The 72089-nt window shown below is 36.2% G+C and overlaps 1 protein-coding gene across 1 annotated transcript; it reads right to left on the bottom strand.

Annotated features, from left to right (window-relative positions):
* Positions 1-22426: 22426 nt before the first annotated feature.
* SPACA1 (sperm acrosome associated 1) lies at positions 22427-44019 on the bottom strand. Its single transcript, XM_059177117.1, has 7 exons — positions 43668-44019; positions 37935-37991; positions 30962-31063; positions 30114-30220; positions 29316-29451; positions 24028-24148; positions 22427-23138 (listed from the first exon to the last, which is right to left on the bottom strand). Exons 1-7 carry the CDS (start codon positions 43984-43986, stop codon positions 22982-22984), a joined length of 999 nt encoding a protein of 332 aa, XP_059033100.1. The 5' UTR covers positions 43987-44019; the 3' UTR covers positions 22427-22981.
* Positions 44020-72089: the final 28070 nt, after the last annotated feature.

A 72089-nucleotide genomic window follows, 5' to 3' on the forward strand; every position in this document is an offset into this window, starting at 1 on the left:
ACAAAGAAAGAGAGAGACAAGATAGAAAGAATAATGAGTTTTTATTATTCAATACATTCCCTTTCAATCTTATTTTCTATGCCTTAATTATTGTCTGGAGACAAAATTATATTATAGACTATCTTAGACCCAACCATGTGACTTTGAGAAACAAAGTCTTTCTCTTGATATAATAGGAGATTGAGGGGAATTTTATTTCTCTGAAGTTATGTCAAAAAGGTTCTAAATTTCAAAGTCAAGGAATATGTAAACAGAAAATTAAAGATACTTTAGCAGTTTGGTCTTTCTCAATTTACCTTTCAAATATAAATATCTTCTCTTACCTCTTGTTTCTCCAGTCAGTCCCAAATTCTTTTCATTTTCTTCATTAATCACAGAATTTTGATGATATAATCTAAATAATAATTGTTTTCACATAATAGCCAGATAAGAGTTTGTTTTCCAAACTGATTTATTATTTATGTCAGATACGTTCACATAGATTTACTATTTCTTATAGCCCCACATTATTTAACACAATGCCAGACATTGAATTGATAATATAATTTTGGGATTCTACAATACCACTTTTTCCCATCTTAACATTTCTGAAATAAAGGTTTATCTTATAATCCATCATTCACTTATTATAATATTCTTAACATTTTCTAAGAAAAATAATTGGCAAATATCTTAGAATTGAAGAAAGATGGTATTTTTTTTAACCAGTGACCTGTATTCTCTGCAGACTATGTAGACCCCATCCTTTTATCAAGTCAATGCTTTTATATGCTCGGCATGTTTTTCACCACCAAGACATTAGTAGAAGTAATGTATAGAACTAGCTAACAGTGAACATGAACATCCCCACTACAGTAAACAAGTTTTCTTTTCCCTTCCTACTCATCTAACTCTCTGTTCTCATTCCATACCCGATGTCAAATATGTAAATGACCAGACAATTCCCAATTTTTCCATGAGATTGAACAACCCCAGATGACTGTCAGTCTGATTATTAACCCCAAATGATTATTAAAAAAAAGAAAACAAGTAGGAAGTTATTTCCTTAACAAATTAAAGTGTTTCAAACTTACCTTAAATAACAAGTGAAAACAGATCTACAGTCCATATTTCCCAAATTCTTGATTATTCATTCTTTTTGCCACAGTATGGCATGAATGTATCCTGCCAATGACACAAGTCTCACTATTGCTTTAGAACTAGAAGGATCTTAATCAAAACTGAATATGCAGTAAATGACTCTCATGATTCTGAAACCAGAATGTTTGCAAAAATGACTTGTCATGCTCGGTACAACTTGAGGACAGCAGATTTTGAGCCCACTGAAATGTTGTTCTGTGTATTTAATTATAGTTTTATGTGCTGTAACTGTGGGAAAGTTTGTACAAGAATGAAAAAAGTATACTAGTGGTTGGGGGGGAAATGTTTTTCAATATTAGAAAAGAAATTGAGTTTATCTAATCACACATCACACTGTTAAAGACGACACTGCAAATATATACTTAAGAATTAGACGTTTATTTCTCTCCTTCCTCTGAGGTCTTTCTACACTTCAGTTTTATTTAATGTCTAAAGTGAACTCCATTGATGTCAGTATTTTAAAGCAGAGTAGCATCTCATCATTGAAATCTATTATAATGCTTCTTGGATATTCTCAGGGAAAAACAAATAGATTAATGGAAGAAGACCCTGAGACTCATCCTAAAGCCTCCACTGAAATGCACCATGGTTCAAAGAATAAATATACATTTTGGTTTTTCCCCCCTGCAGTATCTGTAATTTGCTTTTCAGAGTCGACCACAGTGACATTTTTGAGCATTACTGTGTGGATGCCTCATTGCTACTATTTGCATTCATATTGGACAAAAATGTCAAGATGCAGTCCAGGAAAAAAAAAATATTAGAGGAGAGAACAAAGAGTTGGCAATAAATATCCAATCTGAGGGTGACCTCCAATCTGTCTTTTCTATAATTAGGACTTGTTACTTCTCTTATCAAGCCTCTCACCTTAAGTTCCTTGCTCTGGCTGATTTTAACAGGGGAGAGGGCTGTCTTCTGGTTACCTAATTAAGTAGATGTTACATTTTCAAGATGCTACAGCTTTCTTTTATCCAAAGTATACATGAAAGCTAATTTAAGCAAATAAGTATGTAAATTGTTAATTCAGAAACATTTCTAATTTCATGTGTCACAAGAAATTTTTCCTAAAAAAATAAGCCATGCTAAGGTTAATGATAGAAGTTGACCCCTGAACTATGCATCACTGTTGACATAATAAATGTTTTATAGTGTTTTCATACCTGGGCTGATTTTTAAAATAATTCATTTAAATATTAACAATTACTGAGGAGAGGAAAGGATGGAGAAAGAACAGAAGAGATTTCCAGGTACCCTCTGTGGCAGATGAAGAACGTTTACTTGTCCTTTTATGAGAAATCCAGCAGCTCTCAGGGTAAAGATTACGTCCAGACACATAGAGAAGATACAGCTGGCACACAGGCAGAGGAAAGGTAGACAAATCAAAATGGAATCCTTCAGGGAACTATCATCACCAACTCCATCAGAAACTGGGGTTGAAACAATCATCTTCTCTGTCAGGCTCTCTAATGGGAGCTCCCCCCACCCCCTGAATTAGAAATTGGCAGAAATGGTGAGTGTTAGAGCCCCTTCTGGAGATAAGAAGTTGAAATAGAAATTGAGGGGTGAGGAAACTGGCAGCTCCTGTCATTGGCGGTGTTGGTGGGAGCAGAGCGATGGAAGTTCTGTATAGAGAAAGTGACGTTCCTGACTGGGGAGTGCCCTGCTTTAAGTCTGCTTCTTTTTCTTTTCCTTTTCCTTTTTCTTTTTTAAAAGGCTGCTGTTTTTGACATTGTTTTGGTCAGAAATTTATTGAGAAAGGCAAATTAGTTTTGCCTACTTTTCTAAGAAATGTTTGGCATTCTTGGAAGATTATTGTCATTTGAAGAGTTCATGGCTAATCTTAAAGCAGCACTTGGAATGAGACTTGTGTCTCCTTTCCTTGCTTCTTATTTTTCTATCTACCTTTGACGATGCAATCCTGAGAGGAAAAATTTGCTGCATCTATTCTCCCCTCCCCATGTTCTTCTGACAGGAGATTTGGAGGTGGCTAGTAGGGATGAGGTGTATTGGCCAGTATAGGGTGGTGTGAGGGTTGTGGTCAATTCAGCTGGAACTTTACGAAGACAGGGGCAATAGCTGGTCACTGGTGTCCACCTGCTCTTAGTTTCCTTTGGACTCAGAGGTAGCTCCTGCTGAGTGTGAGCACACTCAGGCTGAGTGTGACTAGACTACACAGTAAGTAGGTATCAGTCATTAGGAAATATGTCAAGAAAAACGCCAGCATGGCATCTACATTTCCAACTCTAGTCTTGCTTCTCTTGCCATATTCATCTTCACTCTACAGAGTAGAATCCACTGAGCTCTTCCTCTCCCTTCTACCTCTGCAACTTCCCCTCTTGAGTCTGCACTACCACTGAATTTAAAGCAAGAAGGATTTTTCAGCATAAGCCTCTGTCCCACTGAATCAAGGTTTACCCAGGGATTCTTTAGTGTGGAAGCACTCTATCAAATCACTTAGCTCAAGTATAGTTTCTTAAATTAGGTCCCTTCTTCCCTCTTTGGCCCAAAGTCCCAGATCCACATTATCTTTCACTCAACTTTCTTAAGGTCTCAATACCTTAGTTTAAATGATCTAATAGTTGGCTTTTATCCAAAAACTGATGAAGAGATTGAATTTGTAAGGGAAATAATTTGAGAAAGAGTCTCTCTTTCCTAGACACCCAAAGCTCTTTCACTGGGCTAAATTCAGTTCTAGCGAAGCTGTCCACTTGCACCTAATACCTGTACCCATTCACATAACTACCTTTTCCAAGAATCACTACAATGTAACACTTTAGTCTTGTTTATACCCTATCTACTTATAAAAATTACTTGAGTTTGTTCACAAAAATGATAAATACAAAAAATGAACCAAATAGAAATCAAAATAGAGAATGAATAACAAAGCAAATATTAAAGCCCCTATCATTACTGGAAGGATTAGAAAACCTAGTTTGTTTGTTTGGGTTTTTTAAAAGTTTTTTTTTTTTTCATGTTAGTTCCAGTATAGTTAACATACAGTGTTGTATTAGTTTCAGATGTAAAATATAGTGATTCAACAACGCTATACATTACCCAGTGTTCATCATGATAACTGTACTCTTAATCCCCATCACCCATTTCACCCATTCCCTTCCCCCATTCTAACCATCAGGTTGTTCTCTGTATTTAAGAGTCTGTTCCTTGGCTTCTCCTTTTTCTTCTCTCTCTCTCTCTCTCATCCTCTTTTTCTTAGAAAAGCTAGTTTTGAGCTTTCTGGGAGTAACAGAAAAAGGGAAAATACAATACTTAGAAGGAGAAAGTCTACCAATTTTTTATGAGATAAAATTTATCCTCTTTTCTAACTCAGAGAAATTGTTTGCACAAGCATTGTCTATGAAGCAGGGAGTAGTTCAATGGATAGTGTTCTCAGCCAATAAAGATAATAAAGAAGGAGTTTTCATAAAAACATCTGTGTAGTAACCTTTGGCAAAAGTACTACAGGGGACACAAGGAAAAGAGCATTTGTGTTTGCCAGGGGGTGAAGCAGAGGAGCTTTCACCAAGGAAAATGCAATGTTAGTGCTGAGCATAATTTTAGCAGATAGAAACAAGAGAATGGGGGTTTTCCAGAAGCAGGGACATAGAGTTCATAAAGTTCTAAAAGTTAGTTCCGTGTTCAGTGAAGCCATCAAGAGGCCAATCATGTTGGATCAAGTCATAAGTGACATAAAAACACAGGCAGTATAGGACCAAGATGCATATCTTGGGTATCTTGCCTTTGGTGGATATTCTACAAGTTTGCATGAACCATGAATCAGTGATATTTGTGGATCTTCTAGCTAAAGAGAACTCCTTTACTATTCCTGAGCCTTTGCTCAAACTAAAAGTCAGACCTATAACGGTTTCCATGTAAAGCAGATTTGGGTGTCTTTCTGCACAAGGGCTCCATCTATCTATAGGGATGGAAGGGCTCTGTTGTTTGTATTCTATAGTCTTTTCAGACAAACTCTGTGTTTTCTATGGTCTGTATATCAAAAGGCTGATGAGAATTGGGGAAGAGGGACTCTGTTAGTAAAATTAGTTACTTATGGCCACAGGAAGTCAAAGGGGGCCATTCCTCAGCAGAACACAGAGATCCCCAGAGACAGCCTGAGATACAGTGTTAAAGGGGAAATACATCATCTCATTGTAATGTGCCTCTTAAGAGTTTTGGGGCTAGGGCTAGGAATTGGGGAACACTTGGTTTGAAAATCAGACAGATGTGTTCCATGTGGAGCCTAGACAGGAGACCGCCTTCATTAATGACCTCTTGAGATTTACTAACAAGAAGACAGTTCTGTGTCTAATCATCTTAGGCGAGAAAGAGCCTGTATTTCATAGATCTCTTGTGTGGTTTTGTGATTGAAGTTGACTCTAGGTGTGCCCAGAAATGAAGCATTTGAAAAATCATATCAGTAATAAAGAGTGGGCAATATTGTAGCAGATGGGGGCATTAAGCTCCTCAACTAGAGGCTCCTCTCCTCTGGTACCTAATTTCATGGGAGTGGGGAATGATGCAAGCCCATGAGCTTAGCCACAAAGAAGGCAAATTCAGCACTCAATGGAAATGTTCTTGGGCTATCCCCAGCTTTAATTCTACACTCCTTTTGTGAGTTTTCATTTTCAATAGAAAAATATGGGGCTAGGATTGAAAGTTCTATAGCAGCATAGGATCATCAAAATAAAAAGGCTTGGTATTGTAACTTGTGAGTGATGGCTATAACTACTTCTCCAGGGTAAACTTCCCACAAATTGCTTATTGATGAATCAATTGCCCTGAATGCCAGTTACCATTACAAGATGTTACCAAGAGATATGCTAATTCCTCTCTAGAACGCTGCTTTATGTCCATTGCTAATCGTGGGAGGAAAAGCTGTGCTAGTTTCTAAGATAAAAATAATCCAAAAGATAGACATATAATAATCCTTGCCCTGTAAATTCCATTCTAACAGTCACTTGTGTTCATGATAATAGAGTTTGAAGATACATTCTGACCTGTCAAAGAGAGTTCCAAATCACATGCATAAACATGAACTAGATATTCTGAGTTATTCCCTGAATATAAGAGGCACCTTCTGAAGCAGAATTAAGACCTTTAGATTCCTAGTGTTGGATACAACATTGCAGCCTTAATTTAATGACCAGTATTTGCATAACCTGAAGAAATAAATGCAACCTCCAGACTTATCTAAGGGTTGAGAAAAGTATTGCAATAAGAAAACTCAGTTTAGTTCAAAATATCTGTCATTATAAATAGTAATTCAAACTTACTGTTATTTCCACTTGCTAAAAAATAATTGCAAATGTCTTTGTCTAGTCTTTAGTATACCTGGATATAAGAAGTAGCTCTCTGCATCATATTACTTGATAATTGTTTTCTTCAGAATTCTTCTTCACTATCAACCATTGCTAGGAACTAAAATATGTATCCAAAAAGTTCTTGCAAAAAAAAGATATCCTTAGGAGAATAGACACAGTCAAGCATTAACACATTAGCATAAATTAGTTGGTGGTAGATTAATTACCATTTTCAACTCTGGGTTCTTAATTATGTTTTTGTTCTTACTACCTTTTAAAGTATTGTTTCTTTGTGTCTGTATCTTCAGAGATGGAAAACTCAAAAACTGAGAATCTCCTTAACCCTCTCTATATCCTCTTGTCCCTCTTCCTCCTTGGCCCTCTAATATCTGGCAACATGACAAGCAAATAGTTTTCAATAGATGGCTATTGAACAAAAGAATTAATAGTTAAATATTAAAACATAGCTAGTATATATGGACCACATCTTCCTTATCCATTCGTCCGTTGAAGGGCATGTTGGTTCTTTCCATAGTTTGGCGACCGTGGCCATTGCTGCTATAAACATTGGGGTACAGATGGCCCTTCTTTTCACAACATCTGTATCTTTGGGGTAAATACCCAGGAGTGCAATTGCAGGGTCATAGGGAAGTTCTATTTTTAATTTCTTGAGGAATCTCCACACTGTTCTCCAAAGAGGCTGCACCAACTTGCATTCCCACCAACAGTGTAAGAGGGTTCCCCTTTCTCCACATCCTCTCCAACACATGTTGTTTCCTGTTTTGTTAATTTTGGCCATTCTAACTGGTGTAAGCTGATATCTCAATGTGGTTTTAATTTGAATCTCCCTGAGGGCTAGTGATGATGAACATTTTTTCATGTGTCTGATAGCCATTTGTATGATAGCCATAGTCACCAAACTATGGAAAGAACCAAGATGCCCTTCAACGGACGAATGGATAAGGAAGATGTGGTCCATATACAATATGGAGTATTATGCCTCCATCAGAAGGACGAATACCCAACTTTTGTAGCAACATGGACAGGACTGGAAGAGATTATGCTGAGTGAAATAAGTCAAGCAGAGAGAGTCAACTATCATATGGTTTCACTTATTTGTGGAGCATAACAAATAACATGGAGGACAAGGGGTGTTAGAGAGGAGAAGGGAGTTGGGGTAAATTGGAAGGGGAGGTGAATCATGATAGACTATGGACTCTGAAAAACAATCTGAGGGGTTTGAAGTGGTGGGGGGTGGGAGGTTGGGATACCAGGTGGTGTGTATTATAGAGGGCATGGATTGCATGGAAAACTGGGTGTGGTGAAAAAATAATGAATACTGTTTTTCTGAAAATAAATAAATTAATTTAATTAAAAAAACATAGCTAGTAGACTAAAAAATTCAGGAGTAAAGTACAATAGTGTTTTTCTTTTTATCATAAACAAGTCAATTTTATTTTAAATTATCATTTTCTAAATGATAATATTTTATTTATTTATTTTAAATGATAATATTTTAATTTATCATTTTCTAAAGATTTGTTTATTTTCTTTGAGAGAGAGTTCTGGGAGGAGAAACAGGAGGGGATGGAGAGATAGTTCTAAGCAGACTGCACAATGAGTCTGGAGGCCAATGTGGGGCTCAATCCCACGGTCTCAAGATCACAACTGAGCTGAAACCAAGATTTGGATGCTCAACCACTGTGCCACCTAGGCACCCCAAATTATTTTATTTTAAACATAATTATCCTCAGTATATGGTTACTGTAATGGAAATAAGTAGATTGGAATAAAGATCTTATTCTGTCCATATCTGATCCATTCTACCCCCTTTGAATCATTCTACAGTTCCCAAATACCTCTATCATGTATCACTTCCACTGAACATTTCCAGAAGGAGATCAAGAAGCATGTTCAGTGGGTTGTATTGTATTTCAATATGATGGCCTTGCCTAAGAGCCAAAGAATCTTCAGTCTATGATTACTTTGTTTGTAACTTTCACAATGAAAAGAAATAGAAAAATCTCACTGAGACATTTCAGTGCACATATCATGGTTAAGACATCCAAGCTTGCATTTGTTTCCAGTGTAGTTGCCTGAGCTACTTTGGCATATTTCTAAATGGACTTGCTACAGAGGGGAAATACCAGTCACACAATGCATGCCTGGGTAAGGTAGAACAAGAATTATATTGCTGTATTTTTTTAGTCAGGATGATTTTAATATGGAAGTACCAGAGGTACTTCCATAGGTAGGATGGCTTGAGGGTCAGCTAATTTAGTGGATTCAGACTTTTTGCCCTTTGGCATTTATGTCTCTGAATACATTATACATTAGCCTCATCCTTAAGAAGAAATGGGGGTGGAGGCATCACTCCTGGGCCTCACAATCATGCAGGATGATAATAGGGGAAGAAAAACCTGCCCTTTGCTCTGTTCTTGCTTAAGACAAGAAGTGGCGGAAGTTTGCCCAGAAGTTTTGCAAACTTCATGTCGAATCTCATTGCCACACGTCCAATCAGGAATATGTCACACCCTGCAACTGAGGTCCTCCTCCCAATCACAGAACTTCAATACAAAGTGAGGGGATAAAACGGGCATCAAGGAGAAAACTCTCATTTCCAACCGGACCACCATTGTGCCAGGAATATAGAATAACCACTAAAAACAATTCTGATACTTTCAGCTAAAAATGAAATTTCTCTCTAAGACACTCTCTAAGTGTCTCTCAGACTTACCCAAAATAGCAAAAAGGATACAACAAGATGGGGACACAACCTCAAATCACACACTATAAAATATCTGCCAAACATTATAAACTTGGGGTCCAAATAAATAAGAGCGTGGAGACACAACACGTACTTCCTTAGGCTGTTGGCAAAATACTGAGAAGCTAAAGTGAGTGACACTATCCAAAAAACTCCATCCAAGGATGTTGTAATTACAAGAGCAAGATCTGGCTATGTATCAGGTGGCTGGTAGTGGGTGGATACAGTAGAAGCAGGGAGTATGATTTGACAGAGGTGATCAACATGAGAGCCTAACTGCCAAACAGAGAAGGTGTGACATACACATGAATGGCGTTTCTGAAGAATAAAACAGAACATATGAAACAGAGAAAAGTATCCAACAATACAATAGAAGAAAACTCCTCTGGAATAATTGATAGAACTGAATCTATAGGTTGAAAGAAAAACCTTTACCTAGAAAAAATGATACAGGATAATCAATACCAAATTATATCCTAATAAGGTTCCTGATCTTCAAGAACAAAAAATGAATTTTGAGTTTACCACAAGCAGAAAAATATGTTTCTGAAGGAGGCAGAAACAGCAGTATTTTTGTAACTGAGTACCCTAATAATTCTTGTCTAAAAGGTGAGAAGAATTTAGCAAGGCAAAATTTGTGATTGGTAAAGAATCAGCAACCACTCAGATTAGACAGGATAGGGGTATATTTGATTATTTCTGTGGTTTGCACCATTTTCATGTTTTGGTCTGCTGATGGTTTTCTATGAAATTGTGTATGTTCAGCAGAACACGTTGGCCTGGTTGTGAGTGCCAGACATCTCCCAGTGGTCAGGGACTTCTGTCTTCTTCCTCAGTTGTCTGTAATAGAAAGTTTTATTGTGAATATGAATATCTGTGATTTGTGTTTTGGGACTTCTGGTATTCCTTAGGAACTTGAATCATGCAAATAAAATCGATACTTATAAGTTGCTACAATAAGCAAATGTGGTTTCAAGATTTCATGACTGTGGGGTTTGCTCTGCAGTAGTTACAAAAACTATAGTAGTAATAGTAATAACAGCTGCCATTTATTGTGTCTAAGATGTACTGCACAACATATAAGTGCTCTATCCTGGCATCTCTTTTACCTCTCTCAAAACCTGGAAAGGTAGATATAATTACAGATAATGGAAGATAAACTTGGAGAGTGTACATAATTTCCCCAAGGTCGCACACAAAATACATGGCAGAGACACAATACATTTCCATGTCTAACCTCAAATCCCATATCATTTAAATTGATAAATCTTAATAAGTTTTCAGAAACATATTATTTTCTATTATCAGAACAGGAAATGCTAAAAACAGCAGTAGCAGCAGGAACAATAGCATAGAAAGTACATTTTTGTTAAAAAAATAACTCTTGAGACTGCCTCCTTCCCCCATATAGGTTTTTTATTTTAATCTGAAATTTATTGGATTACCTGATATTTGCATAATGACTTTCTTATCATGATTTTTTTTTCCAGCTGATCTCAACTAATTGGTTTAGAATGAAATTCTTTTTCTCCAGATTTCTAGCTTCACTGGTGGGTAAAATTTAGGTAGTTAAGTTTCTCTAAAGGATAGTGAGGAACCCATCTGTGGTGGTTTAAGTCACAGATGATCACAAAGAACAACGCTCCTGATCTAGGTAGCATCTGACAGCCCTCCTCTGCTGGTCCCTTTTGGTAATGTGCTGATGAGCTGAGAGCCCAAGACAAAATACAGAGATATTTTTCGTTGACAATTCTTTTAAAAGATTTCCCATTCTTGAGCTGCCCTTGAACTAAAACATGCATAGAAGATGCGATCTGGCCAATAAAACTTCCCAGGAATTAGCTCACCAAGAATATTTTATCTTTTATAAAGTTTACTCCAGCCTCCCCAAAAGGCTACTAAATGAGGGTTGAGTCCTTGAAGTTGCAACACTTTCCCATACTGCCTTGTCCAGGTTTCCAATCTCTGATTGCCCTCTAGAATGTTGAAGAAATGACAGAGGAGAGATGAGGGTTATATTGGTTTAGGGGCACTGGTGAAGGGGGGAACCCAGCTCTAGAGATCTCAGGTATGCAGGTATCCAATTTGATCTAAAGCAAATTTATGAGTTCCAGAGGAAGATGCTCCACCCTGCACAGAAAGAGATGATAGTCTAACTCTAGTCAACATCTGGGTTAGCCCTGTTGTTCAGACAGAACAGAACAGGAAAAATCAATGAGAGAAAAACTCTATCCAGATATTGTATGAACCAGTCAATAGGAACGAATAATTTTTAATATTTATTTAGTTGGCAACTGGAACTGGTATTTATATGTAAAATTTTTAGAGAGGAAAACGTTTTGGCATTTTTTAAAAGATTTTATTTTTTTGACAGAGAGATCACAAGTAGGCAGAGAGGCAGACAGTGAAAGAGGAGGAAGCAGGCTCCCTGCTGAACAGATAGCCCAATGTGGGGCTTGGTCCCAGGACCCTGAGACCATGACTTGAGCCGAAGGCAGAAGGCTTAACCCACTGAGCCACGGAGGTGCCCCACTTTTTTGCATTTTTGTGTGAAAGTGTGAATCCAGCTGTTTCTTACCCTTCTACATTTCAAAGATGGTGCTTCTTTCTAAGGCTTGGATAATGACCTCTCAAGCTCCCAATGCACTTGACCACCAAAGTCAAGCCCTTTACAAGGCTTCCCTCACTGATTCTACCAGGAATGTTGCAAATTGCACACATCTGTCTGTACCCTATCACCTCCGGACCCCTTACCACCCCCTGTGTCCCCTCACAATGCTGCTCCCTTCCTTTTACTACTTCTCTCAGTGTAGGCATTGATCCATCCCTCATTTCTCCAAAGCTCAGCTAAGACCATCACATTTAGCCAAATCTTACTGCTGGTTTAGGAAACACAAAAGGTAATCAAAGAAATTACAAAAAGTTTGACAATTGGTGTAAAACTATATTATGCCCAAGGCCCCTAGATGGTGCACCTCCAGGGTCTCCTTATTGGTACCTCTCTTCTGGTGTCTCAGAAGTTTCTCCAAAGCATAGTGAGGAACACCCAGACACCAGTGCCAACCTGAGAATTTTTTTCTCACCCAGTCTAAGCCCTTGACCTCTTAAAGGCTTCCTCTCACTCTCAGACTCAGAGAAGCTTCTGCTGAGTTATAACTCCTTTCACAAAGGGGGCAAACCTGTGACTGATGGTGGAACTTGTCCCTCCTATTTTTACCACTTAAAACAAAACAAAAATAATTTTTTTTGCTTCATCTTTGCTTAACCTTGAAGTTAAAATAGATGTTTTCCCAATACAAAAAGGGACACTTTTCTCTTAAAGTTGAACTCATATCCCCACTTCTAATAGAAGTTTCAGACTTATCCCCCACCCTGTCAAAAAAATGGAGAGTCCAATCTCAGGTACAACACCCTGAAAAATGAGACATAAGCAATATATTGCTGATGTTACCAAAAATGTTATCAATTCCACAGTTAAAGCAAAAAGCAGTTAAGAAAGCAGTTAAGAAAATCCTATCAGATTTTCTTAAAAAAGAAAAAATATATGTTGATGGATATATTTTTCCCAATATCCTTCTTTCTAGAAAGCAAATCTCTTTGGTGGATCCCTTGGACCAAAATAATGTCAGATTTTGGACATATTATGAAATTGTATCAATTTGCTATTAAACAATTTAATAGCATAAAGGCTCTTTTTTTTCCTAGTGAAAGCACATTTTGCTTTTTGGGTTTTTTGAGAGAGAGAGAGAGAGAGAGACTGTATGTGCATGAGAATGAGCAGAGGGGAGGAGAAGAGAGAGAGAGACTCTTAAACAGCTCCACACCCAGCACAGAGCCCCATCTCATGACTCTACTATCATGACCTGAGATGAAATTAAGAGTAGGAGGTTTAACCAAATGATCTATCCAGGAGACCCATGAAAGCATACTTTAAACACTTCTTAATCATGTAATTTAAGGTTCTATGTGCTCTTACACAGCAGAGGAGCTGGTATCCAGTTGGGTCTCCTTAGAGAAATTACCACCACCCAAGGTCATTGTCCCTTGGTTAAAATTCCCACCTAAAAAACTTGTGTCATCCAGCCTCATCTGAACTCTCCATTTTGCAAGAATCTTTTAAATTATTAAGTGATTGTCTCAGTACCTCACATTTCTTCTAGTTCTTTATGAAATGATCTTGGTGCTAGGTTTTGCCAATTTCATTCAAAGTGGCTACTTTTATTAATGAATGGTATAAATTGTTTTTTTGGCCATCTGTAGTCAATCATCTTCTCATGTGCCTAGATTCCATTTTCCTTGTTGAGATGGTAATTTCCTTGTATTTTTAGGACTCCTTTCACTCCTCTGTTATAGAGTTTTGAATCCTGACCTCACCTCTAACCAACAAAATGATAGCCTCGTATCCATCCATATGTAATCTTCTTTCTTTTTCCTGAAATCCTTCAGCCATCACTCTGCTCTCACAGCCATCTTCCATTGCTTATTGGAGCTTTCCAGCTAGCTGACAGAGTCAATATACTGGTCTGAAATTTGCTGATAGCAATTTAGTATCTAGAACCATGACCATTAGCCTTCTGAAGTAATGGGGAGTTTTAACTCTATTTTCTTTAAAATGCTACAAAATGGCTTCTGTTAGGTCTCACCTAAGTTCTAACCTGAGTGCAGTTGATGTCTGATTTCACTGGGTTCCGTGGCTTTGCATTTCAATGTTGCTTTCCTTTTTAGAAAAATCAGTCATATTTATATTCAGAATTTGTTTATCTTATTGCCATCTTAAATGGCATACTCATAAATTAGTGGTGGGTGTGGGAAGGAAGCTGTCAGACATAGGTCAGAAAACCAGAGCTAAAATCTACCATTTAACACTCATATATATTGAGTAATTTCTTCAACCTCTTCTTAGCATTAAGTTTCCACATCGTTTTTTTTTTTAAGATTTCATTTATTTTTTTGACAGAGAGATCACAAGTAGGCAGAGAGGCAGGCAGAGAGAGAGAGAGAGGAGGAAGGAGGCTCCCCACCAAGCAGAGATCCCGATGCACGACTCGATCCCAGGACCCTGAGATTATGACCTCAGCCAAAGGCAGAGGATTAACCCACTGAGCCACCCAGGCACCCCTGTTGAGGCATTTTTAGTTAAAATTTTAATATGTATACAAAGTATATGCCCCACAATTAGATCATTTTCTTCTGTTATCTTTCCATCCATTGCATCTGGGAAGGCACTAATACCTTGCTTATCTGGGCATTCTAGCTCTAGAGTTTCTGTAAAAGCAGGAATTAGGTGTAACATTCTAGTATATAGTACAGGGAAAAGGAGAGCTACATTTGCATAGCACTGAAGAATCTTCTATTTTTCATATGAAAGAATGAAAACTGGTGAAATTATGAGAATCTAAAAGCGTCACTGTCCCTCACTCAACTCCCAGTTTTCCCCTTGGTGCTGCCAGTGGTTGGGTACAAAGGGGAAAAGGAACTACCTCTATTTTGTAAATCAACCATTCAGTAGACCACCCAAGACAACCCTTGAATCAGACATGGAAGCCAGAAACATGCATTATGTTTGCACTTTAAAAAATATATTGTATTTATTTATTCGACAGAGAGATAGAGAGCACAAGTAGGCAGAGGGAGAAAACAGGCTGTCTGCTGAGCAGGGAGCCTGATGCTATCCCAGGACCCTGGGATCATGACCTGAGCTGAAGGCAGCTGATTTACTGACTGAGCCACTCGGGCTCAGTGCCCCATGTTTGCAATTTTTTTTTTATTAAAGATTTTATTTTTATTTATTTGAGAGAGAGACAGTGAGAGAGAGCATGAGCGAGGAGAAGGTCAGAGGGAGAAGCAGACGCCTCATGGAGCTGGGAGCCCGATGCGGGACTCCATCCCAGGACTCCGGGATCATGACCTGAGCCGAAGGCAGTCATCCAACCAACTGAGCCACCCAGGCGTCCGCATGTTTGCACTTCTTAAGTGTGTAGGAAAACCTCCCTAATGAGCACAAAGAAATCAAGAAACATAGAGAATACTGAGTCCTACCATTTCCCATTTTAAGCTTCATTATATGAGAGTATTCACCTCTAGAGAGCAGCTACACACTCACTCTTCACCCCTCTCAGAGCTTGTGACACTCTGCTCACCAAAAAGTTTTTTTTTTTGTTTTTTTTTTAAAGATTTTATTTATTTATTTGACAGACAGAGATCACAAGTAGGCAGAGAGGCAGGCAGAGAGAGAGGAGAAAGCAGGATCCCTGCTGAGCAAAGAGCCCAATGTGGGGCTTGATCCCAGGACCCTGGGATCATGACCTGAGCCGAAGGCAGAGGCTTTAACCCACTGAGCCACCCAGGTGCCCCTCACCAAAAAGTTTTAATGTACTGTTCAAAATATTCTTTCTCAGCTCATGCCATAAGTTCCAATCATTTTCAGATCCAAAAGGCATAACCACCACCATAATTTGTGAGAATGAGCATTTTTACACACCCACTATGTACTAAGTACTATGCTAGACATATAAGACACAAAGACTATATCATGCTGTTAGAGTCCTTAAGGAGCTTGTAATTTAGGTGGAGAGTTAAGAAAAATGTAAAAGAATAAAGGAACATAAGTTCAATATAAGCAGACCAGTACAGAAGATTAGAGGCAGTAGAGATCCTCACAGGGTTTGTGGTTGTAGGGCAGAATGCTAATTCCCTCTCCCCTCCTCACAACCTCTCTGAATCTCCCACCCTCCAGCATTTCCTCTTCTTCCTTTTAGTAGTAAGGCACTGAATTTACCTGGGATCAGACTCCGAGATGGATACCACATTTCCCAGTCTCCCTTGCAACTAAGTGTGGTCATGTGACTAAGTATTGCCTAATAAGATGTGAATGGTAAATGGTGTGAGCAACTACCAAGTCACACTTTTCAATAAAATCTGCTTTATCCACCATTTTCTCTCTTGCCTCTACTGTAGACTGGAACATGGACTTGTACACTTTGCCTTTACTAAAGCTCTTTCTATTTGATTGAGTAGAATGATAAGACAGAAAAAAAAACTCTGACTTATCTCATATACAAGAGTAGCTGGGCCATTCCAGACTGCCCGCTTACCTAGACCATTGCATAGGAAAGTAAATATCTGCATTATTTGAGTTATTGAATATTGTGGTCTCTTTATCATAGCAGCTTAACCTGTACCGTGGTAAAAAGGAAGTGTCTTGATGAAAAGTCTTGAAGTGTGGCCAGGATTTGGATGAAAAGGTAAGTGAAAATGAGGGATGGAGGGAGTAAGACAATAAGAGTTCTGAATTTAAAAATGAGAGCAAAGATGTGGATGTCACACCAGAGATGCTTGAGGGGGATTTGATGGATCCATTTTGTTGAAGGTAAAGATACACACACAGGAGAGGTAAAAGACAAAGTTCACATTGGGTATGGGCCAAACTATAGAAACATTTAAGTAGGGGCACACCTGGGTGGCTCAGTAGGTTAAAGCCTCTGCCTTTGGCTCAGGTCATAGTCTCAGGGTCCTGGGATCAAGCCCTGCATCGGGCTCTCTGCTCAGCAGGGAACCTGCTTCCACCTCTCTCTCTGCCTGACTCTCTGCCTACTTGTGATCTCTGTCGGTCAAGTAAATAAATAAAATCTTTAAAAAAAGAAACACTTAAGTAATAGAATAAAATTCTTCATATAGGAAATGGGACCAATGTTTTAATAAGGGTGCTGAGTGACCAGGGGCAGCTGGCAGAGATGCCCTAGGAGGGCTAAGGAAAGGGGAGTCTGAACTGGAATGGGAAGAAAGAACAAATTCTGGAGAGATATTTGCTGGCCTTGGTGACTACTTGGGTATGTAGAGGTGAGACTTTTGAGCCTGGTGAGTGGAGGATAGTAATACCACAGAGGAAGTACTTTAAAAATTTACGTACAAAGGAAACTTTGATTTTATAGACCCTGAGATGATAGCAGTGTATCCATGAGGAAATATCCAACAGCAGAGACGCAAAATTAAAGCTCTGGGGATCTGCTCAAGTTGGAGATACATAATTAGAGGCATCCAAGGGAGAGATTAAAGCCATAAAAAAAAAAAAAAAAGAATGACAGATAGGTGAGAAACAACAACAAAAAGAACAGTGTTATTGAAGGTCAGGGGAAGATTTTTTGTAAAATAGGGACAAACTGACATAAGAGTAGGTGAGACGGAGGCTAACAACAGAAATAGATTGAACTTGGCTCCTGGGTTCATGTTCTCTTTATCTGTATATCCTCACATCTAGCTTTACTTAAAATTTTCTCTCTAAAATCTGTTTTTTTTTATTCTCTCTGCTGCCAAGACACTCATCACATCCTGCCTTGATTTACACAAACTCCTTCTCATTGGCCTCTTTCTCATCAGTTCCCTACTCCAGTCTCTGCCAAATGTTACTGCCAAGTCCATTTTCCTTTCCTGCTGTTCAGACTATGTTTCTCCCACTCTGCTTTGGCTTCTCTTCACCTTCCAGCCTTTCCATGACTCCACCTGTTTACAATTCTTCCTCATCCTTCCTACAAGCCCCCAGTCCACATCCCACCCCCACTCCTTCCTCTGGCCCTGACATCAACTCTGGCATCTTCAACTATCATACTCAGGCACTCCTAACTTCAGGCCAACACCCTACGTCATCCTCCCCCACAGACCTCCCAACTCATGTGCATCAATACAGCTCCTAGTGCTGCTGCAAAGAAACCCGGCATATCCACTTTATGAAGCTTGCTAGCTCTAATAACTGTATGCTGTGTGCTTCTTTCCCCCAGAGTATACAAAAGAGTATTGCTTGTACTGTACTCTTTCCTGTCCCTATTACCTCTAGGGCCTTATATTGTTTGTTCTGGAAGAACATGATTTCATTACCGTCAGATGATTTCTATTTCTTGTAAAGCACTTATTGGTGTTACCTTGGGGTACTGTGTAAATAATACAAATCTCACAATGCCTCTTTGATGAGAGGGCTTAAACCCAACCAGGGTGTCCAAAAGCACCTTGAGTTTTATCTCAGTAATGCCTGGAAGAAAACCTTATCTGTCAAGAAAAAGGAGAAGATTAATGTATAGAAAGGAAGATGTGATGTTTCTATTGTCCTCAACAAATAATGTACACCAAGAAAAAGAAATTCAGGGGGCCTTATAGATAGCTCAGCATAAAATCCTTTTCAGCTGTGGAAACATTTCTCAAGGACATATTGCACTGTCATCATATAAAAGCAACAACTTAATTGCCACCTTTGAACCTTTGCTCATGCAAGTTTCACTTAGCAGAGAAACTAATGTACTTCATTTTTGATGAAAATACTCACTATAGAGCCTAGAGAATTTTAAATAAGATCTATATTTATAAATACATAAGAACAAAAAAATAATAAACGAGTGTAATTCTCTAAGAGCATAATTTAAATGATTGTTGTTTAACTCTAAAATTCTTCTCAAGAAAAAAAACTTGAATACCTATCATTAATTTAAATGCACTTGATATTTTCACAAAATGTAGAAATTGAGTATCAGAGAAAGATGTGTCCCTTTGTTGCATGTTATTTCCTTTAAAAGGTGAAAAAACTCCCGATATTCAACATCCAAGTTTTATTTTCAACAAAAATCAGAAAACTGTCAAAGACAAACTGTTTTCCATCATACAAATGACTTGATCACAGATAATAAAATTGTGGTAACCTCAAAGCCTAAATAACCATGTAAATGGGTTCTCTGTTCTTTGAGACAGATGGTGGATCACAACAGAGATGGGTTATGAATTCCAAAAAGATTGTCCTCCAGGATATAACAAAAAATAACTGAAGAAGTAGATTTAAAATATAGTTGAAGTGGAACCAAAATAGAAAAATCACATCAATTTTTAAGAGATCAAGAAGACAGAAACAGAGAACATACAGCTTGTATTAGAACTACTCTGGGAAGAAAATCATTTTGAACTGAAGTATTATGCATATGTTAACAGAAGGAAGTTGGAATATATTTCAACAAGATGAATAACATTATCTGCTTCATTATATGTCATGTCCAAAGTTATCGGAAACTTTAGCCTAATATGTCTATCAATCATCTTATCACTTTCTGCTGGCCCAGAGGTATGCCAACCAACCCTAATCATTGTTGGGAACTCAATCTCCTGTTTCTAGATCTTAGCTGAATAAAATGAGAGTGAATTAGAAACTACTATGGAAGATACTTAGGTCTAATTAAGGAGTTCTTGCATTTCAGGAGGACTCAAATGAACCCAGATTTAAATATAGACCACCTTATCTAGGTAAGGATCAACAGTCATCTATCAAAAAGCCAATAATAGGAGCACCTGGGTGGCTCAGTGGTTTAAAGCCTCTGCCTTCAACTCAGGTCATAATCCCAGGGTCCTGGGATTGAGCCCCGCATTGGGCTCTCTGCTCAGTGGAGAGCCTGCTTCTCTTCTTCTCCCTGCCTGCCTCTCTGCCTACTTGTGATCTCTGTCTGTCAAATAAATAAATAAAACATTTAAAAAACAAAAAAGCCAATAATAAACGTTCAGAAAGGCATGGGCATATATGGTTTAGCAAAAAATCAAAAGTACCAATTTCAACACTGAATCCTTTGATATGTTTTCTCAGGTCATCTGATAATATTTTTTATGTATATGTAAACACACACACACACACACACACACACACACACATGCGTGCACGCGCACAGCATTCACCCCTGCTCCTCCCTCTACCTGGGCCCTTCTCCCTGTTATCCAGGGTAATACTTATTCAGGCTTCAAATCCCCTTTAAAAGTTATTTCCCTTAATATAATTCACAGAAGCTTGCAGCTTTTCTTTAATATGTGAATTCCAGTTGTGATTACTTGTAATGTCTGTGTCTCAGGTAAATGACAAACTCCAAAGAAGAGAGAACCTATCCTTTTTTTTTTTTCCCCTAACTGTATTCCTAATGCCTAGTACAGTACCTGGCTCATAGGAATGGCTCAATGAAGGTTAGTTGAATGAAAGGACAAATAGAAGATTTTTTTGGGTGTTATCTGAACACTTCAAAAAACCCTGCTTCCATGCAGAGACGCCTTGGGGTACAAAAGGAAGGCTTCTTTTGGATACTTTATTGTTTTGCTTCATTTACCTCATGGATCCAAATGCAAACCTCAAGGATTTCCCTGTGGATAATTTGATGACCAATGAAAGTAACAAATCTAGAATTGGGGAGTAGATAAGAACTAGAAGACGTCTCTGGCTTAGTCATCCTGGAGAGGGAAGTGACTGGCCCCATTAATCTTTAGTGGTATGCAATGGAGACCTCTGGCACCCCCAACACAGAGATTATGACCAAGTGGCATATGACAGGAGGTCTTCAAGAATCTCTTTCAATATAAGATTTGTTGATTATGATAACTAGAGCAGTGTGGTCATAGTACTTAAGAGAGTAGCTTTGCTCTTGGGAATAGGATGATTTCAAGAAAGGCCATCAAAATAAGTCTTGACCAGTGGAAGTTCTGAGTAACACTGAGATAAATCTAATAGAGAAAGTGCTACTATAGTCAAGATGTACTACTGATATGCAATGTGTTACACATTGTGAAAGACTAGTTCACTGAACCTAACTCCTTATAAAGAGACCTATCAGACAGTTCTGCTCAAAACTGCATTTCTGAGTAGGTATAGTATTACATGCACGCATGCTTTCACTTTTGTTCCATAGGCCACCAATAAATTTGAAAAATATTACACCTTCATCCTCCTCTTAGAGTCACAATTGTACATAGCATATTGATGGGAAGTTCTGCACTAAAGAAGTCTTCAACTCTTTGACCATGAAAACCTGTTTTTCAGAAGACATTTATGTGTCACGAAGGATAATCTTAGTAAAGTTGCTGTATCAAACAATGTCTAACCTTCAGTGGCTTAAAATAACAAGGCTTAACTTTATATCATGCTACATGTCTATTGTTGGTTGACTAGAGATTCTGTGCCATGTGAACCTCACTCTGGGAATCCAAGGTGTCAGAAGAGTCACCACCTAAGCATTTCTGCTTGTTCTGGCAGAGAGGAGAAAAGCTCTGGATGCTTTCACAGTGAAATGTTCTAGTCTGAACGTGACACTTGGAATTTTGGCTCACAACTTATTGGTCAGAACTAGTTACATGGCCCCCACCAGACCATCTGCCTGAAGAGTAGACAGAAATATTCAGTGAACAGCACTGACAACTAAACCTGTTAACCTGACTGAACATTAATGGTCACTGAAATACAGTTAGAAACCACTGCTACTCATGGTTCTAAAAATAAGGATAATAATAACCATTCAATAATGTTTAGCACCTATGCCATAATTAATCAGGAATAAGAAATAAGGAAACCTGACTTTTTTTTTTCACACTTGTCTAGGAGGAAGAGGGGTATCACCAAAAAACCACAATTATTTTGGAATATTTTATTAAAACAATTTCTTTTCACTTTGAAGTCTCTAGTGGAATTCCCACAACAGATAACAATCATTTTCCAGCTAATTCTCCATTGCTTTTTTAAAATACAAATATAAAATAGAAAGCATGGATAATTCCACAACACAGCCTATTTCTCAGCTACTAGAGGGACATATACAATAATGCCCATTTACAGTGTCTCCTTTACAGATGGGCAGAGTTAATGCTGTCATCAGGCATGGGCCTGATATTTAATTATATAAGATATATAATAAGAGGAATAAAATTGGCATAGAATTCATCTATAAAAAATTAAGTGTATTTTGTGCTACTCTTATAACCTCTGAAAATTTATTTCTGATAAATCTACCAAATCAAACTGTCTAGTGCCTTGATATCTTACATGATAGTTGGCCATAACTGTATCACATGACACAGCACGAAATGACAGTGATGTTCAGAAATAAGAAAAAATGGCTTTGAGAAGTTTTTACCTGTATATCAAATACAATGAAGGTTCTTATCAGTGGACATTCAAAAGTCCTTAATTTACTTTTTTTCTGTGAGAAACACAGGGCATGTTAAATTTGTATCATTTACTCAGCCATCCATCTCCAAGTTCCACCCCAGTTCCTCCTTACAGATTTCTTATATACAGTCATAGTTACATTATCTAAAATAATGTCAAATGCTATGAGTGATGCTTGGCACATAGTAGCTTCTAATATAGCTATAATAGTAGCTATACTATACTATACTATATATATACTATACTATAGAATATATAATATTATAATATTATGTAGCTATAATAGTAGCTACTAATACAGCTACTATGTGTTGCTGGTGGTTGTTGCTGTTGCTGCTGCTGCTGCTGTTATTATTATTATTATTATTTCAGGTCTGACAAGTGAATCTTTGTATGTCTGTCATATGCCCTTTAGAAATTCTCAAGTATGATTTGCTTTAGTTGCTCAACCCAGCGATCCCACAAGGGAAAATGTCTAATATGCAACGCATCTTCTATATTACATTCTTCTTATTTGGACAAAACAGGCAAATCACCTTAGAAGTGATTGAACTGATCGCAAATATGTTTATAATATTATGTGTGTGTGTATATCCCTAGATAAATGTTACCAAGTAATTATCTGAAGTGGCAAATGTTGAAAACAAATTTTTGATCACTTCATCACAAAGGTAACACTGACTAAAACAGCCCCTTCTCATATTTCATTACCTTCAGACTGTGGGAAATCACTTGCAATATTATTAAAGTATTTCACTATATATTTTATTTTTATAGTAATGAATCTGATATTCTCTACTCTCCTTTGGTTTCTTATATATCGTCCATATATCATTCATTCCATTCACTTAAAGCATCGTCTTCATTTCCAGGTATTTCTGTTGGTGATTGGTCAAGAGAAGTTGAATCTTTATATCTTGTTGAACTCAGCTCAGACTGTATCTCAGTTGTTGAGGCTTTTTCTCCCCAGAAAGACTTGACTGCCCCCCTGAAGAAAAAGCAGAAACAAAACAAAAGTCCATTAAGAACTGAAAACCAGGGGCACCTGGGTGGCTCAGTGGGTTAAGCCTCTGCCTTTAGCTCAAGTCATGATCTCAGTGTCCTGGGATGGAGCCTCACATCAGGCTCTCTGTTCATTGGGGAGCCTGCTTTCCCCTCTCTGTGTCAAATAAATAAATAAAAATCTTAAAAAAAAAAAAAGAATTGAAACCCAAACTAAGTAGATATATATAATTTTCTATATTTAGAAGTGCCTCCTTAGTCATAATTTATTTTTAGTTTGTTGTGTATCCACTATATTTATGATAGTAGATGAGCCCTCAGACTGTACTCATGTAAGTGTTAGAAATATTCTTTTAAAAAAATGAATTGGGGCGCCTGGGTGGCTCAGTTGGTTAAGTCTCTGCCTTCAGCTCAGGTCATGGTCCCAGGGTCCTGGGATTAAGCCCCACACTGGGCTCCTTGCTCAGCAGGGAGCCTGCTTCTCCCCTGCTTGCTTGTGCTTGCTCTGTGTCTCTCTCCCTTCCTCTCTCTGCGTTCAATAAATAAAATCTTTTAAAAAATTAGAGTAGGTTACACTAACCAAGTTTTAGAGTTATGAAAACTACAACTGAACAATACACATATTCATTCAAAACTTTTTTTTGCAATTACTATATAAAATTATAAACATTGCACATATTTCTCTCTCATGGTGGGAAGCAAGTCATGAGCTCAGGTAGCCTGATGTAGAATAGTTGCAGGAGGTATACGGGGTGTTGGACTGTTTCAAGATACATGTGGGAGGCCTCCTGGGATATGGTTATCATCAAACAAGCAGGGAGACAACAAGGAGGACATCAAGTAAGGGTGATGACTCAGTTCAACCCTTTACCTACCAGTTTATAATTATGAAGATAAGTATAAAGATCACAAATATACAGATAATAACTCCTATGGTCAGCACAAAAACTAGGACTGCATCAGTATCTGGCCGGCTTGTTCTTTTCATTTGCAATTCTAGAGAAAAAAACACACACCTGATGATTATTACCACTGGAAAAAAAAAGAGAGATATCTAAATGGAAACTTTATAGTTAAAAAAAACTGAAAAAATTTTAAACACAGAAGAATTAGTGGAAAGAAAGTTATTATTAGTAAACTTGCTCATCACCTTTGAAATGTCCTTTTTAAACATGAAGTCAAAAGAATTGAACAATGAACATCCTGTACTCCCACCACCTAGACACTACCATCAACATTTTATTATCCATTTACCCATCCTTCTACAAATTCATTGACCCATCTTATTTTTCAATGCATTTCAACATAATTTGCTAATGTCTGCACACTTCCCATAAAAATCTTCAACAGGCATATCAAACAAGTTCAATACTTGCTTACATTTTTTTTGAAGTAAAATTTATGATGAATTGCACAAAGATTTTAAGTGTACATTTACTTAGTTTTGGCAAATGCAAACACACATATGTAATTCAAACCCTATGAAGACACAGAATATTGCTATAACCCATCAACTTCCTTGAGCCCCTCCCAGTTAATTCCTGACACATCTTCTGGAGGGAACTACTCTACTGATTTTCTTTTCCACCACAGATTAGTTCCGCCTATTTTAGAACTTCTTAGGAATGGAAACATATACTATGTATTCCTTCTTGTGAGGCTTTTTTACTCAGTCTGTTTTAAAGATTCACTCATAATTTTGCATGTATCAATAGTTTTTCTTTTTTGTAGGTGAGTAGTATTCCAATTTGTTTATTCATTCTTCTACTGATGGACATCTAGGCCATTGCAGCTTTAAGCCATTATAAATAAACTTCTGGGTGGGGTTATGGACATTGGGGAGGGTGAGTGCTGTGAAGTGTGTAAACCTGGCGATTCACAGACCTGTACCCCTGGGGATAAAAATATATGTTTATAAAAAATAAAAAATTATAAATAAATAAATAAATAAATAAACTTCTATGAATATTTTTATGCAAGTTGTTTGCAAACACACATTTTTCACTTCTCTTAAATACCTAAGAGTGGTACTGCTGGGTCATAGGGTAGAGTTACACTTTAGTTTTCCAAGAAACTCTAAGATCTTTGTCCAAACTGATTGTACTGGTTATACATGTTTTGTGAATTTTTTTCTCTCAGGTTTTAGCTTGCATATTCATTTTTCTAATGATTTCTTTTAATGGACTAACGTTTTTTATTTTGATGAAGCCTAATTTATCAATGTTCCCTTCTATGGTGACTGTTTTCTGAGTCATAACTAAGTAACCCTTGCCTATTCCAGTATCATGCAGATTTTCTCGTATGTTTCCATTTTAAAGATATATGGTTTTAGATTTTACATTTAGAACAATGACATATCTCTAATTTTTATATATGTTGTAAGATAGGGTTTGTAGTTTAATTTTACACAAATATCCACACAACACTTTTTTTTTTTTTTTTTTTTTTCAGGTACACAAGGTAATGCCAATGTTATCCTTGACCTGTCTTCCTGTAGAGTTACTAAATTGTTTCTTAATGGATCTGAAGCTACTATGATGCCATTCAGTGTACCCGAGGCAGTAATTTATTAAATGGAAGCTGGCATAATGAAAAAAAAAAAAAACAAAAAACAAAACACACAACACTTTTAAATTATTCTTTCTCAAACTTTCTGCTCTTCCAGCAAATAAGTCTATTTAAGAGACACAGCCAGTCTATTGTATGTATTATAACAGTGCTACATTTTAAATTGGTGAAAAGCCAATTTGCATCAAATATTACTTACTTTACCAATTATAAAGCTTTCTTGTGGTTCTTCTCGGTCCCCCAAATTATAGGATCCTAAAGAATTTGTATGGAGAAGGACCAGAGAGATCACCAGATGGAACTACTGAATTACACAGATAAGTGAACCAACGTTCAGGGCCATTTAATGATTTCCCAAGCTATGTTTTATATATTGTAATATTTTAATTTTGCTAAGTACCACTCTACCAGAAGCAGTTTCCTATATGGGCAATCTCAATTGCTTATTTGTCTGGATTTTCGTTCTACTCTTTAAACACCATGGAGTACAATTTTTCATTTTCCTTAGTAATTCCAGTGCTATAAACTCAATTAGTGATCTCACTAAGTAGTTCCAAGTGTGACAGAGAAATCAAATCATATTTATATGCCAACATTGCTGGATTTTTCAAATCTTTTTTTTTTTTTATAATTTTAGATTCCAAAAGCAATAAGGTTTTGTTTTTTTTTTGTTTGTTTATTTTTAAGCTAAAATGAAAGACACCTTTTAGGATTAAAACCTGAGAAGAAGAAATGCAAAATTCCATTCCATTTATTCACTGCCTTATAATACTAGCCATGAGAGGATAAAGAGTGAGAGGTATAAAGATTTTACTTTATTTCAAGGGTAGTCTTCTTGCAAGGATCACTTTTATATCTAGACTACTTTTATACCTTAAAAAAAATGGGCTGCATTTCCTTTTGAAATTTTTAAATGAAAAATAGACTGAATTTCAATATTCTCACTTCTTAAGAAAACAAAGCTAAGGTTTACATTAGTTTTCTAGGGCCACAATAACAGAGTACCACAAACTGGGTGACTTAAAGACAACAGAAATTTTTTTGTCTCATAGTTCATGAGGCTAAAAGTCTGAATGCAAGGTATTGGTAAGGCCACCCTCACTCCAAAGGCTCTGGCGGTCTTCCTTCCTTTCTTCTTCCTACTTCTGGTGGCCCCGGATGTTCCCTTATGGCTTATGGCAACATAACTCCAGTCTCTGCCTCTGTTTTCACATAGCTGTCTTCTCCGTGTGTGTCTTTGTGGCTTCATGAGACATTCTCTTCTCTCTCGTTCTGTATTTGTGTCCAAATTTCCCTCTTCTTATAAGGACACCAGTCATAGTGAATTAAAGACTCACCCTATTCTAGTATGTATGATCTTATCTTAACTGAACAAATCACATCTGCAATGATTCTATTTCCAAACACAGTCACATTCTGAGGCTCTAGGAGTTAGGACTTGAGAAGGGAGACACAATTCAATTCATAACAATGCCTAATTATAAAGACAACTATTGTGGAAGTGAAAAATCTGATGTACAGAGGATGGATAGGAAATTTTCATTAACTAAACCATACTTACCCTAAAGATATTTCAATTGTGTACTTGTTTCAAGGCAGTACCATACTGTGTTGACATTTATAGACAAAATATCTGTTTGATGTCCAAACAGCCAAAAGGGTCTATCCCAGTGGTATTCCCAATTGTCATTTTTAAAAGAAACTAACTGATACCAAAGTGTTCTAGAAACATTTTTGTCATTTAACCAGATCATGTTCTGAGATGACAGAGCTAACCCACCAGCCTTGGACTGCTACAAGAGAGAAGTCGGGAGTTGGGGGAAATTGGAGGGGGAGATGAACCATGAGAGACTGTGGACTCTGAGAAACACGCTGAGGGTTTTGGAGGGAAGAGGGGTGGGGGGTTGGGTGAGCCTGGTTATATGTACTAAGGAGGGCACATATTGCATGGAGCACTGGGTGTGATGCATAAACAATGAATCTTGGAACACTGAAAAAATAAAATAAAGTAAAAAACAAAACAAAACAAAACCCAAAAATGTATTATGAGCTGCCAAGGCAAAAATAAATAAATAAATAAATAATTTTTTAAAAAGAGAGAAGTCAACTTTGTTTCATTTAAGGGCTAACATTTCAGGATCTATGTTCTAGCCCTTAGCTTACACACTGTCAAATGCATATTGACTTCTATGAAACAAACTGAGGGTTACTGGAGGGGAAGGGAGTGGTGGGAATGGGGTAACTGGGTGATGGGCATTAAGGAGAGCATGTGATGTAATGAGCACTGGGTGTTATATGCAACTGATGCATCAATGAACACTACCTCTGAGACTAATAATATACTATATGTTAACTAAATTTAACTAAAATAAAGTAAAATTTTTAAAAAATCTTCCAATCACATGAGGAGCTATGGTCATAATAAGGACTAGGCTGTGGGGACAAAAACCAAAGAATGGCTCCCCAAAAGTTTTAACACACTGAACTAGTACTCACTGAGGTATTTTTCAGTTTGATGAGGTCTGGTCCTTTCTTGCCTTTTTTAGCACTTTATTGAAATTATCCTTTTAATAACACTTGATATCTCAACTTAAGATTATGAGCTTTCACATGAATGTTTTTTTTAAAGGTAGTAAAAACATTAAAGAAACTTATAGTTTATTTTTAAAAGTCAGTCCTGAAACACTTTAGCTTATTTCCATTTTAATAAAAACTCTTGTGCTGAAAGATGTTTCTAAACTATAGCATAAATTCTTTATTTGGGATTGAGAAAAAGCTTCAAGAAATCCATGAATTCTCTTAAAAAGTAGCTTTTAGCATATTTATGTGGGTATTTTTCTGGGAAAAACCTCCTGAGCCTTGATTGGATTCTCAAAGGAACTTGTGACCAAACCCCCTCATACCTTCAACAACAATGACAACCATAATAAAATGGTTAAGATCAAAATGGACAAAAAGAAATAATGGGATATATTAGATATCATAGTCTAAACTGAAAGGACATGCACACAGATCCATTTTGCAAGGCAAACACCGTTTCTCTCGTATAAAATTATACTCAAGATTTGTTTTTTATGACATATATTGAGGACTGCATTATTATTTCATCAAAAAATATTTTCTTCAAGTGAATAATTTTTAAAGAACCATGTTTGGATGTTTCTTAATTTTATTATTTTACTATATCAAAAATTTTGTAAGCATCCATGAGGATTCCATGTACCCATTTTCACTTTTGTGATAGAAGTAAGAGATTATAAGTCAAGTTAGAGCACTGTTCTTTGGAGATGCTTCAGGAATGCACTGAGTTCCCCAAAGGGAAACACATCTGACTCTACTTTGTGAAAAAGAAATTAAGCACCACCTTGTAGAAAGTCTAAATGATATAAACCAGTGGTTTCCCAGAGGTTGTCTCCAAACCAGCAATACCTTGGAACTTATTAGAAATGTAAACTATTGTGTCACCTCGCCCTAGATCTACTGAATCAGAAACTCTGGGAGTGGGGCTATCAGTCTGGTTCAAGGAGCCCTCCAGATGATTTTGTTGCTTTTTAGAATTTGATATAAGCAAACCAAAACATAACTGGGCACTTACCACTTGTTGTATAGACTGTGAATTTCACAGATGCTATTATTTCATTATTATCCAAGGTAGAACACTCAAAAACCGAGGGATGAACTTCCCTGCGTACTTCCAGGATTGCTGAATCATTTGCAAGGATAATGGGTTGCTATTTAAAAAGGAAAAAAAAAAGTGCCAACATTCTTCATGTAAACTTAAGATCAGGAAACAATTTATTTCCCATAAGGAAAGAGTAGTCATAATCTCTCAATCTAGGACAATAATTAATTATGCACATGGATTTTAGAGTCAGACAATCCAGACATCAATAATCCTACTACTTCTGCCTGTGTGACCCAGGACAAGATACACTCTGCTTCTCAGTTGCTTATCTGTAAAATGCATATAATGATAAGGATTACCTCATAGATTGTTATGTGGGTTAAAAGAAACTGTAGCGCTTGAGTTGTCTGATATTTAATAAGCCCTCCATTAATGTTAGCTATTATTATCATCATCCAATTCCTATACATACAAATAAAAACTTTGCTTCCAAAATAGAATACTTTATATAAAAGGGATGTTTTTAAATTCTGATAATAGCTGACCCAAGACATATATTCAGTTTCAGCCCCATTTATTAATGTAATTATTATTGCATTAAAATCCAATTCAATTAAAATCTCAATAATAATAATAAAGTTGTAAGATTTTAACTTCATTTATGCAAACTGCTTCTAAAGAGAGAGTTTTCTTATAGCCATCAAGCACTGGGAAAAAAAAAATTATCACTCACTAGCAATCACCACGTTACATATGTTTATTACTTACTTGGTCTGGCCTTAGAAGTTTCCAAATATATTTGAAGCGATTTACAGGAGATGTATGAATACATGCTAGTCTAACACTTTCAAGACTTTCTGAAATTGGTCTTCCCCCTAAAAACAAGAAAAATTAAATACATATATACCATTAGGCATTATAAATTGTTTTATACAAAGGCTACGTTTAAAAGCCACTTTCAGTGTTAAAATCAACTATATGCTGGACATTCTCAAAATTATTATTGAGGGTTTGAATGTAGACAAGTAGAGAGGAGTGATGGATGAAAAGCAAAGTCACCAAAAGAAGCAGGTGGGAAATACAATAGCTGTGTGTTCCTTCCACAGAAAATATGGCAAGGGCAACCAGTTTAGTGATGTATTAGATTAAACTTTGGGATCTGCTAGTGGCTTTCAATTTACTGGTTAGGGACCACACCCCTGCCACACCCTGACTAGAGATAATGAAATCTCAAAAGTAGTATAATATGATAAAGAACAGCTTTCAAAGTTCCCAATTTAAAGTTTGCCAATCTACTCATAAAATACCATTACCAAAGTGTCAAAAGTGTTTCACCATAGGACAGCCTTGACCAGAGACCCTGAGTATAATAAGCTTCCAGTGTATTATGGAGACTATATGTTAAATTTTAGACATCACTGACAAATGTAAGGCAAAGGCAGAAAGGTACTCTGAGCTTTAACTGTCTAGAGAAGTGGAATTTTAAGTTTTATTATTATTTACTTTCAATATATCAATTTCTCAATTCCTTCCACCCATGGCAACCTGAGGTTAAGGCTATTTCCCCAGAGTAAAGTCTTCCTCCTCATCTCCCTCCAATACAGAGTCCAACTCACAGCCACAATCTACTGGTCCACGGCATTCTTCTACCCGTACAATACACTTGGATTCACCTCCAGGGCATCCATTTGTTAGTATGACTTCTCTAATACCAACACCTTTGGTGAAAAAAATCAGCAAATTGTTAAGAAAAATTCATTCCACTTCCTTTACTTTTCCATCTAGATCTTATTTTGAGACTCTTCTTCTAATTTCAGAAGTTAAATGCCTAAATTTAGAGTGATAATACTTAGAATATTTTTATGCCCCTCATTTTGAATTATTTCATAAAACAGCATTTCTCAAAGTGAGTTACATGAAACACTAGTTCCTCTAGTTGTCACCATAAGAAAAAGGATTCCAAAATTATACACATTGAAAATGATACATTAACTAAAATTAAATTGTCCTCTGTATTAAAGGATTTTGGGGGAACTTTTTAATATGCTAGTAAATTAATGAGCAGAATTTATCTTAGAATTGACAGCATGTGACAAATAGCAGCATTTCTCCTTTTTTAGAGGTGTATAAAATATGCTTCTCGTAGCTGATGAAAGTCTTAGATTTGATGAAATATAGTAAGATGCAGGGTCTCCCAAATTTGTCTGGCCAAGGAAGTTTTAGAAGTGGTCTTGGACCTTTGAAGGACATTCAAAAAATCACATTTTAAAACATAAATAAGGGGAGGCTGGGGAGCTCAATGAGTTAAGCCTCTGCCTTGGGCTCAGGTCATGATCTCAGGGTCCTGGGATCCAGCCCTGCATCGGGCTCTCTGCTCAGTGGGGAGCCTGTTGCCCCTCTCTCTATGCCTGCTGCTCTGCCTACTTGTGCGCTCGCTCTTTCTCTCTCTTAAATAAATAATTAATTTCAAAAAACTTTTAAAACATAAATATATGCTTTTTAATATTTAGGTTGCTAAGATCTCTGTATTAAATAAAGGAGGACAAACTATTAATGACCAAATTTCAATTTATAACAAGATAATCTCGAGTGCTATGGTGAGTGCTGTGGACTGTATAGGCCTGAGGATTCACAGACCTGTACCCCTGGGGCAATAATACATTATATGTTAATTTTAAAAAAATCAATCATATGCTCCACCAGCTGAGCCAGCCAGGTGCCCCTAAATTGTAATAAATGTTGTCAAATACCCTGAAATTATATTTTATTTGTTTGCATGTTCCAATAAAACCTTATTTATGGGGAAAAAACAAGATACTCTCTTGAGAATTACTACTCTTTTTTATAACAAGAAGTCAAGTCTTTACTAACAGATCTCAGCTCTCCACTGGGTTTGCTTTTCACCACAGAATTAAGGAACATGTTCTATAGCAAGTGACCTGTGATAAGAGAATGTAGCCACAGGCTAAGGAACAATCCATCTTGATTTCCCTGTCTACCAGATTCCCTCTTTCAGCCCCTAAACATGTTAATCATAAACCCATTCTCCCATCCAAGTACTAACCAGGCCCGACCCTGCTTAGCTTCCGAGATCAGACGAGATCAGGGTGTTCAGGGTGGTATAGCTGTAGACATAAACCCATTCTCAAGGGCAAGGAAGAGTAGACGCCTAGAGATGACTTAAAACAGTGCTTCTCAAACTTTAGAGTGCATGCAATCACCTGTGAATCTTATTAACAGGCAAATTCTGATTCAGTAGGTCTGGAGTAGGTTCTGAGATTCTGCATTTCTAACAAGCTCCCAGATGATAATGATGCAGCTGGTTTGTGAACCAAACTTTGAGTAGCAAAGGAGAGGACTCTACATGAGATAAGGAGATCAAAGGTTGGAAGAGGAAAGATCTCTTTTCTTTTGAATTTTTCAGTTATAATTCCAGTATAGTTAACATACAGTGTCATATTAGCTTCAGGTGTACAATACAATGATTCGACAATTCTATACATTACTCAGTGATCATCATAAGTGTACTCTTTGAGGAAAGATCTCTTGATTAAAAGAGATGCCTAAGAATGGCTGCAGTATAGCGTCACTTGAATTTATAAAAAGTACCTCTCTAGATGCACAGCCTTATTCTGAAATGCATAAATATTTTCCAAGCAAGTTTATTTATGAATTTATTTAGCCAAATGCAGTTCATTGCGATAATGTGTGTAGGTGTGAGATTTTCTGTAACTCCAAGTAACACTAAAAATCTGCCTGGGTATTCCAGAAAAAGAAAACTTTTTGACTGCTAAAATACTGTTTTGAGAGTTCAATAGAATTTTCAACTAAGTGCTTTTGTTCCTCTAGTTGTTTTAAACTGAAAATATTTTAAAATATTTTAGATGTAAAATATTGCCTTTTAAGGTATCTTTCTCCTTAGAATTTATCAGCATCTGACATATTATATGTTTTAATATTACTGTTTTAGGTTTTTTTATTGTGTTCAACCAACATACATCATTAGTTTTTGATGTAGTGCTCAATGATTCATTAGTTGTGTATAACACCAAGTGCTCATCACCACACATATCCTCCTTAATAACCATCACCTGGTTACCCATCCTCCTTACCCCCACCTCCCTTCTGTAACCCTCAGCTTGTTTCCCAGAGTCAAGAGTCTCTCTTGGTTTGTCTCCCTCTCTGATTTCTTCCCATTTGGTTTCCCTCCCTTCCCCTGTGGTCCTCCGTGCTACTCCTTACATTTCACATATAAGTGAAACCATATGATAATTGCCTTTCTCTGCTTGACTTATCTCATTAGCATAATACAGTCCAGTTCCTTCCATGTCAATGCATATGGTAAATATTCATCCTTTCTGATGGCTGAGTAATATTCCATTGTATATACAAACCACATCTTTATCCATTCATCTATTGAAGGACATCTTGGCTCTTTCCACAGTTTGGCCATTGTGGACATTGCTGCTATGAACATTGGGGTGCATATGCCCTTTCTTTTCATTAATCTGTATCTTTGGAGTAAATATCCAGTAGAACAAGTGCTGGGTCGTAAGGTAGCTCTAAACTTCTTGAGGAACCTCTATACTGTTTTCCAGAGTGGCTATACCAGCTTATGTTCTCATTGACAGTGTAGCAGGGTTCTCCTTTCTCCACATCCTTGTCCACATTTGTTGTTTCCTATCTTGTTAATTTTTGTCATTCTAACTGGTGGAAGGTGGTATCTCATTGTGGTTTTGATTTGTATTTTCCTGATGACTGGTGATGTTGAACATTTTTTCAGGTGTCAGCCAGTCATATGTTCTCTTTGGAGAAGTGTCTATTCATGTCTTCTGCCCATTTCTTGACTGGATTATTTGTTTTGTGGGTGTTAAGTTTAAGAAGTTCTTTAAAGATCTTGGATACCAGCCCTTTATCTGAAGTGTCTTTTGCAAATATCTTCTTCCATTCCGTGGGTTGCCTCTTAGTTTTGTTGACTGTTTCCTTTGCTGTACAAGAGCCTATCATCTTGACGAAGTTCCAAAAGTTCATGTTTGCTTTTGTTTCCCTTGCCTTTGGGGTATGTCTTGAAAGAAGTCTCTATGGCCGATGTCAAAGAAGTTACTGCCTATGTTCTCCACTAGGATTCTGATGGATTCATGTCTCACATTTAGATCTTTCATTCATTTTGAGTTTATCTTTGTGTATGGTGTTAAGAGAATGGTCAGTTTCACTCCTCTGTATGTGACTTTCTAGTTTTCCCAGCACCACTTATTGAAGAAACAATCTTTTTTTCCATTGGATATTCTTTCCTGCTTGTTGAAAATTAGTTGAGGGTCCATTTCTGCACTATTCTGTTCCATTGATCTTTGCGTCTGTTTTTGTGCCAAAACCATGCTGTCTTGATGATTAAAGTTTTGTAACAGAGCTTGAAGTCAGGCATTGTGATGCCCCCAGCTTCGGTTTTCTTTTTCAACAATCCCTGGCAATTCAGAGTCTTTCTGGCTCCATACAAATTTTAAGATTGTTCCACCTTCATGAAAAAATTTGACAGTATTTTGATGGGGATTGCACTGAATGTGTAGATTGCCCTGGACAGCATAGATATTTTAACAATGTTTACTCTTCCAATCCATGAACGTAGAATATTTTTCCATCTCTTTGTGTCTCCCTCCATTTCTTTCATTAAGTGTTCTGTAGCTTCTATAGTATAGATCCTTTACCTCTTTGGTTAGGTTTACTCCTGGGTATCTCATGGGTTCTGGTGCTATTACAAATGGAATCAATTCCTTAATTTCTCTTTCTTCAGCTTAATTTTTGGTGTATAGAAATGCAATTGATTTCTGTGCATTGATTTTGTTATCTGCCACATTGCTGAATTACGATAGGAGTTCTAGTAACGTTGGAGTGGAGTCTTTTGGGTTTTCCACATAAAGTATCATGTCATATTTGCCAATTTGAATGCCTTTTATTTCTTTTTGTTGTCTGATTGCTAGGACTTCTAGTACTATGTTAAACAATAATGGTGAGATTGGGCATCCCTACTGTGTTCCCGACCTTAAGGGAAAAAGCTTTCAGTTTTTCCCCATTGAGAATGGCATTTGCTGTGGACTTTTCATAGACAGCTGTTATGATATTGAGGCATGTTCCCTCTATCCCTATATTTTGAAGAGTTTTAATCAGGAAAGAATAATGTATTTCGTCAAAAGCTTTTTCTGCATCAACTGAGAGGATCAGATGGTTCTTGTTTTTTTCTTTTATTAATGTGCTCTATCATGTTGATTAATTTCTGAATGTTGAACCATACTTGCATCCCAGGAATATATCCCACCTGGTTGTGGTGAATAATTCTTTTTGGAAGGAACTCAAACACTTGGAAGTTAAAGAACATCTGCTAAGGAATAAGTGGGTCAACCAGGAAATTAAAGAAGAACTTAAACAATTTATCGAAACTAATTAGAATGAAAACACGATGATCCAAAACCTATGGGACACTGCAAAGGTGGTCCTAAGAGGAAAATTCATAGCCATCCAAACATCTCTCAAAAAATTAGAAAAATTCCAAATGCACAAGCTAATCTTACATGTAAAGGACCTGGGGAAAGAATAGAAAATAAGGCCTAAACCAAGAAGGAGAAGAGAAATAATAAAGATGAGACAGAAATCAATGAAATATAAACCAAAAAACAGTAGAACAGGTCAATGAAACTAGAACCTGGTTCTTTGAAAGAATTAATAAGATTGATAAACCTCTGGCCAGACTTATCCAAAAGAAAAGGGAAAGGATCCAAATTAATAAAATCATGAATGAAAGGGGAGAGATCATGACTAACACAAAGGAAATAGAAACAATTAGAAATTATTACCAGCAACTATATGATAACAAATTAATCAATCTAGAAGAAATGGACGCATTCCTGGAAACTTATAAATTACCAAGACTGAAACAGGAAGAAATAGACAATCTGAACAGACCAATAACCAGCAAGGAAATTGAAGTAGTAATCAAAAACCTCCCAAAAAACCAGAGTTCAGGGCCAGATGACTTCCTGGGGAATTCTACCTAACATTTAAAGAAGAAATAACACCTATTCTACTGAAGCTGTTTCAAAAAAATAGAAGTAGAAGGAAAACTTTCAAATTCATTTTATGAGGCCAGTTTTAATATTATTTTTTGTCTTTGCCCCTATATACACTCCTTGAAGGCAAGGAGTTTCCTCTGCTTTATTCTAGCTCCCAAAACAATACATGACACATAGTAGGCAAAATTCAAAACATCATTTGATGAATGAATAAATATATAATTTCTGAAATACATCTTTAAATAATAGAGTAATACAACAAAAATTACTAGAACTCCCATAAAAATAATTCTGTGAAATTTCTCAAGGCAGCAAAGTAAATTACAAATGAATATTCACAAGTTTATTACATGTATTCTTCTAATTTGTGACTGACCCACTAAGGTTAAAGTAAAAAATGGGTTTAAAATTATCTCAAGGGACAGAAAGAATAATGATTGTCAGGGACTGAGGGGAGGGGAGAACAGAGTTAGTGTTTAATGGGTATGGAGGTTTTACTTCAGGATAATGAAAACGTTCTGGAGATGGTTGGAGGTAATGGTTACACAACAATGTGAACATGTTTAATGGCACTGAGTTGACTATTTAAAAATGTTAAAGTACTAAATTTTGTTAGATTTATTTTGCCACACTAAAAATATGTTAACTCAAATATAAATAATTCAGGTATATTTCTTTTAAAAAAATCATTCTGCTCTAGGTCTGCATGGATTTTTCTGTCTTCTTACCATTTGGTTTCTGTCTTTCCCTAACTTCACTATCATTTTTCCAAGGCAGTTCTATTTAGAATAAACTTAATATCATTGTGAATTATCTATTGTCTTCTCAGTAGTTCTCAAAGTGGTTGTCAAAAGATAGTCTTCTAACCAGCAGCATCAGCTTTATTTGTGAACTTGTTTAGAAATACAAATTCTTGGGTCCTCCAAAGGCCTAGTGAGTTAGTAACTCTGGGGTAGGTCCAGCAGTCTGTGTTTTAACAAGCCTTGTAGGCACTTAGGGTGAACACTTAAGTTTGAGAAACACTGGTCTATTATAGTATGTGTAGCCTTAATCCCACCCCCATGTAAGAGACTTTATGTCCAGTTTCCATTCATGTCATAGTTTTTTAATATTGTCTTCCCCCCCAAAGCTAATACCTCTTTTCTCCAAGACATAACATATGAATTGGAGAAATGTAGATTTTAGAAGAGACTATTACAAATAGGCAAGTTTTTTGATTTGCCACACAGTGTGTGGGAAGACATCTGTGAGATGCATCAGAAGATCCTTCAGCTTCTGAACATCTGTGAGATAAAGTTTTTCTTGGTGAAGGCAGTATATGCCCCCCCCCACAAAAAAATAGGGGCTGGCTTAAAATAAGACAGGTTGTGAACTGAAAATATCTTACCTTTCAAGTTTTGTGTGTAAATTATAGTTTGAGAGATAAATGCAAGTACACAATTATAAACAAAAATTGCCTGTTTTTACCTTCTTCCCCCCCCCCCCACCAAATATAATATTGTTGATTTATCTGCTCTTTGCTACTTACCACATGTAACGGTGCACATCCCAAATTCTACTTCTTTGACTACTGTCGTATTTGAAACTAAACATAAAGTGCAAAGATACATTATTTAATCATATGAAAACTTCTCAAAGGGAAAAACTCTTACTTGAGGATAAGGGATACAAGCACTTATCATATGGGAAGCAGATAGTTTTTAGTTTTATTTAATCAGAAAAGCAATGTCATTCCTACTGTATTTTCTATTATTGCTTAAATTAAAAGAAGCTTAAACCTTTGAAATGATGAGTTAAATTAGGAAATACTTTGAAAAGCTCTATATTTAAACTTTTATAAAATTAAAAATAATATTTTCATCAGCTCAATACATGGTGAGCTAAAGCTCTATAGATCAAAAAAAAACAAAACAAAACAAAAAGCCTGCCAATCAATTGTGAGGCCCAATTTTTTCTATTCTCTATTTTTTCAGAAAGATTTGAGTGCAACATTTCCATCCAAAAATAAGTCCTTATACCGAATATCCATTAAAATTATGTTCTACTTAGATTAAGATGATAAACTATTCCCAAGAATTTATTTCAACACTTTATTTAGCAGGATAACTTAGGAATATAAATGCATTTGAGTAGATAAGTACTGTTGATTTTTAAATCACAAGTTTCTCTGTTTCTAATTGTTCTGAAGTTTGGCATTATTTCCACCAGCTATAGGATATAACCAATTCTTCATAGCAGATTAGGACTAATGTCTCAAAATAAAGAAATATTACATGAGGTGTTAAAATTTTTTTAAGCATTGTATCCTAAATTAACAATATTACATGGGAAAGTGCAATGGAATTGAAGTCCAAATTGCTGTTTCTACAACTAATCAACTAAATTTGAGCAAATTACATAAACTCTGTCAGGCCTGATTAGCTATTCTGCAAAAATTTGGAAAGGAGAACCTATCTTATTTGATGATTCTCTAATAAGAATATTTGTAAGAATTAAATGAGACAACATAGGTGAAAACATTCTGTAACTTATTTAGTGCTATAAACATGCTTAAGATATCATAACTTCACACTCAGTGCACATCACATTTTCCTATTCTGATTTCTGTAAGACAATACCTTCATAAACACTGCTATTCTATACTTACAAGCACCAAATACAGTTCCCTGAATGCATAGTATGCTCTTGATCCATGTATGTTAAATAAATCAATATTGACATTGGGAAATTATTCAGACTATCAAGATCAATTATGAAATGATGTTTTTGCTTGAGACGCCTGGATACTTTCTGTTGGCACATTATGAGATGTAAATTAAAAGTTTAATCTTGAACATAGAAAACCACAGGTAGGAGAATGAGTTAATACCTTTAGACTGTTATAACCTCTTTTCAAAAGTCACTAAAAAACAATCAATCAGGGCGCCTGGGTGGTTCAGTGGGTTAAGCCGCTGCCTTCGGCTCAGGTCATGATCTCAGGGTCCTGGGATCGAGTCCCGCATCGGGCTCTCTGCTCAGCAGGGAGCCTGCTTCCTCCTCTCTCTCTCTCTGCCTGCCTCTCTGCCTTCTTGTGATCTCTCTCTGTCAAATAAATAAATAAAATCTTTAAAAAAAAAAAAAAAACAATCAATCAGCCCTATGTTCACTACCTATGCTACTTTGAGAAAGTTACTTAAGTTCTCCTAACTTCAAAAAAAAATTGGATTTAATAAGATGATCTCTGAAGTCCGTTTTGGTTTTGAGTGCCCATTAGGTCATTCAATGTCTTCCATTTTTTTATGGGAATCCTATCATGGTGGGTCAGAGAAATTGCATGTATCCAGACTTTAGTATTGTATTTGTCAAAATTTTCTGTTATATACCAGAGTAAAAAGGAAAAATATGGTCTGAATGTCAATAAATTTTTATGTGTAACTCATTAAAAACAGTAATATCCACTGATGCTAACTGGTTAGTGTTAATGTGTAAGGAATGCTGTGTCACAGGATTCTGTCCTATTTAATATTTTTATTAATGACCTGGAAAATACTGGTATCATACTGACTGAGTCCAGAGATTCTGAAAAACTAGGAAAGATATAAAAGATGTTCAGAGATAAATCTGGCTCTAAAAGTGCCACAGTGGAATACTTCATGAGTCTAACAAAATGAAACCTTAAGGAAGTAAGTCTTGTACATAAAGCTGAAAAGTAACTGTCCCCAAAATATGATAGGCAGTCTTAATTTGATAGAATAGGTGAAAATGAGTGGAGATTTCAATAGTAAGTTCAATAGGCATCAAGACTATGAAGAGGCCACTCTAAAAATCTACTTGGTTTTTAGACTTTACTGATAAAAGCCTGTCAGCCATAATGATGGAGATAATGATCCTACACTTTTTTTGTTCTGATCAGATCTTGGAAAGTTTTTTCAATTCTGGACAGCACATTTTAACTGTTGGTACATACCATCAGGGTCCAATATTAATTTTTGAATCCTTTTTTTAAGAGTTAATACATAAGGTTGATCTTTCATAACTTTTATTCTTCCTTAGAGGTGCTCCAAAGAAAATACAGTTATATTTATATAGGATAAAATGTAAAGAATGAAACTCATTCTATTTTGCAATTATTATGTAGATCTATTGTTGGCCCCTTTTATAAATGTAAGGATATAGGTATAGGAGAACTATAAATCTAAGGGCATAGGTATAGGTATACCCATCAATTTATAAAAGTTATAGAGTATACAAAAAGTATAAAAGGTGAGGGACGCCTGGGTGGCTCAGTGGGTTAAGCCGCTGCCTTCGGCTCAGGTCTGATCTCAGGGTCCTGGGATCGAGCCCCGCATCGGGCTCTCTGCTCAGCAGGGAGCCTGCTTCCCTCTCTCTCTCTCTCTGCCTGCCTCTCCATCTACTTGTGATTTCTCTCTGTTAAATAAATAAATAAAAATCTTTAAAAAAAAAAAAAAAAAAAAAAAAGTATAAAAGGTGTAAAAGATATGGGGAAGTATAAGAGGAAGGAGTATAAATCTAACACAATATTTTAGTAATTTTTCCCACATTTTTAAACATTTTGTTATTTCATCATCCATAGTGATGGATTTTATTATTTCTTATTGATTATTCCCAACTATGTGTTTTTTAAAGGATATAATAAATAATATGGAATAATATTAGAATATTAAATATTAGTTATAAAATGGAAGAAAGTTTGGAATTGCCTAGAAGGATGATGAAATTGTAAAATAAATCATAGCTATTAGATCATCCTTTGTTTTCTTATTTCTTTGCCCCTAGTATTGCATTGTCTTTCAGGAAGATAGAAAAGAACTCTGGAGACACTTTTCTGGAAGTCTTTTTCAGCTTGCATTGAACACAGTTGAAGTTTTTGAATTTTTCTTTCTTTCTTTGTTTTCTTTTTCTTTTTCTTTCTTTTTTTTTTTTTTGGTTCATTAAAGGTAAAAAGAAAATTGACAGAGAAAAAACTTCACAGTTGTTGGATTAATCAGAAGATGAACAGAGAGCAGCACCTTACATGCTGATGATGCTGAAACTGATTGCATAAGCAAAATGAGTGAGAGATGATGGCAACTTAGATGAATATCCTAGATGAATTTTCTCTAACTCAAGAATCAATGAATTAATATTTCACTTCTAAGTATGAAAAGGATATATGGTATTCTCATCTAGTTAGTCTTTCAATAGGAAAAACTTGATCCTGAAATGTTTTGTGAAAAGAAGCTGGACTATACTGTTTTGTCCATAACCATAAAAGGTTATGGACAACACTCTTTCCTCTTTAAAGCTGTTTATCCACCAAAATTTACTTGATAACAGGTTTGTAAATGAACAGATCATGATGGCAGGTATGTAAACAAAGGTGACTAAAAGAAAATAGATGATGTAGAAATGAATAAAATTCATTGGACCAATAATTCTAATTATGTTTTTAAGCCTAAAATGAAAACATTTTGTAATCATGGAGTAAACCACATGGTAGTCTCCTGATCAACAAAATACATAGCTTCACAGTTTTCAAAAGTATTGTGTGTTGGTGATGCACAAAGTAATAAACTATAATCTATTAGAGATGTACTTGAAGTCTGGAATCAATATTTATAAGATGGATACATTCCAGATTCATGCATAACAGTCAGTGAGCATTTAGTTGCTTTCAAAATATCTTTCCCATTTGGGATATATACATCTTCAAAACCAGGAAATATGGAATAAAAATTTGGAGTTTTCCATATTTACATTCTCACTAAAATTTCAAATTTGTTTTCATTAACCCTTTATTCTTACTTTTGTAAATTACTTGTAAAATGCCTTAAAAGTAAAAAAAAATGTCCATTTGATAGCAAATAGTGATGAATGTTTTTGCTGGTCGATTGAGAGTTAAAAGGGGCTTTGTCAAAATTTAATAATGGCTCTGGAAATTTTCCAATCTTACACACCTCCGACTGTTTACAGTTCTGAATTCTCACTCTCCCCAGAAAATGCAACTGCGCATAAAATTGTACATAGAAAATTCCAAAGTTCACAGATCAGGAAACTGAGACGAGGGAATAAGTAACTTGCCTACATTTTAATTTGTATCCAAGACAACATAACTTCATTGCCTGGGTTTAACTTAAACTCTATTTAGCATTTTACAGGTAGAACAGCTCAATACTAAAACTAATTCAACCACTTTTAAAACTAGAGTGAAGCAACAGCTATTAAATTTTAGAACATGTTTGTTGTCTAGTCTCTTTCACATTTCCAAAGTCAAGGACCTCTCCAAGCTCCTTGTAATGTAGTGAAGGCAATGCAAACCTCCACCCCACCATTAATCTCAGATGGCTAATTTCTTTCCATAGCTGAAAATCACGGTCATCAGGAAATAAAAGAAAAGCAGATAAATACAACAACTATTCTATATGTATAGAAAACAGGAGATTGCCAGGAATATTAAAAGAATCTTGGCTGGGTTGTTTACAGGGAAATGGTACAATTTCTACTGATTTCAAAGGCTGCAAACCAGCAGCTGGACTTCTACCTACCAGGATGTGAGTTACTAACCAATAAAACATGTATAATAGCTCGTCAAGTTTTAGTGCTTAATGAGCCAGCAGAATAAGGCAAGTTTATGGACCAAGCACAGTCTCATTCTCCAGATACCCAACAAAACCACAGTTGCTTGGAAGTTGAGCGTACAAATCTTACACCACCACACTACAGAGGTGCTCAAGTGTAGACCTGCATGAAGCTGACATGGGGCTTCTGGGCAGTTCTGCAGCATTTTGGTCTAAGATGTGTCACAGTAAGGGGAATTCTTAATTCTTTTGAGCTCCAAGCTAAAGAGCAAACGTGGAAAGGAGTAAGACCTCAAGCAATTTGGAACAGGAAAAAAAAAAATCTACAGTGGGAAAGAAAAACACGTAACTGCAAGGAGTCAAAATAATTCCCATGGGTGAGAGGTTACTCCCGACTCGTACCCCTTTAAAAAGGGGGGGGGGGCATCTTTTTCCTTCTCCAGAGCAATATTTAACAGCAATTCTGTAACAACTTTTATGTACATGCTTATTTTTCTTGCTGTGGCCTTGGAGAATTAGCACATTCTGTTCAAGGCCATTAGGCATATGAAAAAAGTATAAATTCGAGGCTGTCTGCAAGAGAGCTCTACGGATATTAACAGGGATAATAATTCTCATCGTCCTCGGACGGAGGGCAGGGCTTTGCCCTCAACTGGCCCCTGTCAAGGAGCCTCCCGCCCTCACCATCCTCCTCAGCCACAGACTGGGCTTCACTCTCAGCCTCGCTCTCGCTCTCGGCTCCTCCTCCGCCTCATTCTCGCCCTCGCCCTCGCCCTCGCGGGCCAAGCCGGGATCCTGGGCGGCGGCGGTGGCGTTCGTCCCACAGGCGGACTGGAGGCCCGCCAGGAGCAGCCAGCCGACCGTCAGTAGCAGCCCGCTGGAGCAGCCCGCGCCCCCGGGGCTCATGGTTCTCGGCCCCGACGGCCGACCAAGGCGCAGTCGCAGCCGCCGGCTCCTGACAAGAGGTGCGTCGAAGAGAGGAGCCGCCAGACTCCGAACCCCCGAGCCGCGCCCGGCAACCATTGAGGCGTCACGGCTCGTCACCGGCGAGCAGAAGGCTACTTGCGGTCCAAGCGCCGTTGGAACGCGCGCGGGGTCGCCCGTCGCACCTCGCTCGGCACTTCCGACGGCGCCTGGGCCGCGCCGCTTGCTTTCCGGCGTCGCGGGTGCGCGAGCGGCGGCAGCAGCCGCGCGCACGGCCTCCGTTACTAAGCAACGCGCTAGCCACAGCCGCGGGCGTTTCTCGCTCCCGCTTCTCTCCTATGAGAGACCTTCGTCCTTGCTACGTGTACTTCTCCGCAAACCATATCCCTAGACCCTGAAGCATTCTTCGTGTGACTTGGTTTCAAATTCCTCGCACGGAGTGTCCAACTCGTCATGTATCAAGAAGGATTTGTCATAGCCTTATTAAGTACGGTGCCCCAAACTAGATCCGTATCTGCAGGAGAGGATATAGGAAGCGCTTTCTTTCTCGGATTTGAATCTTTTGTTAATAATACACCAGAGGGTGTGTTTCTGTTTTAAGATTTGGTGCTGTTTCATCAATTCCATGTGGGGCTGCTTCATGCTAGATTGGGGGATGGGGAGAGACTGGAAGAGGGGAGCCTGCGACGATTGTCAAGCCTTTTCTACTCCATTCCGTATTTGGATAGCTGATGTTTGGGGAACCAAATCTAGAATGTAACCTTTGTCCCTGTTAATTTCTGTCTTCTTGCTTTTGTGCCTGTTTTTTAAGGCTCGCTGATGTTTTTTTGACCTCTTATTCTGCTGTCTGATATTAGATATTCCACCCAAGTTTGATTTGGGAAATACGTTTCTTTCAGGTCACTAACGCAAATGTTAAAAAGGGTAACACGCCAAGAATAAAGTGCTAAGAGGCCACTCTCTGACAATAATCCATTAACCCACACATTGATTTAACCCAAGAATCAATTGTTTTACCAAAAAGAAATCCTGTCTTTTGCTAAGGTTGAATCAGACTAGAAGCAAGAATACCTTGGCATTGCCACTTGAATCAGAAAATCTTAGAGGTAAGTACAATTTCCCCCTACCCTCTTAATGGTATTCAGTATCTATATGTCCAATTATATTATAGAAAGAAATGAAATTCCATTAATTTCCTTCCATTGATGGTGTTAATTTCAACAAGTCTGCTTTAATTAATTCAGGATTCTTTAGGAATAGAAACACAGACTTTTTGAGTCAGAAGTTTAGAAATCCTATAATACTCCAAGCCCCTAATTTTTAAGTAAGGAGATTAAGAACTGGCTGTCCAGTAAATGGCTCAGGTAAGATCATCCAGCAAATTATTATAATTTTTTAAAGATTTTATTCATTTGACAGAGACAGAGATCACAAGTAGGCAGAGCAGCAGGCAGAGAGAGACGGGGAAGCAGGCTCCCTGCTGAGCAGAGAGCCCCATGCAGGGCTTGATCCCAGGACCCTGAGATCATGACCTGAGCTGAAGGCAGAGGCTTAACCCACTGAGCCACCCACGTGCCCCCAGCAAATTATTTTTAAAGCAGAGTCTCACAACCATATCTCCTGAATGCTCATTCAGTGCTTAGTGACTCACAGAATATAAAGTTAACAATGAAGAACCATTCAGTGGGGTAATTGAGAGTTAAAAGAGTTCAAGGACTAAAAAAGATTAGGGCTGAATTTTTTTTTTTATCTTGTTATTCCAAATTTGAGTAGATCTAACAGCTACAATGTGGTGGTAAGAGAATATTGATGAATAGATGACGAATAGAATATTGATGAATATTCAGTAGATTTATATATGAAATTTGAGACAGAGCTCATTTGGCTATACTTCTATATGATATTATCCCATACTTTGGGGTTTAACGTCAATTCCTGTGGGACATGGGCTGAAGAATAACCTACTGCAAAGTGAACTTGAGGCATAAACTCTGGCGTTTGGAACATATGCATATCCAGCAAAGGAAGACTAAGAGATAAGCAAGTAACTGGGAAAGGTGTTAGGAGGGTCTTTAGAGCCACTTATTTATAAGAAAAGTAGATTACTTGAAACAAAAGCAGAAATTTTTATTTGCATTTTTCTTACAAAGTCTTCTAGCTGAGATAAGTAAAAGACAAGAACTGCTAAAACTGATCAGTATTAAAGTCTGAGTTGGTACTGGGAGGGAGTCTCTGGTAATATTCTATATTAACTAAAAATACCATAAAATACTGTAGTGCCTGAGAAGATTAGGAGGGAAAATAAAGTGGGGAATCTAGGAATGATCTTGAGATAAAAAGATCTTTGTGTCATGGTCAAATTAATAAGAGAAAATTTTTCCTTTTTAAATGCTGAGAAAAATATTGTTTTCAAATATAAACTTTGAAAGAAGATCTCTGGTGGGCTGCTGGGTGGTACAGTTGGTTAAGTGTCAGGCTCTTGATTTGGTCTCAGGTCATGATCTCGGGGTCCTGATTGAGCCCCACGTCTGGCTCCATGCTGGGAACAGAGCCTGCTTAAGATTCTTTCTCTCTTCTTTTCCCTCTGCCCCTCCCCTCTGCGCACTCTCTCTCTCAAAAAGAAGAAGAAGAAGAGCAACAACAACAACAACCACAACTGTAGTATTTCAAGGCAACATTGTTGAGTGCTTCAAAAATCAATTTAGGACTCATTTTTCTGAAAATATTCTTTTTGGGTAAAGAAAGTCCCATAAACTCTAAGGAATGTAATTTAACTCAAGGAAAAATTAATGACCAAATAAACAGCTTCAAAGATAACCTAAATGAAAATTAAAGGTCTCAAAAAGGAGCTAAAAGACTTTACTCTGAAATAAAGCATGTTAAAATATTATCTCTAATAGCAACAATACAAATCACTCATAAAATACTGTGAATATTGTGTTATTCATCTAAATTATAAGAAAAAGTATATCTGTCCTCAACAAACTTACACTATCTCCTGTTGAAGCTACAAATAAGTGAAAGGTAAATATTGCGGACACACTATCAAGAGGGGTTGACCCTATTCTAACCTTTGGATACCAAGAACCAATAATTACATCCACAGTCTTCAGACCTGCCTCACTTCAGTTCATTCATCTCCTCTTACCCTGCCTGGCAGTCTTCTGTGACTCCTCCACTCCACCCAAAAAACTATCTCATCTCTCCTCAGCTGACTTTACCTTGAACTTCCTTTGTGTGAGTCAACTTGGCATACCATCAAGGTGGTAAAATTCCTTTATCTGATCCCCACTATTATCTACAGTAGGGGACCTCAAAAGTGCTCTAAAAAGAAACACCAATTTGAAGATTGGTGATAAAAACACAAGATACCCACTTAAGCCCCCATGTTGCATCACCACTTCCTCATATCACAAGATGGGATTGGGAGGGAGACAAACCATAAGTGACTCTTAATCTCACAAAACAAACTGAGGGTTGCTGGGGGAGGGGGGTTGGGAGAAGGGGGTGGGATTATGGACATTGGGGAGGGTATGTGTTTTGGTGAGTGCTGTGAAGTGTGTAAACCTGGTGATTCACAGACCTGTACCTCTGGGGATAAAAATATATGTTTATAAAAAATTAAAAATTAAAAAAAAACACAAGATAACAAAGGCCTAAATAAAGGATCGCCATAAAAATGAAAAAAGAAATGAATGAAACTACAAAGGAAGGATTCACAAAAGGGAATGACTAGCTACCTAAAATAGATGAGGGAGAGGAGCCAAGTAAAGGGAATTAGGAAAATCAGTAGGTTTTTATTTAGACAGATTAAGTTGAAGATCAAAAGGTTAAGGTTAAAGTTAAGTTGGAGGTATCAAAGGAAGTCAAGTGGAAATATCCAGTGGGCAGCTTGAGATGACCACCCCCCCACACACACACAACCAGAAGATAAAAACCACTGCCAGTGAAAAGATGACCATGAAAAATGCACATGTACCTCCAGTTAATATAACGGTTCTAAGTATTACTGTAACTTTACAAAGTTACTAACATTACTGTATTTATGAAAATAGGTGTCTAGGAGATAAATTTACTTTCACGTTAATACTCTTGAATTGATAAAAAGGATTCCGCGTAATAATCCCCCAGAGAGAAGGCCCTCAAACCACTTTTATCCTATTTACCATTAAAAAAAAAAAAAACAAAAAAACAATTTCTTCTTCCTGACGCAAGTTTCTAAAAGCAGATCTTCTCTCCTATCTTTTCGTTTGGCACACTTACCCCTGTTGTGACCTCATTCTGTGTCCATCAGTTAGAACTGTATTTCTCCACAGTGGAGGGATTTTGTGGTAGAAACTCTAGGAAGCCCCCTGGATTTTTGTAGATAGGAATAATGGTTTCAAATAGTCACATCATCTCAAACTATCCCATGTTCACTTACTAGCTTCATGCTCTTATTTCAGCCTCCCCCTGTCCCACCTCTTTAGTTTCTCATCTAATGCAGCTGTCCACAAAGGCCCTTCTTTTTAAAAAGCCTTCTTACAGCAATAAGAATTTACAAGGTTTCAGGGAAAGAGGTGTGCCCCAAAGATGTTCTTTCTCTACTTTAATAACAAGGGTTGATAAGGCCTTTGAAAATTAAATCATATTCTAGAGAAATGTTTTCTCATTTTGTGAAAGTGTTGCATTGTAAGTTTTGATAGAAGGCAGATGGTAACTCTCAAATCCCTCGATTTGTAGGGCTTTCTAAGCCACATTTTCTATGATTGAATAAGGTGCCCTGTCTATAATTATTCAGGTTATAGGTGCGCAGCCCCACTCAACTACATGTGCCCCAAATTAATACATAAACCAATTTTAGAATTTGCCTTGATTTGGGTTTCCCCTGCAATTTTTTAAAAAATTTTAATTAATTATTTTCAGAAAAACAGTATTCATTATTTTTTCACCACACCCAGTGCTCCATGCAATCCGTGCCCTCTATAATACCCACCTCCTGGTACCCCACCCTGCAATTTTTGTGACTATGGAGTGCCTCTTTCTTTTACGTTTGAGTCCATGGTAAGAACCAGTACTTTCATTTCCCTTGGTTACTCAGGAACACAGTCTATTTCATAATCCCATTTCAGTACTGTTTTGCCCACACTCACTCCAAACCCAACTCACCTTCTTTCCTGTTTTGTTCATTGAATTCCTCCAAATAGACATGGCTTTCACCCTGCATTTTGAATACAAACCTCTAGGTGACAAGCCTAAACTGTCCTAATTTCTGAACTCAAAGCTTACCACCCACAGTAGTCTCATTTCTTTATGATTCTACCTCTAACTGTACTCCCTATCACTACCACTACCACAGTACAAACCCCACAGGATGTTATAACTATGGCGTTATCCCATAGTTTCAGGTTACATGTTAATAATACATATACTATTCTTTGGTATACTCAGGCCCAGTCATACCAGAGCTAATATACACTTTCTGCATGTAAGCTGAGAAGAAACTGGGTATCTTTAGGGTCTTTAGTAGGAAATTTTGCATGGGACCATTAAATATCTTAAGCACCTAAAATATCTTGGGATTTCCATTTTATTTTCAAATGGCTGATGGAAGAGGATGGGTATTTTGGGGAAGAGAGCTTCAGAAGCAGGTAAAAATAAGTTTTACACTTACTTAAAGTGAAGTTTTACAGTTCACATGTACTCACCTTAAAAATACACTGAGGGCTTTGAAATGCTAGTAAAGAATGTGTCCCAAAATGAGATTTAAAAAAAATATAGAATTATTGAGATATGCCATACAATACATAGCACATGTCCAAAGTGTACATTTAAAGAGATTTTTGAGATATATGTAAATACTTGTGAACTAGCACCACAGTCAAAACAGTGAACATAGTCTTTACTCCACAAAGTTCTTCATTCCCTCTGTAATCATCTTCACTTCCCTATTTCCACACCCTTGTCCCAGGTAGCCACTGATTTGCTTTCTGTCACTATAGTTTGTACTATTTTAGAGTTTTATATAAATGGAATTTAGAGTATGTATTCTTTTGTGTGGCTTCCTTCACTCAGCAAAATTATTTTGAGATTCATCTGTGTTGTCATGTATGTTAATAAGTTTGTTCTTTTACTTGCTGAATAGTATTCCATGGATTTAACACAGTTTTTTTGTTTGTTTTTAAGATTTTATTTATTTATTTGACAGACAGAGATCACAAGCAGGCAGAGAGGCAGGCAGAGAGAGAGGAGGAAGCAGGCCCCCCGCTGAGCAGAGAGCCCGAAGTGGGGCTCGATCCCAGGACCCTGGGATCACAACCTGAGCTGAAGGCAGAGGCTTTAACCCACTGAGCCACCCAGGCGCCCCTTAACACAGTTTTTTATCCTGTTCGTGGGCACTGGGGAGATGTTTCTTATTTAGAGTTCTTATAAATAAAGTTAGTATGAACATTCTGGTAGATAAATCTGTGTGGACATATGCTTTGTTGTCTTGGGTAAATAAGAGTAGAATGGCTGAATCATATGGTAAATGTATGTTTAACTTTGTAAGCAACTGCCAAACTGTTTTTCAAAGTAGTTGTGCAAGTTTACATTTTCCCAGAAGTGTAAGAGTTCTAATTCCTCTATATCCGTGCCAAAACTTGGTATGGTCAGGCTTTTAAATTTTATCTGTTCTAATAGGTATAAAGAAATAACTTAATGTGATTTTAATTTGCATTACTCTAATGCCTAATGATGTTAGACATTTTTTATGTGTTAATTGGCCTTTTGTGAAGTGTCTGTTAGCTAGTCTCTTGCCCATTTTTTAGATTGGTTTGTTTCCTTAGTATTGACTTTTGAGAGTTCTCTATATATCTGAGATTAAAGTCTTTTGTCAGATACGTGTTTTGCCAAGTTTTCATCTGGTCTGTAGTTTTTTTTTTTTTTTTTTAATATCTGATTTATTTATTTGTCAGAGAGAGAGAGAGAGAGCGAGCGCACAAGCAGGCAGAGGCAGAGAAAGAAGCAAGCTCCCCACCGAGGAGCCCGATGTGGGCCTCAATCCCAGGACCCTGGGATCATGACCTGAGCCGAAGGCAGTGGCTTAACCAACTGAGCCACCCAGGTATCCCTGTAGTTTGGCTTTTTATTCTTTTAACTGTGTCTTTTCAGGAGCAGAAAATTTGAATTTTTATATAGCCAATTTTATCTATTTGTTTTTCTACGAATGTTGTTAGTTTTTTGTTGTTTTGTTTTTGTTTTTGTTTTTATGGATGAGTTAGGGATCTGTTTTGTTTTGTTTTGTTTTGTTTTTAATGAGCAGAGGTATGGCTTGAATTTCACTTTTTAACATATGGGTATTCAGTTGTCCAGCACCATTTGTTGGGGAAAAAAATCTTCACCAAATTGCCTTTGTACCATTGTCAGAAATCAGTTATCCATATATGCATGAGTCCATTTCAGCACTCTGTTCTGTTCCATTGATAAGTCTGTTTTTACTCCTATATCACACTGTTGTGATTACTGTAGCTTTATTATAAATCTTGAAATCAGGTAGTTTTAGTCCTTCAATTTTGTTCTGCTGTTCTAAACTCTTTTTGAGTATCTTAGGTCTTTGCATTTCCATATGAATTTCAAAGTCATCCTGTCTGTTCCAACAAAAAATCTACTAAGATTTTTATTGGGCTTGCATTGAATTCTTTGATTTATGGATAATATAACTTTTACCACTAGTGAGTCTTCAGACTTATAAATAAAGTAAATCTCTTTATATTTTTTAAATATTTCTCAGCAATGATTTATAAAGTTTTAGCATACAGACTTTTTATATATTTTGTGAGAATTACCCCTAAGAATTTCATATATAATTGTTTTATTAATGGTATTAGTTTTTATTTTTGGTTGTTTCTGATTTGTTCATTTCTGATTGTTCATTGCTAGTATATAAAAATCAACGAAATTTTGTATATTAATCTCATATAATACAATCTTCCTAAACTTACTAATTAGTTCTAATAGATTTTTTTGCACAAGGGTTTTGCTCTTCTACATAGACAATCATGTCATCTGTGAATATCCATTCCAATCTGGATATATTTTATTTATATTTCTTGCTTAATTGAAATAGCCATAGCTCCCAGTCTAAGGTTAAGCAGAAGTAGTAAAAGTAGATCTCCTTGTCTTTTTCCTGATCTCAGATGGAAAGTAGTATCTTTTACATTAGATATGATGTTAACTGTACATATTTTACAGTTTTTTTTTATCAAGTTCTATTCCTTGTTTGCTGAATTTTTTAAAAAATCAGGACTATATGTTGGATTTTGTCAAATGTTTTTTTCCTGTGTCATTGAGATAATTTTTTTTTTAGTTTCTTAATATGATGAATTATATTTGTTGATTATCTAATGTTAACTCAACACTGCATTCCTGAGATGAAAACTACTTGGGCATAATGTATTATCATTTTTATGTAATGTTGCCTTCAGTTGGCTAATACTTTGTTTCAAACATTTATATCTATGTTCATGAAGAATATTATCTGTAGTTTTCTTTTGTTGTAATATCTTTGTCAGGTGTTAGTAGTAGTGCAGTGCTGGGCTTATAGAATGAGTTGGGAATATTCTTTCTTCTTCACTCTTCTGGAAAAGTGGTAAATTGTCATTATTGTCTTTTAAAATATTTGATTCATTTCATCTGTGAATTATTTATTGTCCTGGATATTTCTTCATGGAAACATTTTTAACTACAAATTCTATCTCTTTAATAGATAAAGGTCTGTTTGGATTGTCTGTTTCTTTTTGGGTGAGCTTTGGCAGTTTGTATCTTCTAAGAACTCCGTTTCATCTTGCTTGTCAATTTCACTGTCATTACAGTGTTCATAATATTTCACTATTATCCATTTAATATATGTAGAATAGTGATGTAATCTCTCATTTCAGATCTTAGTTATTTATGCCTTTTCTCTCAGTCTGGCTGGAAGTTTATCAGTTTTATTAATATACACTCAAAGAATTGGCTTTTGATTACAATGGCATTATTATTTTCAACTTTCTATTTCATTGGTTTCTTCTTTAATCTTTCTTTCTTTTTCCTATTTTGGATTTAGTTTGCTCTTCTTTTTTTAGTTTCTTAAGATGAAAAATGAAGTCATTGATTTGAGACCATTCTTATTTTTTAATATAGGTGTTCAGTGCTATAAATTTCTTCCTAAGTACTGCTTTAGCATTAGCTCACTGTTTCTGCTATGCTGTTGTTTCATTTTCATTCAGTTCAAAATACTTTCTAATTTTTATTTTGATTTCTTCTTTGATCCATGGGTTGTTTAGAAGTGTGGTATTTAGGGGAGCTTGGGTGGTTCAGTCATTAAGCGTCTGCCTTCGGCTCACGTCATGATCCCAGGGTGCTGGGATCCAGCCCCACATCAGGCTCCCTGCTCAGCAGAAGAGCCACCTCTCCCTCTCCCCTCCCCCTGTTTGTGTTCCCTCTCTTGTGTGTCTCTCTGTCAAATAAATAAATAAGACCTTAAAAACAAAAAGAAGTGTGGTATTTAGTTTTTAAAAATTGAGAATTTTCCAGATATTTTTCTATTATTGGTTTCTAATTTAATTATGTAAGGGTCAGAAAATATTTTTTGTATTACTTTAATCTCATTAAGTTTATTGAGATTAGTTGGTTTAGAGTATGGTCTATGTTAGTAAATTTCCTTGTGTACTTAAAAGTGTATTTTACTCTTGATTTGTGTGTCCTATAAATGTTAGGTCAAATTGGTTGATAGTGTTTGTCAAATCAACTATATCCTTCTTGATTTTATATTTACTTGTTTTATCGGTTATTGAGAGGGGGTATTGCTGTCTCTAACTATGATTGTGGATTTTCCCATTGTGTCTTGCAGCTGTATCAATTTTTACTTTTTATATATTGAAGGTTCCGTTATTAGGGGCATAGATGTTTAAGATCTTTATGTTTTTATGATTAATAACCCAGTTACTTTCTGAAATAACCTTCTTAATCCCTGGTAATATTCTTTACTTTGAAATCTACTTTTTTCTTATGTTAAAATAGCTAAGCCAGCTTTCTTTTGACTAAAGTTAGCATGGTATATCTTTGTCTATCCTTTTATTTTTAACCTTGTTGTGGCTTTCTATTTAAGTTTCATTTTTGGTAAGCAACGCATAGTTGCTATTTGCTAAATTAAACTTTTTATTTTGAGACAATTGTAGATTCACATGTAGTTGTAAGAAGTAATATAGAGAAGATTCACATGCTCTTTACCCAATTTTCTCCAAAGATAACATCTTGCAAAACTATAGTAAAATAGCAAGCATAATTTAATATTTATGCAATCAAAATAGAGAATATTTTCTTCACCTCAGAGACCCTTTCTGGTGTCCTTTTATAGCACATTCACTTTTCTGCTATTCAAACCCCTCCTTAACCCTTGGCAGTCACTTATCTATTGTTCATTTCTATAATTTGGTCAGTTCAAGAATACTCTATAAATGTAATCATGCAGTGTGTATCCTTTGGGGTGCACATATAGTGTGTAGCCTTTTCTTTCTTACTCAGTGTACTATGTGTATCAAAAGTATGTTCCTTTTTATTGTCGAGTAGTATTCCAAGGTATGAATAAAACATAGTTTAACATTAACCTATTGAAAGACATCTGGATTTTCTAGTTTTTAGCTATTACAAATAAAGGTGATATAAACACTTGTGTATAGATATTTATGTGAACAAAGCTTTCACTTTTCTGGAATAAATGACAGGAGCACAACTGCTGTTGTATGCTAAGTCCATGTTTCTTTTTTCTAATTTTTAAAAAATATATATTTATTTTAGAGAGACAGCAAATGTATGTATGAGTGGGGGAGGAGCAGAGGGAGAGAGACAGAATTTCAAGCAGATTCCTCACTGAGCACAGAGCCTAGCACGGCGCTCCATTTCCCGATCCTGAGATCGTGACCTAAGCTGAAATCAAGAGTTGGCCACTCAACCAACTGAGCCATCCAGGCACCTCAGTGCAGGTTTAGTTTTAAAAGAAACTGCTAAACTGTTTTCCAGAGTGTCTGTACCATTTTACTTTCCTACAACAATGTATGAGTGATCCAGTTTCTCTGCATCTTTACCAACATTTGGTAATGTCACTTAAGAAATATTTTAGGCACTTTGATGTATTAGAGAGTCTAGATACTGTCCTTTGTCAAATATACGGCTTACAAATATTTTCTCCCAGTCTGTAGCTTGTCTTTTCAACTTCAATTTCAGTTTTGGTTTTTCTTTCTAAGATTTTATTTATTTATTTGAGAGAAAGGGAGAGTGAGCGAGAGAACACAAACGGGAGAACAGCAGAGGGACAGGAAGGGGCAGAATCCCAGCTGAGCAGGGAGCCCTATGTTGGCTAATCCCAAGACCCTGGGATCACGACCCCAGCCAAAGGCAACTGACTGAGCCGCCCAACCACCCCTCAGCTTCTTAATAGGGCCTTTCACAGGGCAAAAATTTTTAATTTTAATGAAGTTCAACTTATTGTTTTCTTTTGATGGATCATGCTATTGGTATCAAGAACTCTTTGTCTAGTTCTAGATCCTGAAGATGTTCTATGTTTTTTTTTAGAAGTTTTACAACTTTGTGTTTTGTGTTTATGTTTGTGATCTATTTTGAATTAATCTTTGTATAAGGTGTGAGATGTAGAGTTTGTTGTTGTTGTTGTTGTTGTTTTGCCTGTGTATATCCAGTTAACTCCTGTATAGTTTCTTGAAAAGGCTGTTCTTGCTCCATTGAATTGTTTTTGCACCTTTGTCAAAGATCAGTTGGCCAAATTTATGTGAGTCTATTTCTGGATTCTCTCTTTTATTTCAGTGATCCATGTGTCTATCCCTCTGCCAAAACTAGAATCCTGATGACTGTGGCTACATAATAAATTTTTAAATAGAATAGATTGTTTTCTCCCACTTTATTTTTCTTTTGCAAAATTTACTTTTTTAGCTGTAATGGTTCCTTTTCCTTTTAATATAAATTGTAGAAAAATCTGTCAGTATATGCAAGAAATTTTGATAGGAATTGTGTTAAACCTGCTTATCAATTTGAGGAGGCTTGACATCTTTACTGTGTGAATATTCTGATCATTAACATGGCATTTATTTCCAATTATTATTTATTTATTTTGTTATCTTTACTATATATGCTATGCACATTTTGTTAGCTTTTTATCTATTTTTAAATGATTTTAAATGGTATTGTATTTTCACTTTAAGTTTCTGTGTATCTTTTGCTCACATATAGAAATACAATTGATTTTTGTACATTTATCTTACGTTCTATGAACTCACTAAACTATTTATTAGTTCTATAAGTTTTGTGCAGATTTCTTGGCATTTTCTATATAATCACATTATTATACAAGTAGGGACAATTTTATTTCTTACTTTCCAATTTGAATAATTTTTATTTTCTTGTCTTTCTACATTGGTTAGAACTTCCAGTACTAGGTTGAATAAAGGTGATGAGAACAGACATCTTTACCTTGTTCCCAACTTAGAAGGAGAGAAAGGTGTCCTTCACCATTAAGTATAATGTTAGCTATAGGTTTTTGTAGATGTTCTTTAAAAAGTTGAGGAATTTTTCCTTAGTCCTGTTTCTCTTGGAATTTTTATCATGAATGAGTGCTGAATTTCCTCAGATGCTTTTTTTTTTTTGCATCAATTGATATGATCATATCATTTTTCTTTTTAGCCTATTAATATGATGTATTATATTGATTTATTTTTGATAATTGAATTGGGTTTGCATTCCTGGAATACACCTCACTTAATCATGATGTATAATTCTTTTTATATGTTGCTGAATTCTACTTGCTAATAATATTTTAAAGACTTAAAAATCAAAATCCTTGGGACGCCTGGGTGGCTCAGTGGGTTAAAGCCTCTGCCTTCGGCTCAGGTCATGATCCCAGGGTCCTGGGATCGAGCCCCACATTGGGCTCTCTGCTCAGCGGGGAGCCTGCTTCCTCCTCTCTCTCTGCCTGCCTCTCTGCCTACTTGTGAACTCTGTCAAATAAATAAATAAAATCTTTAAAAAAAAAATCAAAATCCTTGAGGGATGTTTGTCTGTAGTTTTCTTTTTCTGTACTGTCTTGTCTTTTGGGGGTATCTGGGTAAAGCTGGCCTCACAGATTGAATTGAAAAGTATTTGTTTCTAGAAAAGGTTGTATAAAACTGGTGCTAATTCTTTAAACATTTGGTAGAATTCTTCAGTGAAACCATTTGGGCCTTGATATATCTTTGGGGGGGGGGATTTTTACATTTTGAACTCAATTTTCTTAAAGTTATAGGGCTTTTCAAATGATCTGTTTTTTGTTGGGTAAGTTTTAGTGGTTTGTGCTTTCTGAGGAACTGGTCCATTTTCTCTAAGCTGTCATATTTATGGGCATAGAGTTCTTTGTAGTATTCCCTTATTATCTTTTTGATGTCTGCAGTGTTTATAATGACATCCTTTGCTTTATTCCTGATATTGATAATATGTGTCTTTTCTCTCTCTCTCTCTTTTTTTTTTCTTTTTTGGTCAGTCTTTCTACAGGTTTGTCACTTACTGATCTTTTCAAAGAATGAGCTTTTTGTTTTATTGACTTTATTTTCTGTTTTTAATTTCATTGAGTTTTACTCATATGTTTATTTCTTTCCTTCTGCTTACTTTGGATTTATTTTATCTTTTTCTAGGTTCTTATTTCCTTTGAGACTTCCTCTTTGATCCATGGATTATTTATAAGTGTATTCTTTAGTTTTCTTGTGTTGGACATTTTCCCATTACCTCTCTGTTATTGAGTCACAGTTTTATTCCCCTGTGGTCGGAGAACACATTCTATATGATTTCAGTTCTTTTAAATTTGCTGAGCTTTGTTTTATGGCCCAGAATATGGTCAGTTTGGGTATGTGTTCCACTGGCACTTGAATCTGTATCCAGTTATAGGGAGGAATGTTCTATAAATGTCAATGATATTTTTTTGGTTCATGGTGATTTTGAGTTCTTCTATATCTTTGCTAACCTTTCTGTCTAGTTGTTTTATATATTACTGAGAAATTGGTGTTGGAGTTTCCAACTATAATGTTGAGTCATCTCTTTCTCATTTCAGTTCTGTCAGCTTTTGCTTTACACATTTTGCAACTCTTGTTTGGTGCATACACATTTATAATTGCAATGTCTTTGTGGTAGATTGACCTGTTTATGATTATGCAGTGTCAACTCCATCTCCTCAAATCAGGGAGTCTACAAGGCTCTGATTGACTTCATCCTCCCTGTGCCACAGACTGGAAACTTTTTTCAAGACAATATACTGAGGCAACTTTAGGCTCATCTCACTTATTTCCAATATTTCAGAGGTAACTACTTTATTGCCTGATGGCAAGTGTCTTGAAAAAAAAAAAAAACAGTTTTCTCATATATTTTTTTCCTGCTTTTGGAGAACTGGAGTGTGGGGAGTTGCTAGAGGTGGTCAGATAATACTGATGCCTCTTCTTCCATCGTCAGCATAAGCCAGAGTCTCAAAGGGGGTTTTAATAATATTGTATGTAATGGACTTATTTCTGTGCTCCTATTCTCTAAATGACAATCTAGGAAATGCAGACCTTTTGAAAGCTCCAACTGAGTATTATGAGTAAAGAGTTAGTAAAATTTTGCCATTACTTTGCAATGAAGAGATTAGGTCTTACAGTCAAGGCTCTGGTATTTTCTCATGAAGGACAAGTTTTGTAGCTTCTCCAAGTCCACATATTCCATATATCAAGCACCACTTTGATTGTGACAGAGCTTCAGTCTCCGCATTTTTATCATTAGTAGACTAATAGGTAGAGTAGTTTCCTATAGAAGACAAATATTAGCCACAGTGGGGGAGGGCTGGAAAATAGACATCATTACTAGACATCATGATCAGACACCATTTCTAAATATTAGTTAACTTTTCCAAGTTTGAGATGGCTTTTCCCCCCTTACATCTGAGTTGAACCAGCTTTTAGGCAAATACCATGTGTTAACCAAATCTAAGAACCTTTAAAATACATTAATCATGTATACTTAATAATCTGAGTTTTAAAATTAATGCTTGACCTAATAACATTGTTTTTATTTGTATAGGGAGCATTATGATGGCACCAGTCTCTACCCTATCAGTCTATCTTGGCTGAACATTGTACATGACAGCGATATTCTCCCTTCTTTCCAACTGTTTCATAGAAACTTTGCACACCAAACTTAGAACTGGTTGACTCAATCGGTGGTATATCTCCTCTTTTCCTTTTTTATTTTTTAAAGTTATAATTTAAATTCCAGTTAGTTAATTTACAGTATAATATTAATTTCAGATGTACAGTATAGTGATTCAACACTTCTATGCACCACCCAGTGCTCATCACAAGTGCATTCCTTAATTCCCATCATCTATTTAATCCATCCCCCTCCCACCTCCCCTCTGGTAATCATCAGTTTGTTCTCTATAAGTAAGAGTCTGTTTCTTGGTTTGCCATTCTCTCTCTCTTTTTTTCTTTTAACTCTTTGCTGCTTGTTTGCTTGTCTGTTTTTTTAATGCCATATATGAGTGAAATCATATGATATTTGTCTTTCTCAGACCGACTTATTGCACTTGGCATAATACTCTATAGCTCCATCCATATCATTGCAAATAGCAAGATTTCATTCTTATTTATGGCTGAGTAATATTCTATCATATATATATATATATATACACACACATATATATATATCACATCTTCTTTATCCATTCATCAGTCAGTGGATACTTGGACGGTATCTGTAATTTGGCTATTGTAGATAATGCTATTAACATTGGAGTGCATGTATTCCTTTGAATTAGTATTTATGTATTCTTTGGGTAAATGCCTAGCAGCGGTATTGCTGGATCATAGGAGTGCTAAACTTTTAACTTTTTGAGGAACCCATCATACTGTTTTCCAGAATGGCTCCATCAGTTTGCATTCCATTCAGCACTACAAGAGGGTTCCCCTTTTTCCATATCCTCACCAACACCTGTTGTTTTTTGTGTTGTTGATTTTAGCCATTCTGACAAGTGTAAGGTGATATCTCATTGTAGTTTGGATGTGTATTTCCCTGGTGTTGAGTGATGTTGAACACCTTTTCATGTGTCTGTTGGTCATCTGCGTGTCTTCTTTGGACAAAATGTCTATGCATGTCTTTTGCCCATTTTCTTTCTATTTACTGGACTACTCATTTCTTGGATGTTGAGTTTTATAATTCCTTCTATAATGTGGAAACTAATCCTTTAACAGATACATCATTTGCAAATATCTTCTCTTGTTCCATAGGTTGCCTTTTAGGTTTTGTTTGTTTGTTTGTTTCCTTTGCTGTGCATAAGATTTTTATTTTTATGTAATCCCAGTTGTTTATTTTTTATTTTTTATTTTGTTTCCCTTTCCTCAAGAGACATATCTAGAAATAAGTTTCTATGGCCAATGTCAAAGAAGTTACTGCCTGTGTTCTCTTCTAGGATTTTCATGGTTTCAGATCTCACATTTAGATCTCTAATCCATTTTTAATTTATTTTTTATATGGTGTAAGAAAGTGGTACAGTTTCATTCTTTTACATGTTGTTGTTCAATTTCCCAACACCATTTGTTGAAGAGACATTCTTTTTCCCATTGGATATTCTTTCCACTTTGTCAAAGACTGACTGAACTATATATATGCCAACAAATTAGACAATGTGAGAGAAATGGATGCATTCCTAGAAACATAAAACTAGCAAACTGCAATAGGAAGAGATAGAAAACCTGAACAGACACATAACCAGTAATGAGATTGAAGCAGTTATCAAAAATCTCCCAACAAACAAGGGCCCAGGGCTGGATGGCTTCCCAGGAGAATTCTTCCAAATAGTTAAAGAAGAATTAACACCTATTCTTCTGAAGCTGTTTCAAAAAATTGAAAAGGAAGGAAAACTTACAAACTCTTTCTATGAGGCCAGCATTACCTTGATCCCAAAACAGAAAAAGACCTCACTAAAAAGGAGAATTACAGACCAATAACCCTGATGAACATGTATGCAAAAATTCTCACCAAAGTACTAGCCAATAGGGTCCAACAGTACATTAAAAGGATTATTCACCACAACCAAGTGGGATTTATTCCTGGGCTGCAAGGTAGTTCAACATCCACAAATCAATCAATGTGATACACTACATTAAAAAAAGGGGGGGGGAGAACCACATGATCCTCTCAATAGATGCAGAAAAAGCATTTGACAAAGTACAGCATCCTTTTTTGATTAAAAGTCTTCACAGTGTAGTGATAGAGTGAACATATCTCAATATCATAAAATCACATAAGAAAAGCCCATGGCAAATATCATTCTCAATGGGGAAAAATGGAGAGCTTTTCCCCTAAGGTACACAGCAGGGATGTCCACTTTTGTTCTCACCACTTGTCTCACCATTGTTCCACATAATACTAGAAATCTTAGCCTCAGCAATCAGACAACAAAAAGAAATAAAATGCATCTGAATCAACAAAGAAGAAGTCAAACTCTTACTCTTTGAAGATGACATGATACTCTATGTGGAAAACCCAAAAGACTCCACCCCCAAATTTCTAGAACTCATATAGGAATTCGGCAAAGTGGCAGGCTATAAAATCAATGCATTTCTATACACAAACAATGAGAGAGAAGAGAGATTAAGGAATTGGTCCCATTTACAACTATACCAAAACCCATAAGATACCTAAGAATAAACCTAACCAAAGAGGAAAAGGATCTGTACTCAGAAAACTATAGAACACTCATGAAAGAAACTGAGGAAGACACAAAGAAATGTAAAAATGTTATATGCTTATGGATTGGAAGGAAAAATACTGTTAAAATGTCGATGCTGGAGGGGGAAAGGAACCATGAGAGACTGTGAACTCTGAGAAACAAACAGGGTTTTGGAGGGGAGGAGGTGGAGGGTTGGGTGAGTCTGGTGGTGGGTATTATGGAGGGCACATGTTGCATGGAGCACTGGGTGTGGTGCATAAACAATGAATTCTGGAACACTGAAAAGAAATAAAAATAAAGGGGAAAAACCCTAAACTTACACAGGAAAATAAAATATGCGTATCTTAATAAAATCACAGAAATATAATATTCTTACAAATTTACACATTTCCATGAAATATTTTGGAGATGGACACTTATAGGTCACCAAGATTTTAACTATGAAAGGATTTCTTTTTCAAAATATGTGTCAATCTTCTCAAGAGCTGCAATGTGTCCTGAATAAATCACAGTGGAACAACAACAAAAAAAGCTGATGCTATAGAGCAATCTATACATTCAGTGCAATCCCTATTATATACCATCAGCTTTTTTCACAGAACTGGAACAAATAATCATAAAATTTGAATAGAACCAGAAAAGACCTCAAAGACCCAAAGGAAAGTTGAAAAAAAAAGTAAACAAAAACCAAAGCAGGTGACATCACATTTCCAGACTTCAGGCTCCATTACAAAACTATAATCATCAACACAGTATGGTACTGGCACAAAAAGAGACACATATATCAGAATAGAGAACAGAATAGAGAACCCAAAAATAGACCCTCAACTCTGTGGTCACCTAATCTTCAACAAAGCAGGAAAGAATATCCAATGGAAAAATGATTGTCTCTTCAGTAAATGGTGTTGGGAAAATTGGACAGCTGCATACAGAACAATGAAATTGGACCATTTCCTTACATACACAAAAATAGACTCAAAATGGAAGAAAGACCTAAATGTGAGTCAGAAACCTATCAGAATCCTAGAGGAGAACACAGACAGCAAACTCTTTGACCTCAGCCACAACAACTTCTTGCTAGACATGTCTCCAGAGCAAAGGGAAACAAAGGCAAAAGTGAACTATTGGGACTTCATCAAGATAAAAAGCTCTTGCACAGCAAAGGAAACAGTCGACAAAACCAAAAGACAACTAACAGAATGGGAGAAGATATTTGGAAATGACCTTTCAGATAAAGGGCTGGTATCCAAAATCCATAAAGAAATTATCAAGCTCAACACCCAAAGAACAAATGATCCAATCAATAAATGGGCAGATGACATAAACAGACATATTTCCAAAGAATTGGCCACCAGACACATGAAAAAAATGTTTCACATCACTCAGCATCAGGTAAATACATATCAAAACCACAATGAGATACCATCAGACACCAGTCAGAATGGCTAAAATTAACAAGTCAGAAAACAACAGATGTTGGCAAGGATGTGGAAAGAGGGGAACCCTCTTACACTGTTGGTGAGAAGACAAGCTGGTGCAGACACTCTGGAAAATAGTATGGAGGTTCCTCAAGAAGTTAAAAATAGAGCCACCCTATGACCCAGCAATTTCACCACTGGGTATTTACCCTGAAGATATAAAGATAGTAATCTGAAGGGACACCTCCATCCCAATGTTTATAGAAACAATGTCCACAATAGCCAAATAATGGAAAGAGCCCAGATGTCCGTGGACAGATGAATGGATAAAGAAGATGGTGTGTGTGTGTGTGTGCACACACGCGTGCGTGCATGTAATGGAATATTACTCAGCCATCAAAAAATGAAATCTTGCCATGTGTGATGATGTAGGCGGAACTAGAGGGTATTATGCTGAGTAAAATAAGTCAATCAAAGAAAGACAATTGTCATATGATCTCACTGATATGTGGAATTTAAGAAACAAAACAGCATCATAGGGAATGAGAGAAAAAAATGAAACAAGACAAAACCAGAAAGAGAGAGAAACCCTAAGAGACTCTATATTATAAGAAACAAACTGAGGGTTGATGGAGTGGGGAACTGGGGGGAATGTGGAAATGGGGGGAATGGGGTAAAATATCAGTCTATTCAAGTTTTTTATTTCTTCCTTTTTCAGTTTTGGTAATTTATATGTTTCTAGGAATTTATCCACTTCTTCCAGTTTGTCCAATTTGTTGGTTTATAGTTTTTCATAGTATTCTTTTATAATTGTTTGCATTTCTGTGGTGGTGGTTGTGATTTCTCCTCTCTCATCTGTGATTTTATTTATTTAGGTCCTTTCTCTTTTTGATAAGTCTGTGTAAAGGTTTATCAATTTTATTAATTTTTTGAAGTACCACCTCTTTGTTTCATTGATCTCTTCTATTATTTTTTAGTTTCTATATCATTTATTTCTGTTCTCTTTATGATTTCCTTCCTTCTGCTAACTTTAGACTTCATTTGCTGCTCTTTTCCTAGCTCCTTTAGGTATAAGGTTAGGTTATTTATTTGAGATTTTTCTTGCTTCTTGAGGTAGGCCTGCTATACCTGCTATTGCTATTTACGTACCTCATTGGACCACTTTTGCTGCATCCCAAAGGTTTTGGACTGCTGTGTTTTCATTTTTATTTGTTTCCATGTATTGTTTTTTTTTTTTTTTTTAATTTCCCCTTTGATTTTACTGGTTAACCCATTCATTGGTAAGTAACATGTTGCTTAACCTCCATGTATTTGTGGTGTTTCTGGATTTTTTCTTGTGGTTGACTTCTAGTTTCATAGCATTGTGGTCAGAAAAGGTACATGGCTTGACTTCAGTATTTTTGTATTTTCTGAGGCCTGTTTTGTGACCAAATATGTAATTTTCTACTCTGGAGAATGTTCCGTGTGCATGTGAAAGGAATGTATATTCTGTTGTTTTAGAATGGAATGTTCTGAATATCTCTATTAGGTCCATCCAGTCCAGTGTGGCACCCAAAGCCATTGTTTCCTCGCTTATTTTCTGTTTATATGATCTGTCCATTGATGTAAATGGAGTATTAAAGTCCTCTACTATTATTCTGTTATCAACCAGTTCCCATATTCTTGTTATTAATTGTTTTACATATTTGGGTGCTCCCATGTTGGGTACATAAATATTTACAATTGTTATATCTTCTTGTTGGATTGTCCCCTTTATTATTATATAGTACCCCTTTTTGTTTTTGTTACAGTCTTTGCTTTAAAGTCTAGTTTTTCTGATATAAGTATTGATATTCCTATTTTCTTTTGACATCTATTTGCATAATAAATGTTTTTCCATCCACTTACTTTCAATATGCAGGTTGACTTCTGGGATATTTAGGATGATTTAATAGTTATCTAGTCGTGTTCATGGGACAAGGGAAGCCTTGGGTCCTCCTACTCCATTGTCATATTCCTGCTCCCCTCTTCTCTTTTTCCTTTTTTAATCTTTAAAATACAGTGGATGGAATTGTAAATACTGTTTGGAGGTTGTAGCTGAAAGGTCTTTTATTTGATTTTTTGTAAATCTTGGATTAATTTTAGACAATTACTCTTGACTTCGTAGATAGAGTCTATTTTTGTCCAACAAGTATAACCATCCAAAATGTGTATGTACCTAACAAGGTGTCAAAATATGTGAAACAAAAATTGTTGGAACTGAGAGACAAATAGACAAATCCACTATTATATTGAAACTTCAACACCCTTTTTTTAAGTAGTTAAGAGATCAAGCAAGTGGAAGATAAGTTAAGATACAGTTGGCCTGAAGAGCACTATCAATCAACTGGATCTAACTGACATTTATAAAATACTCCCATCTAACAACAAGCAGCTCATCTGGAGCATTCACCACATTCTGAGCCATAAGACATGCCTTAAGAGATATTTAAAAATGAAATTGTACAAAGGATGTCCTTAGGCCACAGTCAAATTAAACTGAAAATCAAGAAAAGATTGCTGGAAAATTACCCAAATATTTGGCTATTAAACAATACACTTCCAAATAACACATGAGTCAAAGATAGATCTCAAGGGTTTGGAAAAGAAGTATTTCAAACCAAATGAAAGTGAAAGTACAACTTACAAAATTTGTTGGATACAGCAAAAGCAGTGCTTGAAGGGAGTTTTATAGCATTGAATGCATATATTAAAATAAAAAATCAAAATAAATAAATCAAAAGAAAAAAATCAATAATCTGAGTTTTTACCTTAAGAAACTAGAAAAAGAAAAAAATTAAACCTGAAGTAAGCGCAAGAGAATTAATAATAAAAACTAGAACAGAAATCAATGAAATTGGAAATAGGAAGTCAATGGAGAAAATCAACAAAACAAAAATGTGATTCTTTCTGAAGATTGATTAATAAACCTCTAGCTAGGATAACTAAGAAAAAAGGAGAGAAGACACAAATTATTAACATCAGAAAGGAAAGAGGAAACATCCCTACTGATCCCAAGTGGGATTTATTCCAGGTATGCAAGACTGTTTAGCATTTAAGAATCAATTAATGTAATCCATCATATCAGCATGATAAAGGAAGAAAAATCAAATGATCATATCGATAGGTGTAGAAAAAACATTTGACAAAATCCAACACACATTTATGATAAAAACTTTGGAGCAAACTAGGAAAGAGAGGAACTTCATCAACTTGATCTATAACATCAACAAAAACCCTACAATTAACATCATACTTAATGGTGAGAAACTAGATGAGTTCTCCCTAAGAACAGGAAGAAGGTAAGGATGTCTGCTATTACCACTTCTATTTAACATTATATTGGAAGTCTTAGCTAATGTACTAAGACAAGAAAAGGAAATAAAAGGTATACAGAATGGGAGAGAAGAAAAACAACTATCTTTGTAGATGATATGATTATCTATATAAAAAAATGTGAAAGAATCAACAGAAAAAATCTGGAACTAATAAGAAATTGTACCACGATTTCAGGATATAAGGTTAATATATAAAAGTAAATTGCTTTCTTACATACCATCGATGAAAAGTTGGAATTTGAAATAACAACACAATATCATTTATGTTAGCACCAAAAAAAAAACCAAAAACAAAACCTTAGATACAAATAAATCTAGCATGATATGTATAGGATATATATGAGATAAACTGAAAACTGATGAAAGAAATCAAGGAAGATCTAAATATTTGGAATGATATTCCATGTATATAGATAGGAAGGCTCAATATTTTCAAGTTGTCAGTTCTTTACAACTTGATCTGTAAATTCAATGCAATTCCAATCAAAATCTCAGGTTGTGGCTATCAACAAACTGAGCCCAAAGTTTATATGGAAAGGTAAAAGAACCAAACTAGCCAACACATTATTTTAAAGAGAAAAACAGGTTCCTGGACAGCTCAGTTGTTTAAGCATGCTCAGGACATGATCTCAGGTCCTGGGATTGAGCCCTGAGTCAGGATCGAGTTTGCTTCTCTATCTCCCTCTGTCCCTACCTCTTCATATAAGCAAATAAAATCTTTTTTTTATTTTTATTTTTTTATTTTTTATAAACATATATTTTTATCCCCAGGGGTACAGGTCTGTGAATCACCAGGTTTACACACTTCACAGCACTCACCAAATCACATACCCTCCCCAATGTCCATAATCCCACCCCCTTCTCCCAAACCCCCTCCCCCCGGCAACCCTCAGTTTGTTTCGTGAGATTAAGAGTCACTTATGGTTTGTCTCCCTCCCAATCCCATCTTGTTTCATTTATTCTTCTTCTACCCACTTAAGCCTCCATGTTGTATCACCACTTCCTCATATCAGGGAGATCATATGATAGTTGTCTTTCTCTGCTTGACTTATTTCGCTAAGCATGATACGCTCTAGTTCCATCCATGTTGTTGCAAATGGCAAGATTTCATTTCTTTTGATGGCTGCATAGTATTCCATTGTGTATATATACCACATCTTCTTGATCCATTCATCTGTTGATGGACATCTAGGTTCTTTCCATAGTTTGGCTATTGTGGACATTGCTGCTATAAACATTCGGGTGCATGTGCCCCTTTGGATCACTACATTTGTATCTTTAGGGTAAATACCCAATAGTGCAATTCCTATTCTCCTGAAACTGTTCCAAAAAATAGAAATGGAAGGAAAACTTCCAAACTCATTTTATGAGGCCAGCATCACCTTGATCCCAAAACCAGACAAGGATCCCACCAAAAAAGAGAGCTATAGACCGATATCCTTGATGAACACAGATGCGAAAATACTCAACAAAATACTAGCCAATAGGATTCAACAGTACATTAAAAAGATTATTCACCACGACCAAGTGGGATTTATTCCAGGGCTGCAAGGTTGGTTCAACATCCGCAAATCAGTCAATGTGATACAACACATCAATAAAAGAAAGAACAAGAACCATATGATACTCTCAATAGATGCTGAAAAAGCATTTGACAAAGTACAACATCCCTTCCTGATCAAAACTCTTCAAAGTGTAGGGATAGAGGGCACATACCTCAATATCATCAAAGCCATCTATGAAAAACCCACCGCAAATATCATTCTCAATGGAGAAAAACTGAAAGCTTTTCCGCTAAGGTCAGGAACACGGCAGGGATGTCCATTATCACCACTGCTATTCAACATCGTACTAGAGGTCCTAGCCTCAGCAATCAGACAACAAAAGGAAATTAAAGGCATCCAAATCAGCAAATAAAATCTTTAAAAGAGAAGAACAAAATCCGAAGACTAACACTGCCTGTCTCCAAGATTTTATATAAAACTGTAGAAATCAAGACAAGGTGATCTTGGGGGGGAAATGGATAAATAGTTCAATGGAATAAAAGAGATCCCAGAAATACACCCAAACAAATATAATCAGAAGATCTTTGACAAGGAAATAAAGGTAATCTAATGGAGAAAGGATCATCTTTTTAACAAATGGTGTTAGAACAACTGGTTATCCACATGCAAAAAAATTAAGTCAAAATGGATCACAGCCTTAAATGTAAAATGCAAGGTATAAAACCACTGGAAGATAACGTGAGAGAAAAAATCTAGGGGCTCTTGGGTTTGAAAATAATTTCTTAGATACAACACAAAAAAACTTGATCCATGAAAGATAAAACTGATTAGTTGAACTTCATTAAAATTTTAAAATTTCTGCTCTATGAGAGACACTGTTAAGAGAATGAAAAGACAAGCCACAGACTGAGAGGAAATATTTGCAAAGCACGTATCTGGTAAAGAACTGGTGACCCACATTATACAAAGAACTCTCAAAGCTCAATAACGAAACAAATCATTTGTAAAAATGGGCAAAATATATGAACAGACATCTCATCATAGAAGAAATACAGATGGCAAATAAGCCTATGAAAAGATGCTCAACACTATATATCATTAGGGAACTGTGAAGTAAAACAACAATGATATATCGCTACATACCTAAAATCCAAAACACTGACACACGAAATGCTGGCAAAAACATGGAGCAGCAGAAATTCTCATTCATTGCTGGTGGACATGCAACATGGTATGGTCACTTTGGAAGACAGTTTGGCAGTGTTTACAAAACTAAACATACTCTTACCGTATCATACAGCAGTTGAACTCCTTGGTATATTCTCAGAATGAGTTGAAAACTATATCCACACAAAAAACCTTCACACAAATGTGTTTATGGCAGCTTTATTCATATTGCTAAAACTTAGAGGGAACCAAGGGTGAAAGGATAAACAAATTGTGTTACATCCAGACAGTGAAATATTATTCAGCAATTAGAAGAAATGAGCTATTAAGCCACCAAAAACAAAACAAAACAAAACAAACGAAATAAAAAACAAACAAAAACATATGTAGAAACTTAAATGCATACAGCTAAATGAAAGAAGCCAATCTGAAAAGGCTACATACAGTATAATTCCAACTACATAACATTATGAAGATAGTAAGATTAATCATGCCAGAGGTTCAGGGGAAGGGAGAGATAAATGGAAGCACAGGTGATTTTTAGGGCAGGAAAACTATTCCGTATGCTATTGTAATGGTGGATATACGGCATTATTTGTCAAACACAGCAAACCCTAATGTAAACTATGGATGTTAGTCAATGCTAATCTATCAATATTGGCTCTTCAGTGTGACAAATGTACCACATTAATGCAAGCTGCTTAGTAATAGGGGAAAGTGGAGGTAGAGAGTAGGAGGAAGGATGGAGTTTCCTGTACCATATGGGAACTCGCTATACTTTTTCCTCAATTTTTCTGTAAACCTAAAAGTGCTCAAAAAGTAATTAATTTTTTATTAAAAAGAAGAGAGAGAAAGAGAGCCAAAGTAGGGAAAACGGTGAGCACAGGCTGCACTTCCCAAACTTCTCTCAACCTGTTCATGGTAGGGGGTGACTCTACAGGAGGCTTTAGCTACTTCCAGCCTTACTCAGAAAATTACTGAGCACAATATGTCAACACACCTGCAGTGCATTTATGGCTTAGGCTGCAGAACACCTGTTGGGAAATTTTGCTCAAAGAAAACAAGAGAGAAAAAGTGAATTTTAATGGTAGTTTTAATTATCATTGTAAAAAATTATGAGCTGCATACTGATTAATTAGCAAATTTGGAAATAATTATTTCTCTTGCTGGCAGGATGTGGTGAAGCTAGAATGCTTTAACAATGCAGGTTTCAAAATGTTATAGACCTTTTCTTAATTCCACAAGTTTTTAAAACCCTATAAATACTCTATACTTGAATTCAGTAATTCTATTACTGGTAATTTATGCTATGGAAATGAATTTAGTGAATTACTATTGTACAAGAATGTTTGTACTACATTATTTATAATGACAAAACATGGAAACTATCCGAATATTCATATAAAAAGAGAGTGATTAAACAATCTCTGTGCATCAACACAATAGAATGTGACACAGACATTACAAATCATGATTAGGAAGTTTGATTATGGTTGGAATTGTTAATCATCATGATTACAATTAGCTCAACATAGCAATATATGAAAAAGTATAAATACAAAAGCTTTATATATCACATTCTTTTCATTGAACCTCCACAAGTTTGTACATGCTTACCCCTTAGCTTGGAATAAACAAATCAGTGTATAATAAAACTATGTAAACGTCTTATGTGAATATACAAATACCAACAAGGCTTTGAAGTTGAAAAGACACATGGTAAGATTTAGGTTTTCTTTGTAATTTTTAAATTTTTGTCACTGTATAATAAATGATGAACAGTGCTATCTAGCATAACATTCTCCCAGTCCATTAGGGATTAAAGATACTTGAATGATCACCTTTATTTTTTTTTTAAGATTTTATTTATTTATCTGACAGACAGAGATCACAAGTAGGCAGAGAGGCAGGCAGAGAGAAAGGAAGAAGCAGGCTCCCTGCAAAGCAGAGAGCCCAATTCGGGGCTCAATTCCAGGATCCTGGGATCATAACCTGAGCCAAAGGCGAGGCGTTAACCCATTGAGCCACGCAGGTGCCCCGAATGATCACCGAATGATCACTACTGTCATTATGGCAGTAACAGCACTAGCAAAAAAAAAAAAAAAAAAAGTCCTGAAAATTGAGGTACCTTTCCAGATAATTTAACATCCTGACCACCACCACCTCATCTATCCCCCTAACATTTATTTTTATTTTTTTTAAAGATACATACGTTAATTTTATTTATTTTTTTTAAATATAATTTTTTATTTTATTTTTTTTTTCTTTTTTTTTTTTAATTTTTTATTTTTTATAAACATATATTTTTATCCCCAGGGGTACAGGTCTGTGAATTTATTTTTTTTAAGAGTTTATTTATTTGACAGGTCACAACTAGCAGAGAGGCAGGGGGAAGTAGGCTCCCCACTGGGCAGAGAGCCCGAGGTGGGCTTGATCCCAGGACCCTGGGATCATAACCTGAGGGGAAGGCAGAGGCTTACCCCACTGAGCCACCTAGGCGCCCCCCACCATCACTTGTTAAAAATTTTAGGTAATTGAAACAGGCTTTCTCCCCCCTAGATAACTGTCTCAACTCTCAATTCACTTTGCTGGTTAAAATATGTTACAACAGTCTTTCTCAAAGTTTAATTGTATATGAATCACCTGGGGATCTTGTTAAAAGGCAATTTGATTTAGTGGATTTAGGGGAGGGCTGAGAGTCTTACTTTCTAATAAGTTCCCAGGTGATGCTGCTGGCCCAAGGACAATTCTTCAGTAACAAATCCTAAAGCAATGGGGTAATTTACTTACTTAGTTAATTCAGATAATTCATGTATTTGCACACATATAAATACACATGTATATGTTTATACCTATGAATGCACATATGTATATTTTAAGTGTTCTGTTAAGCAAATTTTGGAAGTTGCCCAATTTACACTGCAATTAATGCTATCTAGACAACCGACTCACCTTAGTTTTCTTATTTTTTAATCAAAAATTATAAATAGTGGGTTACCTACTATTCCTAAATTCTGTGCAG

This window comes from Mustela lutreola, chromosome 6, assembly GCF_030435805.1.
Source record: "Mustela lutreola isolate mMusLut2 chromosome 6, mMusLut2.pri, whole genome shotgun sequence".
Taxonomy (NCBI): Eukaryota; Metazoa; Chordata; class Mammalia; order Carnivora; family Mustelidae; genus Mustela; species Mustela lutreola.

Bases quoted from the DNA above. Each gene is read 5' to 3' on its own strand.
- SPACA1 (XM_059177117.1), bottom strand. From the start codon at position 43,986: ATGGTTGCCGGGCGCGGCTCGGGGGTTCGGAGTCTGGCGGCTCCTCTC. The intron at 30,221-30,961 runs GTGAGTTGGACT...TCTTGTTTTTAG, and splicing joins TGGACCAGTAGATTGTGGCT to GGGGAAGACCAATTTCAGAA. The intron at 29,452-30,113 runs GTAAGTAATAAA...CTTTTTAAATAG, and splicing joins AACTTCTAAGGCCAGACCAA to CAACCCATTATCCTTGCAAA.